Source organism: Salmo salar, chromosome 28 (genome assembly GCF_965601325.2).
Source record: "Salmo salar chromosome 28, fSalSal1, whole genome shotgun sequence".
In the NCBI taxonomy this organism is placed as follows: Eukaryota; Metazoa; Chordata; class Actinopteri; order Salmoniformes; family Salmonidae; genus Salmo; species Salmo salar.
In genome coordinates this window covers 6,543,761-6,615,849 of record NC_138318.1, presented here as the reverse complement: position 1 = coordinate 6,615,849, position 72,089 = coordinate 6,543,761, and the positions used below count along the sequence as shown (strand labels likewise).

General features: G+C 43.5%; 1 protein-coding gene across 1 annotated transcript; it reads left to right on the top strand.

The window, feature by feature from the left end:
- The first annotated feature begins 31,693 nt into the window (after positions 1 to 31,693).
- Positions 31,694 to 35,665, top strand: LOC106589342 (transcription factor Sox-9-A). The gene is made up of 3 exons (XM_014179186.3): positions 31,694 to 32,518; positions 32,753 to 33,003; positions 33,335 to 35,665. The coding sequence occupies exons 1-3, from the start codon at positions 32,079 to 32,081 to the stop codon at positions 34,117 to 34,119; spliced, it is 1,476 nt and encodes a 491-aa protein (XP_014034661.2). The 5' UTR covers positions 31,694 to 32,078; the 3' UTR covers positions 34,120 to 35,665.
- The last annotated feature ends 36,424 nt before the right edge of the window (positions 35,666 to 72,089 follow it).

Below are 72,089 nucleotides of genomic sequence, written 5' to 3'. Positions count from 1 at the left end.
AAAAACACACACTCACTCACACGAACACACACATACCGCCAGGCCACAAAGAGGCTAACTATAGCACTGTCACACTACAATCATACACAGGCACCTCATGAACCTGTAACCCTTCTAACCCCCTTCAAACCCTCTTGGCTCAGCTCGGTTGGCCAGTTAGCCACCAGACCGTCCACTGATTACGGCTGCAGTCCTGTCAGTCTGCCCTCTCGGTATAGTTTTACGATGAGGGGCAGGAGACTTTTTAATTAAGCCGTCATCCTCTGGCTAGCCAATGAAAATGGGTGGTCACGAGCCGAGGAGATATAGTGTTACAGCTATCACAATGAGAGGCACACAGACAGAAATGTTGTAATAATATTGAAGAATGAGCAGGTTAAAAAGATCATTACTTTGTACAACAGATGTAGTTAAAGCCGAGCCTTGCTCTTATTCATCAATCTATATTAAACCGTTTGTTATGCTGGAGGAGGGAATCAGTGTAACACATGGCGAGTGATTTTTTAAGTACTTCAATACAGGTGCATTTTTTTCCAGTGTGTATGTGTACACTACCGTTCAAAAGTTTGGGATCACTTAGAAATGTCCTTGTTTTTTAAAGAAAAGCACAATTTTTGTCCATTAAATAACATCAAATTGATCAGAAATACAGTGTAGACATTGTTAATGTTGTAAATCACTATTGTAGCTGGAAACAGCTGATTTGTTATGGAATATCTACATAGGCGTAGAGGCCCATTATCAGCAACCATCACTCCTGTGTTCCAATGGCACGTCGTGTTAGATAATCCAAGTTTATCATTTTAAAAGGCTAATTGATCATTAGAAAACCCTCTTGCAATTATGTTAGCACAGCTGAAAACAGTTGTTCTGATTAAAGAAGCAATAAAACTAGCCTTCTTTAGACTAGTTGAGTATCTGGAGCATCAGCATTTGTGGGTTCGATTACAGGCTCAAAATGGTCAGAAACAAAGACCTTTCTTCTGAAACTCATCAGTCTATTCTTGTTCTGAGAAATTAAGGCTATTCCATTCGAGAAATTGCCAAGAAACTGAAGATCTCGTACAACGCTGTATACTACTCCCTTCACAGAACAGTGCAAACTGGCTCTAACCAGAATAGAAAGAGGAGTGGGAGGCCCCGGTGCACAACTGAGCAAAAGGACGAGTACATTAGAGTGTCTAGTTTGAGAAACAGACGCCTCACAAGTCCTCAACTGGCAGCTTCATTAAATTGTACCTGCAAAACACCAGTCTCAATGTCAACAGTGAACAGGCGACTCCGGGATGCTGGCCTTCTTGGCAGAGTTGCAAAGAAAAAGCCATATCTCAGACTGGCTAATAAAAATAAAAGATTAAGATGGGCAAAAGAAGACACTGGACAGAGGAACTCTGCCTAGAAGGCCAGCATCCCGGAGTCGCCTCTTCACTGTTGAAGTTGAGACTGGTGTTTTTTTTAAAGGCACACGTAGCCTACATATCAATGCATACACACACTATCTAGGTCAAATAGGGGAGAGGCGTTGTACCGCAAGGTTTTGCTTTATCTGTTTTTTGAAATCAGGTTTGCTGTTTATTTGAGCAATGTGAGATGGAAGGAAGTTCCATGCAGTAAGGGCTCTGTATAATACTGTATGTTTTCTTGAATTTGTTCTGGATTTGGTGACTATGAAAATACCCCTGGTGGCATGTCAGTTGGGATAAGTGTGTGTGTCAGAGCTGTGTGTAAGTTGACTATGTAAACAATTTGGGATTTTCAACACATGAATGTTTCTTATAAAAAGAAGAAGTGATGGAGTCAGTCTCTCCTCAACTCTTAGCCAAGAGAGACTGGCATGCATAGTATTTATATCAGCCCTCTGATTACAATTAAGAGCAAAACGTTCTGGGCCAGCTGCAGCTTAACTAGGTCTTTCCTTGCAGCACTGGACCACACGACTAGACAATAATCAAGATTAGACAAAACTAGAGCCTGCAGAACTTGTTTTGTGTGTGTGTGCTTGTGTGTGTGTGTGTGTGTGTGTGTGTGTGTGTGTGTGTGTGTGTGTGTGTGTGTGTGTGTGTGTGTGTGTGTGTGTGGTGTGTGTGTGTGTGTGTGTGCGTGCGTGCGTGCGTGCGTGCGTGTGATCAATCCATCCAAAAATGAGCAGTCTCCAAGTAACTTTGTGGAAGAAGAAACAAACTAAGAGCTAAAACTTAGATTTGTGGTATCTTCCTTCCTCTTGTGTCTTTTTTACTTAAATCGGTGACAGTGGCAACTCGTCATTCAGGGCTACTGTTTTGAGCTCCACCTGTTTAGCTAAAAGGAAATGCTTTATGCATGTTATTTTGCCATTAATACGTGTCACATATCAGTTTGCAAACATATCAGTTTGCAAACAATGTAAAAATAAAGCTGCGTACAAACACGGTCTCTTTTTTGCATTCTTGAGTAAGGCAGCTCCAAAATATAGGTGTTTCAGCCTAGCTCAGTGCTTTCTCTGGTGGTGGGGCAGCCAGCGGAAAATATGGAGCAAAGGGGTTGGTAATGTTCTCTAGTTGCGCCGTGATTGGCTCAATGTTCTGTCACTCATGGGGACACTAAGTCACCCACAAAATCTAAGAGTAGAGGTAGAAAATTCAAGCCCCTTGGATGCTGCCATAGATTTACATTAGAAGTGCCCATCCAGGCTCAAGGCCATTGGCCACAGATAAAATGACGTCAAATCACGTTAAATCTACAGTAGCTTTGATTGGACATACTTTCTAAATCTTAGCTAGCAAGCTAGCAAGCTAGCAGTCACCATCATGAATCAAGTTGACAATCTACTGGCAAATCCTTTAAAATCCTTGTCAAACGAAGAGAAAAAATGAATAAAAAAAAATGTAAATAGAGAAATGATAGATTAAACGCGTTGGTGCTCATCTGCCTCTGGACATAAACATTACACAACAAGTTGGAAATCCCAAATTCAACAATGAGTGGTTTGGAAGGAATCAGTGGCTAACTGAAAGCTTTGCAAAGCAATCACTAGCATGCTATTCAGTGGAGTGGGTGTGTGGTCCAAGTCTGGGTTTAAGGATCTCTTTTCCAAACTTAAAAGGATAAACATTCAACATTGGCCATGCTGTCAATCCAGTAAGACTTCTGCCGCACTCAAAACAACTGTAAACTCCGAACTGGGAAATCTGACTTCAGTAAGCAAATGGGAACTTGGAAACAAATGAGCTACGACTGGGAAAATACGTTTTGAACGATCATCCAACTCTGAATTGCAAGTCGGGAACTTGGGCCTCTTTCTAGAGCTCTGACTTGAAGATCACCGATGTCATCATGATTCGACCTTGTTTTTTTCAGAGTTCCCAGTTGTCTTGAAAGTACCATAAATCTAGAGAATGACAGACTTTGATGACAGAGTTTGATGACAACATTTGTCCACCTTCCTGTTCAAGTGAGCACAGCACAACAAGGTGAGTCCAAAAATGTATTGTATAGTGCATTCGGAAGGTATTCAGACCCCTTGACTTTTTCCACATTTTGTTACCTTACAGCCTTATTCGATTTTTCCCGAATCAATCTACACACGAAGGTTCAAATTCCAACTGGACAACGACCCTAAGCACACAGCCAAGACAACACAGAGTGGCTTTAGGACAAGTCTCTGAATGTCCTTGAGTGGCTCAGCCAGAGCCCGCACTTGAACCCTATCAAACATCTCTGGAGAGACCTGAAAGTAGCTGTGTAGCGATGCTCTCCATCCAACCTGACAGAGCTTGAGAAGATCTGCAGAGAAGAATGGGAAAAACTCCCCAAATTAGGTGTACCTTTTGGAAAACTCCAAGCAGACTGTCATGTTCCACTCTACCATAAAGGCCTGATTGGTGGAGTGCTGCAGAGATGGTTGTCCTTTTTGAAGTTTCTCCCATCTCCACAGAGGAACTCTGGAGCTCTGTCAGAGTGACCATCGGGTTCTTGGTCACCTCCCTGACCAAGGCCCTTCTTCCCCGATTGCTCAGTTTGGCTGGGCGGCCAGCTCTAGGAAGAGTCTTGGTGGTTCCAAACTTCTTGCATTTAAGAATGATGGAGGCCACTGTGTTCATGGGGACCTTCAATGCTGCAGACATTTTTTGGTACCCTTCCCCAGATCTGTGCCTCGACACAATACTGTCTCGACCTCATGTCATGGTTTTTGCTCTGACATGCACTGCCAACCTTGGGACCTTATATAGACAAGTGTGTGCCTCTCCAAATCATGTCCAATCCTTTACTACAGGTGGACTACAATCATGTTGTAGAAACGTCTCAAGGATGATCAATGGAAACAGAAAGCACCTGAGCTCAATTACGAGTCTCATGGAAAAGGGTCTGAATACTTCTGTAAATAAGGTATTTCGGACTTTATAATTTGCAAACACTTCTAAAAACCTGTTTTTGCTTTGTCATTATGGGGTATTGTGTGTAGATTGACAAGGGAAATATTATTAAATCCATTTTAGAATAATGCTGTAATATAACAAATTGTAGAAAAAGTCAAGGGGTCTGAAATCTTTCTGAATGCACTGTATGCTGCTGCATGAATTATGTAATATGCCAGAGACATATGTATACTGTCTGTAGCTAAGAAAGTAATACATGTGCCTGACCCTAATAATTTGGCTACTTTTCCCCTCATCATTTCGCCTTGGTGGTGCACATGTTGCCTATAGTCTGTTTTAGATAAATGTAATCATAGAACATTGTAAGACCTTTCATTGTCTGCTTGTATGCCCCCTTTATTTATCCTACAGTTCAAGGTTGGTGTACAGTGCCTTGCTAAAGTATTCACCCCTTGGCATTTTTCCTATTTTGTTGCATTACAAACTGTAATTTAAATGGATTTTTATTTGGATTTTATGTAATAGACATCCACAAAATACTCCAAAATGGTGAAGTGAAATACAAAAAATATCTAAAAATAAAAACGGGAAAGTGGTGCGTGCATATGTATTCACCCCCTTTGCTGTGAAGCCCCTAAATAAGATCTGGTGCAACTAATTACCTTCAGAAGTCACACAATCAATTAAATTAAGTCCACAAGTGTGCAATCTAAGTGTCACATGATCTGTCACATGATCTCAGTATATATACAGCTGTTCTGAAAGGCCCCAGAGTCTACAACACCACTAAGCAAGGGGCACCACCAAGCAAGCAGCACCATGAAGACCGAGGAGCTCTCCAAACAGGCCAGGGACAAAGTTGTGGAGAAGTACAGATCAGGGTTGGGTTATAAAAAATATCAGAAACTTTGAACATCCCACGGAGCACCATTAAATCCATTATTAAAAAATTGAAAGAATATGGCACCACAACAAACCTGCCAAGAGAGGGCCGCCCACCAAAACTCACGGACCAGGCAAGGAGGGCATTAATCAGAGAGGCAACAAAGAGACCAAAGATAACCCTGAAGGAGCTGCAAAGCTCCACAGTGGAGATTGGAGTATCTGTCCATAGGACCACTTAAAGCCGTACACTTCACAGAGCTGGGCTTTATGGAAGTGGCCAGAAAAAAGCCATTGCTTAAAGAAAGATTTAAGCAAACATGTTTTGTGTTCACCAAAAGGCATGTGGGAGACTCCCCAAACATATCAAAGAAGGTACTCTGGTCAGATGAGACTGAAATTGAGCTTTTAGGCCATCAAGGAAAACGCTATGTCTGGCACAAACCCATCACCTCTCATCACCCCGAGAACACCATCCCCACAGTGAAGCATGATGGTGGCAGCATCATGCTGTGGGTATGTTTTTCATCGGCAGGGACTGGGAAACTGGTCAGAATTGAAGGAATGATTGATGGCACTAAATACAGGGAAATTCTTGAAAGAAACCTGTTTCAGTCTTCCAGAGATTTGAGACTGGGACAGAGGTTCACCTTCCAGCAGGACAATGACCCAAAGCATACTGCTAAAGCAACACTCAAGTGGTTTAAGGAGAAACATTTAAATGTCTTGGAATGGCCTAGTCAAAGCCCAGACCTCAATCCAATTGAGGATCTGTGGTATGACTGCTGTACACCAGCAGGAACCCATCCAACTTGAAGGAGCTGGAGCAGTTTTGCCTTGAAGAATGGGCAAAACTCCCAGTGGCTAGATGTGCCAAGCTTATAGAGACATACCCCAAGAGACTTGCATCTGTAATTGCTGCAAAAGGTGGCTCTACAAAGTATTGACTTTGGGGGGTGAATAGTTATGCATGCTCAAGTTTTCAGTTTTTTTGTCTTATTTCTTGTTTGTTTCACGTCTTCAAAGTGGTAGGCATGTTGTGTAAATCAAAAGATACAAACCCCAAATTACAGTTTGTAAGGCAACAAAATAGGAAAAATGCCAAGGGGGGTGAATACTTTTGCAAGGCACTGTACGGGGAGAATACTGTATGAATGGCCTATGTTCTGAATTCTGTCAATGTACATTTCAAAAGTGCTGATCAAATAGTTATATTGACTTTGTCCGTCCTAGCTCACTCATTAATGTCTTAATCGAAATTATGGATTGCCTCCTATCCGCTCGTCGTCGTCATGGGCACCGTTTGTCACCGTTATTGTGTAATGTATGTATTGTTTAGTGTTGTGTTGTAGTTTTTGGGGTGGGGAGTTTGCCCCACCAAGATTTACATGCTAAAATCGAATCGCCACTGATCGGTGACATCTACAAACTCACAGGAACACATAATGGTAGTGTGACAATACAGGAGATGCAACGCAGAGAACCCCTTGGCCTCAGTGGTAGAGCTCCGGTCAGTTTGGAGGGACTTATCTGGTGTAAGCACAACACTGAGATGTACACACAGCTACCTGGGTTCTCTCCAAGCAACATGGTGGAATTAAGAATTTATCAGGCAGATTTCTCAAGAGTACCTTCGAAATTGGACGTCGAAATTGGACATCCTGCGGATGTCGGGAAATGTCTTCAAAACCGACCATTAGGGGCAACAGTGAGTGCTATTACCCTCAGTGGGCTTGGATTTTGCATTGTGGACGGAGATGGTGGATGGGCATAATCCCATAACTATGGGATTTTGGCTGTTTTTGATTCCCATGACTCTGGATCAGAAGGTTGCGTGTTCGATCCCGGCGGTGGAATTGACCAAAAAATGTTTTATCCCAAACCTTAACCCTTACCATAATCATTTGGAATGAGTGATTAACCTGTTGGGGCTAGGGGGCAGTATTTGCACGGCCGGATAAAAAATGTACCCGATTTAATCTGGTTACTACTCCTGCCCAGTAACTAGAATATGCATATAATTATTGGCTTTGGATAGAAAACACCCTAAAGTTTCTAAAACTGTTTGAATGGTGTCTGTGAGTATAACAGAACTCATTTGGCAGGCCAAAACCTGAGAAGATTCCTTACAGGAAGTGGCCTGTCTGACAATTTCTTGCCCTCCTTGGTCATCTCTAACAAATACAGGGGATCTCTGGCATGACGTGACACTTCCTACGGCTCCCATGGGCTCTCAGAAGGCGGGAAAAAGCTGAACGATGTAATTCCATCCCCAGGCTGAAACACATTAGCACGTTTGGCAAGTGCTCTATCAGAGGGCCATTAGACTGAGGCTCATGCATGAGGGGATAGCATGCTTTTACTTTCACTCTCTTTGTAATAAAAAACGATTTCCCGGTCGGAATATCATTGCTTTTTTACGAGAAAAATGGCATAAAAATTTATTTTAAACAGCGGTTGACATGCTTCGAAGTACGGTAATGGAATATTTAGAATTTTTTGGTCACGAAATGCGCCATGCTCGTAACCCTTATTTACCCTTTCGATAGTGTCTTGAACGCACGAACAAAACGCCGCTATTTGGATATAACAATGGATTATTTGGGACCAAACCAACATTTGTTATTGAAGTAGAAGTCCTGGGAGTGCATTCTGACGAAGACAGCAAAGGTAATAACATTTTTCTTATAGTAAATCTGACTTTGGTGAATGCTAAACTTGCTGGGTGTCTAAATAGCTAGCCCTGTGATGCCGGGCTATCTACTTAGAATATTGCAAAATGTGCTTTCACCGAAAAGCTATTTTCAAATCGGACATATCGAGTGCATAGAGGAGTTCTGTATCTATAATTCTTAAAATAATTGTTATGTTTTTTGTGAACGTTTATCGTGAGTAATTTAGTAAATTCACCGGCAGTGTTCGGTGGAAATGCTAGTCACATGCTAGTCACATGCTAATGTAAAAAGCTGGTTTTTGATATAAATATGAACTTGCTTGAACAAAACATGCATGTATTGTATAACATAATGTCCTAGGGTTGTCATCTGATGAAGATCATCAAAGGTTAGTGCTGCATTTAGCTGTGGTTTGGGTTTATGTGACATTATATGCTAGCTTGAAAAATGGGTGTCTGATTATTTCTGGCTAGGTACTCTGCTGAGATAATCTAATGTTTTGCTTTCGTTGTAAAGCCTTTTTGAAATCGGACAGTGTGGTTAGATTAACGAGTCTTGTCTTTAAAATGGTGTAAAATAGTAATATGTTTGAAAAATTGAAGTTTTTGCATTTTTGAGGTATTTGAATATCGCGCCACGGGATTACACTGGCTGTTGAGTAGGTGGGACGCAAGCGACACCTAGCCCATAGAGGTTAAAAATCACGTTTTAACCCTATACAAAACCTTAACCCTTAACCTTCTAAATTTGACGTTTGGAGCAACTTCTAAATTTGACATTTGGTGAAATGTGGATAAATGTCTAATTCTGCTTGTTGGAGATAATGTATTTCTGGTTATTGCGTTCTTTCACATCAAAGACATACTGGTTTGACACAATCTAAAAGAGTAAGAGTGAAGGAGAAAGAAGGAAGATGTGGAAATATAGGCAAAAGTGTTCAATTATTTTACACTAAGTGCTAAACCAATGACCTTCTGTAACTCTTCCCATATAGACTACTCTGTAACACGGAATCACAAGAAATGCTGAGGATAAAAACATATAACATTCTGTGGGAAAGGCAGAATGAGAGAGAACCGGAGTGAGAGAGACTGAGGCAACACAATGCAGTGTCTCCTGAACACCTTTAGTGGGGGGAGGTTAATGTGCTTGTACTGGCACCCAGTCTCAGGCCTCACAGTGGGCTGGGAGCATTATGGTTGGGATGGAGAGGAAAAGCATCTTGATTTATGGAAAAAAGGCTTATGAGCTGACTGACAGTAAACACCAACAGCCTCAGAGACCTGTCTGGGGGTCTGAGAGGGTCTCCCTAAGGCCCACTAATGTACCCCAAATTCCCATCTTTTGCTTGCTCCTCTGTCTTGAATTCTCTCTCTCTTTCTCTCTCTCTCTCTCTCTCTCTCGCTCTCATTCTCTCTGGACAGATGTCTTCGGGTTCCTCCCCCCCACCCCCCTCAGCCCCCATAGACACCCATCCACCCAGGCGCACCCTCACACTTACACGGCCACCATCCTCCTCCTTTTCTCCCTTATCCTATTTCTGACTCACCTCCCTCCTCCTTCCATCCCTCCGTCCCTCCCTCCCTCCGTTTCCATCCGTCTCTCTCCATCGGCAGTGGGCGTGTCAGGATCCTTTTGGAAACCGCTGTCGACATCTCTAACTCGGCTGCAACTGTATCCTGAGATCCCATAATGAACCATTGGAACCAGCCCAGAAGCCAGACCCCAGAACCAGAGATCCCGGGCCAGAGCCCAGAACCTGGGCAAGAACTCAGCAGCCAAGCCAGCTGCTCCGTGAACCAAACGGAGCGCCCATTTGGGTTTATGTTATAATACCGGCTGGTTTTACAGTACCAATGCACAGCCAACCAGGCTTGCCATGTGCTCCCACGAAAAACCCACTGAATGCAATAACCATACGGCCTGATGTATGAGCACTCTAAATGTGCTCTAATGCACAGTAAAATGGTTATTATTGACAGATTAGTGCTCAGAAGGGGAATGTACTGTAGTCTGTGTCGTATAATGAGAGGCACAAACCTGCCACTTCAGGTCTCACTGCCAAGCCTGGGTGTGTGAGTGGCTTATGACTACTGCAAATAATATATTTTACATTTCACACCTACATATTATCTAAATAATAGTAAGACGTTTACAAAAAAAAAAGGGAGTGGCGTGGACGTCTGGCACAGGAGTGGTACGACAATCTATTCAGGGCAGAAAAAAGAGAGAGGGAGGGGAAAAAAAGCTATGTAATATATTGTACAATATGGAAACAATTACTACTTGGCAAGACTGGATTTGGCATGGCTTAGCAAATCTGCTGCGGCCAGGATTGGAACTGTGTGTGTGTGTGTGTGTGTGTGTGTGTGTGTGTGTGTGTGTGTGTGTGTGTGTGTGTGTGTGTGTGTGTGTGTGTGTGTGTGTGTGTGCGCGTGCGTGCGTGCGTGCGTGCGTGTGTGTGTGTGTGTGTGCGCGTGTGCATGTGCGTGTGTGTGTGTGCGCAAGCGCCCGTGCGCACGTGGGTGAGTGTGAGCGTGTTCATGTGCACGAGTCCTTATGTGTGTGTCTGGAGTGCACTCACAGGGAGGAGACTAACTGAGAAAGAGAGATAGAAACAGGGGGAGTGAGACAGAATAAAAAAGGAGGGAGCGTGCTTTAAGCTCCAGTCTCTCTGCAGGACCTAGCCACCAGGACACAGTGCTCTCATGTCTGGCTGGACCCGTGCCATCTTAACGGTTCTATGGGGACAGCTCAGTAGAAATGTATCAATACTTGACCATATGGTTATCGTTTATCATAAACATTTTAAAGCTGAAAGATTCAGCTGAAAGCACAACAGGATTGCGCAGCATGCAGTAATACAATTCATCAGGATTTATAGATTTTTTGGGGGCCCTGAGGATTTCACCAAATATGTATGTTATTGCATATATTCGTATGACCTATAACATACACTGTATATGTGAGTCAATACCTACCTTTCGCTCCCTTCTTATACTGCACAGCCTCTTAAGCATACTGCACCTTGGCGATCATAGACCATGCTGCTCTAGATAGAAGAAGCCCTTCGTCACAGATCTAGGATCAGCATAACCTCCTTTAATCGTAACCTTAACAATAAGTGTAACAACACAAAACTGACCTTAGATCAGTGTCCTAGCCATCCAGCTATCCCTGCTGCCCCTCAGTGCCCACTGCCCTGTCACCTTGCCCACAGAAGCCAGAGAGGAAATGAAGGGGCTCTGATTGACTCTGAGTCTCCCTGCACCCGAATGAGAGACATCCGATTGGCAGCTGGAGGATGCGCCATCGCCAGGATGCTCAGCAGAGGGCGGTGTTCAGCCTGCTTTGACTGGTGGGCGATCATGATTAAATAGTCGCTCCCCACTCCCCCACGGCATGGTGGGATGAGTAGGCAGGAGCACAGACAGTCCTTCAAGAGGCCTGATAAAGTAACTTTTGCTCAGGAAACAGCAACAGTTTTATCGAGGCTAGGCCTTGGAAGACAACATATAGAAATAAGACGGAAGGAATGTGTGGCGTGATTTCGCTAATTGAGAGAGAACGCTGAGTGATTTTCTGTTGAACTGACTCACAGTTATCACTATCAAATGATTGGATGTACTCTGGAAGAAGGGCTATGAGTTCATTTGATTTGAGTTATTAGGATGCCCGTTATTCGATGCCAATTGGCGACAGCTAGTCTTACTGGGGTCCGACATGAGCTAAATGTGACCCTAGTTCTACCTCGTATATGAAACCCCAATTAACAGTAAACTGCTGGTGAATGTGGACATATTATGTTAGTGAAGGGACACGTTAAAAGAAGAAGAAATAAAAAATGATTGGTGCCTGTTAGAATATAATGAAATATGTTTTAGTGTCACATACATACGCAACCCAGAGAAGGACAAAATGGTAGACGGACTGTGTGTAGGAGGGAGAGGTTGGACTGTGCATTCCCTGGAATTACCGGAGGTATGTGACAGCATTGTCATGGGAAATTAGCACGTAAAAGGGCCCTTTTGGATCCAGGGAGGCGGAGGTCCTACTGAAGCACTGTGATGTTACACCTTGTGGCTCTCCGCCACTCTCCTTTGTCTTCCTGACGTTTATGCTGCTCCAACATACGGATGAGATTTGAGCAATCTTTCAGGTTCGCTGCAAAGACAGCCAGACATAGAGGTTGTGTTTGCTTCCCAGGACATGGCGCTCCCCCCCAAAAACTGTGTTTGACGACCAACCGCATGTTAGTCTGCAGAACTGAAATGCAGCGGAAAGAAATAATGAATTCAGTGGCTACTACTTGTGGTGTGGCAGCTATGGTCTAATTTCGCTGCTTTACTGTGGATCTATGTCCCGCCCCTTTATCACCACCCAGAAGTGTCAATCAAACCTGGATAAACATTAGGCAGATTAAGAGGTGAAAAGGGAGTTATGGGAACTGGAGGGTAATTCTGCTGCTTAGAAGAAACGTCCTTTACAGTCAAAACGGCTCACAAAATGTCTGAGAAGTGATGGAGATGGAGGGAAAGGGGAAGGAGAAAGAGAGAGAGGTCCATATTTAATAATAATTTTTTTTCTGTGAAAATAAACCACACTATAATGGCAGCTCTTGGGAAACTTATTCAAAGCTCGTAAAATAAAAGTTCACTAACACATAAAGCTGTAATGGGTATGGATTCGAGTGTTTTGGGGGCTTTTTTTACAGGACGTGGCTACTTAACGAGAGACTGGATGCCTAGAGAGTACAGTAGACTGCCCTATATATTTGGCCCAGTGACTGGGGCTCAACTGTAAGTTTGACCTTTGGATCTGGTGACTATTGGAGAACCGAGAGACTGACCACACACACACACACTATTACCATCACTGGATCCCACTGCTGCCACCGAATGTAGTAGTAGGTTAAGCTGCTAGGCTCAACTTTGACCCCTATTTCTAATTAAGGCAAAAAGCATACACAGTCCCCTTCTCCCAACCACCCTCAGACATACACAGTAAATACGACCCCCTCTGAAAAATCCACACGCAGCAGTGTCCATGTCTGGACAAATTGGAGTTAAGTAGTTGTTGAGGCAAAAAAAGGCAGGGGAATTAGCTATTGGGATCTGGTCTCCGTTCAGCCTAAACGCTTGTGATGGGCCCCGCTTGAAAAAATGAGATCTCGCGAAAAGGCAGAAAATCAAGAACCGGTGGAGTAATGTGCAGTTTGAATGTCAGGTGGGGGGGGGGGGGGGGGGGGGGACTCCCCCATACATCAGAAAATTCCTTGATGTAGCCTTATTTAAGTTTTGAAAAAGGGAGGAGTTGAAGAAAAGAGGGAATGAGAAAGGAGGAGAATAGGCACATACATTGTGCACTCTTTTAAAGCTGATTGCACCAAATACAACTCTCTCTATCCCTAGTACAGAAACCTGAGGAATAACCCCATGTGACAAACCAAGTGTCCTAGAAACAGTTCAAATCTTTACACCTCAAGGGTGATGAAAGTTGTGATTTATCACATTTTCCACCAGGAAATGAGAGGCATCTCAGAAAGCCTGTCAAAATACAGGACTTGGGTTACCGAGTTGTTCCAGGACACCCTTCATGTTAGTGACCTGCCCACGGCATTGAGTCATAGTTACCTCAAAGGCCACATCCCAAGGTGTTCCCCATGTGTACTGCTCCCACAGAAGGTGATGTCTAAATATTTTCCCAGGCTGAGGCAGTGGTGTCTTTTGGGAGAAGGTGGAAGCTCAGTTACAGGATTTTTTCCTATGTACGGTACCAGTCAAACGTTTGGACACACCTACTCATTCCAGGGTTTTTCTATAATAATAGTGAAGACAAAACTATGAACTATTTCAAAACTATGAAATAACACATATGGAATCATGTAGTAACCAAAAAAGTGTTAAACAAATCAAAATATATTTTATATTTGAGATTCCTCAAAGTAGCCACACTTTACCTTGATGACAGCTTTGCACACTCTTGGCGTTCTCTCAACCAGCTTCATCAGGTAGTCAAATGGAATGCATTTCAATTAACAGGTGTGCCTTGTTAAAAGTTCATTTGTGGAATTTCTTTCCTTCTTAATGCGTTTGAGCCAATCAGTTGTGTTGTGACAAGGTAGGGGTGGTATACAGAAGACAGTCCTATTTGGTAAAAGACGAAGTCTTTAAGACATGAAGGTCAGTCAGTGTTGAAAATGTCAATAACTTTTCATCAAGTGCAGTCACAAAAATGGAAAGGAAGACCCAGATGTATCTCTGTTGCAGAGGATAAGTTCATTAGGGTTACCAGCCTCAGAAATTGCAGCTCAAATAAATGCTTCACAGTGTTCAAGTAACAGACACATTTCAACATCAACAGTTCAGAGGAGACTGTGTGAATCAGGCCTTCATGGTCGAATTGCTGCAAAGAAACCACTACTAAAGGACACCAATAAAAAGTAGAGACTTGCTTGGGCCAAGAAACACAAGCAATGGACATTAGACCGGTAGAAATCTGTCCTTTGGTCTGATGAGTCCAAATTTGAGATTTTTGGTTCCAACCGCCAGGTCTTTGTGAGACGCAGAGAAGGTGAACTGATGATCTCCGCATGTGTGGTTCCCACTGTGAAGCATGGAGGAGGAGGTGTGATGGTGTGGTGGTGCTTTGCTGGTGACACTGTCAGTGATTTATTTAGAATTCAATGCACACTTAACCAGCATGGCTACCATAGCATTCTGCAGCGATGCTCCATCCCATCTGGTTTGCGCTTAGTGGAACTATCGTTTGTTTTTCAACAGGACAATGACCCAAAACACACCTCCAGGCTGTTTAAGGGCTATTTGAGATGGCTTGGGATGAGTTGGACCGCAGAGGGAAGGAAAAGCAGCCAACAAGTATTCAGCATATGTGGGAACTCCTTCAAGGCTGTTGGAAAAGCATTCCTCATGAAGCTGGTTGGGAGAATGCCAAGCTGTCATCAAGGCAAAGGTTGGCTACTTTGAAGAATCTGAAATATAAAATATATTTTGATTTGCTTAACACTTTTTTGCTTAATACATGATTCCATATGTGTTATTTCGGAGTTTTGATGTCTTCACTATTATTCTACAATGTATAAAATAGTGAAAATAAAGAAAAACCCTTGAATGAGTAGGTTTGTCTAAAATGTTGACTGGTACTGTATGTCTTTTAGCTACACAACACCAACACTGGTGACAGACACAGTACTGACAGTGTGGGCCTGGGCCATATTCAACCACAACAGGTTTCAGAATTTCTGGGATCAGAGTAAAGAACACTCCAGTAGACTGATGTTTGAGCCAGCAGTACAGGGAGATCCTCATATCTTCACTGGCAAACCAACAATATCTAAAGGAATATTTGCTAATGCTAATAGTTCCCTTTGTGGCTGTGAGAGCCTGGCCTTTGAGGCAGTCAGTTAGCAGCTAGCTGTTAGTGTAATGTCTGGCTGCACTAACACTTCCCCATCACTTCTCCACATCTACATCCACACTTCTAATTAAACAGCTCCGCTAGCAACCTTCCAGCTAGCGACCATGGTGAAATCTACCCCCGAGAGGAAATTTAACCAAAGTAATGAGGCCTACCGCTTTCTGACATCCCCATCTACACTGAGCGTGAAAGACACCTAATTTGAACAATTACAAGTTCCTCAACAACAACAAAAAAATGAAGAAGAAGAAAGAATGTGGATGAAATGGAGATGATTCAGTAATTCAAACCAGAAATCTGCACATTTGTGGCTGTGGCTGAAGTCTGTGTCAGGGAGAAAACCACGCTTTGTGCAGGATACAGGGGAATAGGACAGCTTATTAACCTCCACCACCACTGAATATTAATCAGCAGTTAATAAAAGGAAAATAAAGGGGTTGCCACTCCAAATATTATGAATGTGACACTACCTTTATTTTCATTTTGCAGGGCTTTTTTTTTTTTCAAATCTAAAATCAACGCCTGAGCATTCAGCACTCCTAAAAGAGGGAGGGGTAAAAATAAAATCATAAAATAAAACAAACAGAGTCGGTGGAGAGAGGCGTTTTGACACACCTCGCCGTGGCATGTTCAAGTTTCAGATGGATCTTTTGTGGATTTGGATTGATGTGAAAGTCTGAGACCTCAGGTTTCCATGTTCATAAAAAGGTTTCCTGCTAAGAAAAACTCCATAAGGAACATTTGAATGTGTCTGTCTAAGTTCTTGCTTTGTGTCCATTGAAAACCGTATGCATTTAGAATGCAGAAACCCTCCATCTGTCGAATTGAACCAGCTTTTTTTGCTGATTTTTCTAAACGCAATTGTAAAATTGCAACAACGTCAAAAATATTTATCACAAAATGTTAAAAGTAAAGCAGTTGCAATATGCAGATCCACCTCTTTCATATGTATACCTGAGGCACACAGTTCTCTGCCCTCATATTGATATAGAGTTACCTGTTTTCCTTCGTGTGAGTGTAAAATATATTCATATGCTCCTGAGAGGGCTCAGATGGGAAGGAGACTGTTTTCCGAGCGATAAAATCAGTTGGCACCTAGAGAGGAGTCGGCATCACTGTTCTCTGGCACTGCATCAGTGTACATAGGCAAAACGAGAACAAGCCACACATGGGACCAGGAATACTGTATAAGGTCTCCACTTCTACACTACCACTTTTTAAAATATTTGTACTCCTTTTTTTAAGGAGAAGTGGGTATATATGAAAAATAAACAGGAAAAAAACGAATAATCGGAAAAAAATACTAAAATAATTAATTTGGACATTTCTATATTTCTGTGTTTCTTTGCTACTGTATTTTCTCAAAAGATATGACCTATTTTGTCAAGATTATTCTTTGGTTTGAGTGGTGCACACAGAGAACCTACTCAATGTCTGTGTGTGAGGAAGCCTTGTGTGGTTCTATATTATGTTAGGGAAAGGTTGCTAAGCTCCATAAAAGCCCCATTAGCCAGTCCGACGTCAAAAGTTTTTAGCGATGTTTAACGTGTGCGTTAACACTGTGTACAGTACAAAATAACTTTATTAAAAATCTCTAATTCAAGGCAAACATCAATAATTAGTAATAAAGGGACCGCCAGCCATACTTTGATGTGAAATGTTTGTGATATGTGAATTCCAGGCACACTTTCAGAGAACCCTTCTTGGGGTAATTTATTTTACAATTATGTTTCAGTTTCGGGATGGCAATATTGAAATGTGAGTTTGTGTTTCTGGTACTAGACAGCATCGGCGCTGTTCTAGAATAGACTGACATTCATCAGCGTTTATTTGCCCAGTCAGTTGATACCAGGTGGCTCGCAGAAGGAACCTGTTTTGAAAAACTCTTGCCTGGATTTCTTAAATTAGAAATTCAAACATAGTTGCGTGACAAGTCTAATATGCCGCACAACGCTGCGTACAGGCCCAGGTTGAGGGTTAACAGGAGAATGCAGCCACCAAGTCTGTCTGCTCTGAACACACACACACACACACACACACACACACACACACACACACACACACACACACACACACACACACACACACACACACACACACACACACACACACACACACACACACACACACACACACACACACATTGCACTTATGTGCACACAAACAGAAATATGGACATATTATGTATACACACATACAGTAGCTACCTCAGCCCCTCACCATCAGCCCATAAAACATTGGTCCTTTGTCCATAGCCTCTGTGGCCCTGTGGCCGACCACTGTGCTGTGCCCCTCTCTCATTGCCACCTACAGCGCTGCTCGAACCTGCCAAACCCGCACAGTGGAATGAGCCTCAGACACACACAGAGGTAGCATATACATCTCCTTCCCTCTCACACGACGCCTAATGATGGAGGGCTTACCGATGACAGGGGTATCATGTTAGAATGAAAGTCCCCTGCTTAAGCCTTGGCTCACTTCTGAGTTGAGAAACGAGAAGGGGTTAATACGAGAGTTGGAAGACTGGGTGGCAATTTTAGTTCAATTCCTATCCAGTTGCATTGGATATGGAATTTATCCACAGGAATAAAACTCCAGAACTGACTGGGATTTAGATGGAATTAGCCAATTATTACAGTGTGTGAGTCGATCAATCTCCTCTTTAAATCCTACTGAACTTCACTCTTCTCGATATCGCTCTCTTCTCGTTTTTGTTGCATCAAGCTACAATATTTGAATCCTCTGGTGAACCTGTCTCGGTGGACCTCTCTCTTCCTTCCTTACACATCCCTAGTTCTTTCCCTCTAACTCATTAGTAATATGTAACCATGGAGAGAGAGCCTCTGAACATTCCCGCATTCCACCCAGAGTCTAGAATACTGCTTTAATAATGGCCCCAGAGAATGGGACCCCTGATACCACCAAGGCCTCTCTCCACACATATTATTCACACATGCACACACACACACGGAAACATCATCCAAACACATCCTTGCGTGCACACATGCATGCACAAACACAAGTGCATGTACGCACGCAGGAACACACACATATATGCAGGCAGTCAAGCACACACTGCCAACAGCATTCATTGCCTCCCGGCTCTAGGACAGTGCTCCCGGGTAGAAGTGGCCCCGGTAGCTTGGCACAGTCTAGGCCCTGCGCTGTCATCGTCCATGCCAGGTGTTTACCTGGCAACCCCTGGTACAGCGTGTATACGTGCCCAACATTCGCCACCCCTTCACCCCCTTAAAGAGTCGTAGCATCCACCAGGTAAGAAGGCCAAGTTCCTTCCATCTACCAGGAGGCCAAGTTCCTCTCCCAGTCTCCCCAGAGCTGCTTCACTAACCCTGGCTGTTATTAAGCCACGAGGCAGGGGTCAGCGGAGGTAAAGACAGGGTAACTCTACCTTTTTAATTACAGGCCTCAGTGGTGCGATAAGCAGGTCAGCTCATACCTCTACAGCCAGGATGCTCTGAGCGAAGCAGCAGGACTCCTGGCATGGTATCAGCATAGCCTGTCGAACGTTCATTCTTAGATCTCTATCGGTTCTGAGATATAGGAACCGCAGCTTGACGTTCCATCGCCTCAGAATCATCCACAGATGTACCATGCCTCACTTATTGAAGGACTGTCATCGCAGCACACTGCACAGACGCTAACCTCAATGACCTCTCTCTGTCCTTCTCTCTCTCTCTCTCTCTCTCTCTCTCTCTCTCTCTCTCTCTCTCTCTCTCTCTCTCTCTCTCTCTCTCTCTCTCTCCAGATCCAGATAATACTCACACTACTCATGAACAATAGATGTCAGGAAATCAGGCAGGACAATTTCCTCTTGCGGTAAGTAATGCTAGCGTGTTGAAGCAGAGGGGCAGAGGGGAGTGGCAGGTTAGAGGGGTATGATACTGTAGCTACTAGCTACTGGGACAATCTGATTACACCGACCCCATGCTGCTGTCTCCAGTCTTGGGCCTGGCCTGGTCCTGTCGTGCTGAGCAGAGGCAGGGTTATGGAGCTAAGAGAAGCTGAGGGCCGGACGTGGCTGGCTGTTGGATGCCAGGGGATACCTGGGATACTGTACTCAACAGCACACACTCCTATTCACACTGCCTCCACCACTTAGCAAAGTGATCTTCAGACAGGATGGAGGGGGGGGGGGGTGAAAGGGGGGGAAAGAGAGTGAGTGGTAGGAGTGAAGGAAAAAGAGGGCAGAGGTGGATGGAGTGAGGAAGGGAGAGGGAATATAGTGATGGACGATATGGGGAGAGGGAGGAAGATGGGCGCAGACTCTCATAGGTCAGTTTAATACCAGAGGAGAAAAAGAAAACACAACAATAACATGCATAGGATATGACCCAGGAGTACACAGACGGCTTCATTTCCCCTAACAATTACCGCTTTCAATAGGAGAAAAAGAAATAAGGTTATTCTTTCTGTTCATAATGTGCTGTCTCAGCATGTCCACTTCTGATTCAAGGCCTTTCAGGCTGTGGTTTGGGGTGCAGAGTGGTACATTGCGGGAAGAGACCTACGCAAAAACTTCAGTGATTGGTTTGAATAGCTGACTTTTATCCTCCCTCCTTCATTCAAATATTTGTCTTAACAACATCTCTTAAATAATTTTGACATCGCTATAGCATGTTGTTTTCTTGAATTACTGTACATACAAGCTCTTACTTTTACATAATGTCCCCTTCCTTTTGGAGAGGGTCCCTTTCGGCGGGTTTTGGGAGGGCAGGAGTGGGAGTGAGACGAAAGGAAAGAAGGAAAGACGCTGCACCCGGCCAAAGCAATCCGATATCATCACTCTTTCATTTGGCTAGCAGCCTTTCCCAGGTAGTATAAGAGTGACTGTGCAGAAAGAATAGGGCTTTTCATTAGGCTGACGAACCCTGACGGCCACAGAGAGGAGGGGGAGGGAGAGGGAAGCCATGAGGAAGCAGGAATGGGTTGACAAAATTGCCAAACAACATCCTATAACACATTATGCATAGCTACATAGGTATGCTGAGGTAGACTAAGCACTGTCTACGAGTCAACAATGACAAGGTGGTTAAACCACAAGACCGTGAGCGATTTTAAAGGTAGAACAGTACTCATAACGGTAGCTCTGGCAGGTCATTTACCATGGGGTGCCTACGTCAGTGTGACAGTGCTAACTTATATTTAGCCACCTTGCTGTGGTTACAGAGAACAGAAACAAGGAGGGAGGGAAGAGGGTTTGGATGAGGATCCACTCAACAGCCCCTAACACAGGTGCTCCGCTGTGAACCAGCCAGGAGCAGGCAATGACATCATACCCAGTTAAACGTTGATAGCTCTGAGAGTCTGGTACTGGACCACTGAGCTTGGTCAGTACAAGTGAGTCACTGAAACACAACAGTCCAAGATACACACAGACACACAAACGCATTCAGGCTAGGGACTTATGTAAATTTGACCTGTGTAAAAATACATCTGCATTGTGGTTTTGCCCTAACTGACACCAAATAATGGCATAATGAACCACATCAGTTAGTGGGAAACAAACATGTGTAAATGGCAAGCCCACTGGCAGCAATTACCATAAACCCCAGCCATTAAGACATCAAAATCAGCCCTGAAACGTAATTGAGCAGAACCACGGGTAACTGTAGGTTACAAAGCGCTAGACTATGAGGACAAATCATTTTAGAAAAGCATCTCGCACCTCTGTCTGCACTGCACAATTCAATAAGCTACGAAAAATGTGCTGCGTTATGGTTGGAGCCCCTTCCAGTAAGACTAACAACGTTGCTGTGTCAGAGGTTTTCAAGCATTCTTGCTCTCCGCCTTGGGTGCTCTCTCCCTCTCTCCATCTCTCCGTCCACAGACAGAGAGTTTTCCACTGGCATGGGTCTCCCGCTGACAAACCATTATCCTCTCCCCACTGTTAAAACCTAACAACTGCTCAGCATTAAGGTGTGAATCTGTCATTAGTTAACTAGCCCTGGCAGAGGACACCAGTGTTATTGCAGGGAGAGGTATTTGCACAAGCCGTATCTTTGGAGAGAACCAGTATTTCTGCGGCTTTTCGCCATCCCCTGTCTGAGTGGATCCAGTCTCCCCTGTCTTGCTCCCACGCCGGTCACCTGATTCACCTTTCTTTTTTTTAATCAGGGTTTTGAATTCCCTGGATACCTGACATGGGGATTCTATGGACGATCACACTGGATCTGTGCTGGAGACATTCTGTCCAATCAACAGAGATGATATTTGGTGGTGGTTTGGTTGGTGTCTAGCAGGGGAGTGAGAGAGAGAGAGAGAGAGAGAAGGATGGAGCAAGAGAAGGAGAGCATAGAGTAGGAGAGAAAGAGAGAGAGGGAGGGAGGTATAAGGGGAGAGGGGAAGGAAATGTGAGGGAAAGAAGCTCTGCCTTAGTTTGGAGGTGTCAGGGGCCTGATAAGTCCTGTTTAAACATTCACTGGAACAGAATGACGTATGTCAACAGACGCCTGGTACTCAGGTCTCTGTGATGTGAGCTGAGCCGCTAGCAGGCAGGCACACAGCGCTACAGGAACTATAAATCACAGACACTCGACAACGAGCAGTGAGTGACACCTTTGACCCACGCAGCCAGTAGCCCTGGCACACGCATCCAAGCTAAACCATCCCTCTCCTCTCCTCATCTCCACCGCACCATATGACGGATATCACATCCAGAACTTCCAATTCTGAACACACTTCCATATATCAAACGCCATGTCACAACAAGTTGAAGTGATCGACTGAATTGGTGGCCTGGTATTCAGAGAATATACCAGGGCTTACTGTATACGATGGCGAGGGTGGCATGGATCTATGACACGGTGTGTTGATTATCGCTGATATATATATATATATATATATATATATATACTGTTGAAGTCGGAAGTTTACATACACCTTAGCCAAATACATTTTCACAATTCCTGACATTTAATCATAGTAAAAATTCCCTGTCAAAGGTCCGTTAGGATCACCACTTTATTTTAAGAATGTGAAATGTCAGAATAATAGTAGAGAGAATGATTTATTTCATCTTTTATTTCTTTCATCACATTCCCAGTGGGTCCGAAGTTTACATACACTCAATTAGTATTTGGTAGCATTGCCTTTAAATTGTTTAACTTGGGTCAAATGTTTTGGGTAGCCTTCCACAAGCTTCCCACAATAAGTTGGGTGAATTTTGGCCCATTCCTCCTGACAGAGCTGGTGTATCTGAGTCAGGTTTGTAGGCCTCCTTGCTCACACATGCTTTTTCAGTTCTGCCCATACATTTTCTATAGGATTGAGGTCAGGGCTTTGTGATGGCCACTCCAATACCTTGACTTTGTTGTCCTTAAGCCATTTTGCCACAACTTTGGAAGTATGCTTGGGGTCATTGTCCATTTGGAAGATCCATTTGCGACCAAGCTTTAACTTCCTGACTGATGTCTTGAGATGTTGCTTCAATATATCCACATAATTTCCCTCCTCTTGATGCCATCTATTTTGTGAAGTGCACCAGTTCCTCCTGCAGCAAAGCACCCCCACAACATGATGCTGCCACTCCCGTGCTTCACGGTTGGGATGGTGTTCTTCAGCTTGCAAGCTTCCCCCTTTTTCCTCCAATCATAACGATGGTCATTATGGCCAAACAGTTATATTTTTGTTTCATCAGACCAGAGGATATTTCTCCAAAAAGTACGATCTTTGTCTCCATGTGCAGTTGCAAACTGTAGTCTGGCTTTTTTATGGCGGTTTTGGAGCAGTGGCTTCTTCCTTGCTGAGCGGCCTTTCAGGTTATATCGATATAGGACTCGTTTTACTGTGGATATAGATACTTTTGTACCTGTTTCCTCCAGCATCTTCACAAGGTCCTTTGCTGTTGTTCTGGGATTGATTTGCACTTTTTGCACCAAAGTACGTTCATCTCTAGGACACAGAACGTGTCTCCTTCCTGAGCGGTGTGACGGGTGCGTGGTCCTATGGAGTTTATACTTGCGTACTATTGTTTGTACATTTTCCCATGATGTCAAGCAAAGAGGCACTGAGTTTGAAGGTAGGCCCTGTAAATACATCCACAGGTACACCTCCAATTTACTCAAATTATGTAAATTAGCCTATCAGAAGCTTCTAAAGCCATGACATAATTTTCTGGAATTTTCCAAGGTGTTTAAAGGCACAGTCAACTTAGTGTATGTAAACTTCTGACCCACTGGAATTGTGATACAGTGAATTATAAGTGAAATAATCTGTCTGTAAACAGTTGTTGGAAAAATTACATGTGTCATGCACAAAGTAGATGTCCTAACCGACTTGCCAAAACTATAGTTTGTTAACATGACATTTGTGGAGTGGTTGAAAAACGTGTTTTAATGACTAAGTGTATGTAAACTTCCGACAACTGTATATATATATATATATATATATGTGTGTGTTTAATAGGTACATGTACAGTAGTTATGTCATGTGTCGTAATTTGCCTACATAGTAGTTACAAAATATACATGCACACTCTGGACTCAATGTCAAATTATTGCATCTACATGTGTCCCAACTAGGACATCCTTTAGGACAGTTAAACCACAACCTGGATGGAAAGAGAGAGCGCTAAGCCCAGGAGAGAACTCCCAGAACTCCCCTCAGACAGCCCAGTGAGATTCTCAGGAAAAGGCAGACACGGTTTAGCGATTGACTCCCACTGTTTGCCCAGAATTTTGACGCTGCAACTCGAAGTCAAGATGAGAAGTTTCCCAAGGCATCTCAGCCATACCCATCTCTGGCCTGTCCAACCCAGGGCCAAGGCAATGTCTTATGTATGACCGACACTCATCACTCACCGACTGGAGTAGTTATGGTGTATTACATAGTGAAGTGTAAGGAATTCAGACACAGCATAACGTGGATGTCACGATGCAGCACTTACTGTATAGAAAAACGCAACACCCAAGGCACATGTAGTTTAGAACAATCCAGCATGGTTGGAATGAAAAACGATGTCATAACGAAAATGTTAATGGTCTTGATGAAAATAATAAACTATGTGAAATCTTACCAGGTAACAATAATGTAAATGCCTGCACCAAAGCCTGCCACCTTATCCTCCAATGGAGACGTTTCTTTTTAAGTGGCTAATTGTCTTTTTATTTTAAAAAATATGCGTACATGTTTATAGATGATGTAATGTATTATAGATGCAGCCTGTACCATGTTTGACCATGTGTAAGGGTCCTGTGTGTAGCTGGTGTAGAGAGTTAGGCGCAGAACAGCAGGTATGAGTAATCAACGTGCTTTACTCAAAAAGACAAATATACAAAGTAACATCACGAGCCCACAAAGACGGACCGGATTACAATAAACAATCACTCACAAACACAACATGGGGAACAGAGGGTTAAATAATAAACAAGTAATTGGTTGAGTGAAGCCAGGTGTGTAAGACAAAGACAGAACAAATGGAAAATGAAAAGTGGATCGGCGGTGGCTAGAAATCCGGTGACGTCGACCGCCGAACGCCGCCCGAACAAGGAGAGGGACCGACTTCGGCGGAAGTCGTGACACCATGATTGTTTTTAGAGTCTCAAAACTCAATTTGAGTTGGCCACAATGTGGCTAAAAAAAAAAATCTATATTTTGTATTATTGTATCAATGTGGAGTGACAGTTCAATAAAGGTTTCTAAGTCTAACTCGTTCTAGGCATACGGCTCAGTGAGTCTTATCATTGTCTTATCCTACCGTTCAAAGGATAGACTATTTTCGACATTGTACAACAAATAGGATAAGGCGTAGGCTATGGATCCCAGCCGATATCTTACAGTCAAGAGAAGTCAAAGTATGTTATCTGCACTGTACGTAGTGTTTTAATTCCATTCCACCGTTGAAAAGTTGTCAGACTATCACATTGAATAGAATAGAAAGTTGTCAGAGTGTGTGATATGTGGGGGAGTATGTTGAGTGTAAGTACATTAGACCATATGTTTTGTTAGTTTGTTTTGTGCCAATTCTGTAGACTTTGTTATCTTTGACAGGATGTCGCGTGGGTGTAGGCCTACTGTAGCAGTAGCTCTTCTGTACGCACTCTGAGGAAGAGGGGGACAAATCCACATGGTGCAATGGTTACAAGGTGTGTAATCATAAGTCCAAAATGTTTTGCAACGGCATCCGTTTACTCCAAACGAAAACAAAAAAAGAGAGTTTCTATTTGAAAAATTCAGGTAGATCCCTCCGTTTGGTTCCATTTGGTTCCTAGTGAATGTACCCCTGGGATTCAGGTGTGTAGGCCTAGTCTGCTGTCTTGGTGTTGAGCAGGTGGCTGGAACTTCAGGCAAACAGAGAGAGAGAGGAAGGGTTACGGGTAAGTCACATTTTTCCATCTCTACTAGTTTTGATACTTGGGCCTCTTTGATGACACAAACTAGGTCGAGGAGAGAATGGTGTGTATTGTAAAGAGACGGATCTACATAGATTAAAATCTCTCTTTAAGAGATGTCTTCTACACTACCTCCGCAGGTAGACGGTCTTCACACTGACTAGACTTTTCGCAAAAATACTCTCAGCAGCTCATTTTGTGACACTCACCCGACAGTTACCCCCCTCTAAGCAGGGCAGTTTAAACAGAATTGTCTCGTTAAGCCAACACTCCTACAGTAAAAGTTGTAATAGCAGAGCAATTTCACAGTTGAAATCTCCAGACATTTTTCATTTTTCTAAAATCACCAGGGAATTATAAAAATGTTCAGTCACAATTTGCTTTTTACCTCATATCATGACTTCCATGATATTGATAAAATGAAACCTGGTTTGTTTGAAGGTAACTTTAATGTCTCCTCACCTTGCAAGCTAAATATTTTGGCGGCAATTTTACAAATTTTGCCATGGGGCAGAGAAGGAAATTTGAAGTTGTACAGCTAATTTTCTGCAATTCCACACATTTTTCAATAGGGTAGAGAGAAATGTTTTGAGTTTTTAATATGATATCTGAGTGAGAGTAACAAACATAATCAATGGGGGCCCACCGATCAGGAATTACAGGTCAGACGCTAAATTGTCTGTTCTGGCAAAGGTATTGGAGTCCCTAGTCAATAAGCAGCTTAAGGCCTACCTCCAGGAAAACAATATTTTGAGTGGTATGTAATCAGGTTTCAGGTCTAGAAACAGCATTGTCACAGCAACTTAGAGAGTTTTGAGTGATATTAACTGAAGCTGCATTGTGTATTCATAGACTTGTCAAAGGCATTTGACACTGTGGACCATACTGTCTTGGTGCAGAGACTGAAGTTCATTGTTATTACTGGTCATGCTCTCGAGTGATTTGTGAACTACCTGTCAAATTGAACCCAGTGTGTTAAAGCAGATGGTTGTAAGTCGGAGACCATAGAGTTATGCTCGGGTGTGCCTCAAGGATCAATTTCAGGTCCCAGGTCCCATGTTGTTTGTTATCTAGATCAACAACATTGGGAGACAAATGACTATCGTCTCTTTGCCCTCACCCTGGTCATCATGAAGTGTTTGGAGAAGCTGGTCGTGGACCACATCCAGGCACACTGGACCCAATTTGCCAACCGCTCATACAGGTCCATTGAAAAATGCAATTTCCATCGCTATTCACACCAAAAACACCTATGTGAGAATGTTGTTTATTGGCTACAGTTCACCATTCAACACTATTGTTCCCTCCAAGCTCGACACCAAGCTCAAATACCACCCTCTGCAACTGGAACCTGGACTTCCTGACGGGCAGACCAAAGGCTGTGAGGATTGGCAACAACAACAACATCTCCTCCACACAGGCTCCTCCCTTCAGGGGTGTGTCCTCAGCCCTCTGCTGTACTCCTTGTTCACCCATGACAGCGTGGCTTTGCATGACGCCAACTCCATTATCAAGTTTGCTGACGACACCACGTTGTACGCCTGATCACCAACCTCGGCAAGTCAGCCAATGCAGAGGAGGTAAGTGGCACCACAGTACCATGCTGAGGGCTCGATGGTGCCAGGCGTGACGCTTGGCATTCAGGCCTAAGTGTTCAATCTTAGCTTCATCAGACCAGACAATCTTGTTTCTCATGGTCTGAGTCCTTTAGGTGCCTTTTGGCAAACTCCAAGTGGGCTGTCATGTGCCTTTTACTGAGGAGTGGCTTCCGCCTGGCCACTCTACCATAAAGGCCTGATTGGCGGAGTGCTGCAGAGATGGTTGTCCTTCTGGAATGTTCTCTCATCTCCACAGAGGAACTCTGGAGCTCTAACAGAGTGACGATCGGGTTCTTGCTCACATCCCCGACCAATGCCCTTCTCCTCAGATTGCTCAGTCTGGTCGGGCGGCCAGCACTAGGAAGAGTCTTGATGGTTCCAAACTAATCAAATTTAAGAATGATGGAAGCCACTGTGTTCTTGGGATCTGTGCCTCGACACAATCCTGTCTTGGAGCTCTACGGACAATTCCTTCGACCTCATGGCTTGGTATTAGCTCTGACATGCAATGTCAACTGTGGGAACTTATATAGACAGGTGTGTGCCTTTCCAAATCATGTCCAATCAATTGAATTTACCACAGGTGGACTCCAATCAAGTTGTTGATTGGAGTCATCTCAAGGATGATCAATGGAAACAGGATGCACCTGAGCTCAATTTCGAGTCTCATAGCAAAGGGTCTGAATACTTATGAAAATAAGGTATTTCTATTTTTCATATTTTATAAATTAGCAAATATTTCTAAAAACCTGTTTTCGCTTCGTCGTTATGGAGTATTGTGTGTAGATTGATGAGGATTTATTTTTATTTAATACATTTTAGTATAAGGCTATAAACGTAACGAAATGTGGAAAATGTCAAGGGGTCTGAATACCTTCCGAATCCACCGTACCGTAGTTGTTTCTAGTTGTTACCCGATGTCACTAGTTTGCGTTGCCTGATGTAAGGAAGCATGTTGTTTTATTTCACACACACCACACACCACACTCATGCCTGCATGCACACACACGCACATTGACTGTATGTTTGCTGTTGTACTTGTGCTGTTGCCAGCGTCTTCTGTCGTTTTGTTGTACTTGTTTTTTTTTTGGGGGGGGGGGGGGGGGGGGTTCCCCATCCACACATGAGGCCTATTGCCTCTTGCCAGGCTATCTTTGTAAATAAATGTTGTTAATTGACTTGCCAAGTTAAATAAAAATGCAATTCAACCATGATTAAGACAAGTTTAGATAGCTGGCTAGACTAGCTTACTAATCTAAAACATTTTATCTGACATTGGCTACTTGAGTTACAGTCAGTGACTGACATAACAAGAGAAAAACTGCTGATGCACAAACAAATTTCAAAATTGCACCTTGTGTATTCTCCTATTCTAACTCTCAAGAGTAAGTTGAGACCTCGACTGAGTTTCTAAAATAAAAAAATAATGAAAAATACATTTGTTTCATTTTCAGAATTAGATCTGCAGGCCTACAAAAGTGCCCATCCCTGCGCTAGTGTAAGCCTAAGTGTACATATCTAGCTAGCTATGGCTCAGCTAAAAGTCAGCATTCAGCTAACAGCCAGCATGTTGATGTCAGCATGCAGAAACTATTTTGTTTAGCTAGCTAGCTAGCTTGCTAGCTAGCTAGCTTGCTAGCTAATGTTACCTAGCTGTGTAGCCTCTATTATAATATGAATGACACTGTATGATAACGTTACAGTACTTTTATATTCGTATGGGAGAGATAAACGTTCATTGATATGCTAACTTTACTTGACCATGAAGCATGTTGTTAGTTAGCTAGGTAGCTAGCTAGCAGGAGTTAGCTGTGTATTGTCAGCTAAGTTCATGTGTATGGACAAGAAAATAAACCCTTTAATTATCTGCACATGCTTGTGAATTGTTGCATTTTTCAAGAGTGTAATACGGTTTGGTTGCATTATTCAATAGCGTAACACATTTATAAGAGAAGTTGCTCAGTTTGTTAAATAGTTTGTGCTTACTGGTTAGTGGCTACTGTGATATTTATGGTCGATTTGAGCTGCGGACCAAGAATGTCGCTTTGCCAGCCACAACAAGAAGGTAGGGCAAGGATGTAATGAATTGAAAAATAGAAATCTCTTTCGGCACTCTGCTCCTCAGACTCTCCTTCATCTCTCCTAGTGGGAATAGGGCCGTAGCGTGGGAGACGTCTACATCACGTAAATCACTCTGAGCAGTACAGTGTAAAGACAACGGCTCACCCACACCACATGTCCCTGCAAGAATTACCGTAGCCCTTTCCTGCAGTGAAATGGCCTAGTGGCCTCATGGGTGGAATGTTATTAATATATTTCATCATTTCATAATTAATAAATCTGGTGTTTCTATGCTAAAAAACCTCTTAAAATATCCACACATTTTTGTGAATCCCTGTTTGTTATTTTGATAATATAAATGTTATTTTGAGATGAGGGATTGTATGCACGTTTTGCGGTGAATTAATGAATGTAATTTCATTGATTATTAGTTAAATACTCTGATGTATTTTAAAAGGATAATGTCACCTCTCTGAAGAAGTGAATTGGAATGACCCAATCCAGGTAGGGGTGCTGCTGTCTGGTATCTATGCCAGCCGGTTTCAGACCTTCAGGGCTAGAAGAAGGAACTAGCTTGCTGATTGTAATAAAACACCTGACTTCACCTCGACAGAATGTTACCCAGTGCCTTCCTCCCTTGGACTTGAAACTTTATAACAACATTGTAAGTCCTCATCATCATCCTTGGAGCTCTGTTGGTGAATGTACTCAGTGATGCCTTTATTCCTTTTAGGACTATAAACAAACAAGGACACTATTTAGTGGCGCATGCGTTATTAACAAAAGTCTAAAATGCTCTCTTCTGTTTATGTTAAAAGTGAATATCTTAAATAAACAGGCTCAATGTAAATAAATGTCTGCACAAGAGCGGAGACACCATGGGAGTTTCTGTATCTGGAACCAGAGCTCTAATTGCACTGAGGAGAAGATAGGATTACTGACTGATTCAACATTTCGGCAGGCTGACATAATGCAAACAAACAATTTTACAACATCCAGAGTCCCCTTCCACTTAAGCAGCCCGCAATAGGCATAGAAACAGAGAGAGGGAGAGAGAAATAAAACACATGTTGCACACACACATTACAACCTAAATCAAATTTCCACAACTTTACAAAGCCAAATAAACAACCAACCGACATGGGTTCGTTCGTGAAGGGACTGTGAAGGACCAAGCCACTCAAAATGGAGACCAACTTTATTATGGAGATCTCTAGGTGAGACATAAATATTTCTGTGTTTTGAGGAAGATATAAATATTATTTATCAATGGAAAAGTGCATGGTGAGCTTGGTTGAGGAAATACGTGTTCGATTTTATATGATACATTTGACCACTGCTTTTATCTCCAGCGCTGTCATTAGAAGAAATGAAAAAACATCCTTAACGGTTGCGGCAGTGAAATTTTTCAACCTTTTCTTGTGTTCCACATGTCCTCCAGAAAAAGGCACACGTTGTAATGTAAGTTCCTGGGCTGCTGTCTCCCCCTATGGGCATATGTTATCATGGCATGCATGGACCAACATTTCATTTTGCCCTCAATCCTTCTGTGCAAACCAAACGGTAAAGACTGTATGGCCATTTTGAACCAGTAAAATAATAAATGGTTTGGTATGGATCGAATAAATAGTATTTAATATATTTGTAATGTATCTGCTGTGGCCTTTGTTTGTCGCACATAATAGCAGTAGGGCATGGTCACTACAGACCCTCCTCGATTGCATGAAGGTGTGACTGTATGACTTGCGATATGGGATTTCGCATGCAGACAAATTCAGTCATAATGGAAACATTGTTAGGCCTATTTCCATGAGTTCATCCTAAATGTTTTATTTCGTCAAGTATTAGCTTGTTTTTTTACTGGTTTAACTTTGAAGGTGTGAGTAAAACAAAACAAATCAAATCATTTTTTTATTGGTCACATACACATGGTTAGCAGATGTTATTGCGAGTGTAGCGAAATGCTTGTGCTTCTAGTTTCCGACAGTGCAGCAATATCTAACAAGTAATATCTAACAATTCCACAACAGATACATAGTACACACAAATCTAAGTAAAATAATGGAATAAGAATATTTAAATATAAGTACATGGATGAGACACTCAAATATTTATATATTTGTAAACCATAATCAATTTCAGTTACTTGAATTATTATACCTACATCAATATTGTACACAAAATGTAAAACTGTCTATGGATATGCTGTGTGTGTAGAGGGGGGGCCGTAGGGATCAAATTCCTTCAGTTCGTTATGCTCTGTCGACCAATCACATTTGGGTATTCTCGGGTATTCTGTAGCCGCACAGTAACTCACTTATAAAGTCCGCTTGCAAAGGATTTCAGTTCAAAGCACGCACACCTTCTGGAGATACTATTTGGAGACAGACTAGAACACTTTCTCTTTTTATCTGACAAAAAAAAGTTGCCAAAAAACATCAACTGTTGCTCGAGTGTGGAGACGCCTGCAAACAAAACTAGGTTATTATACAATATTTTAGAAAGGCATATGCATAAAGACATTCTCTCTCAAAAAGGCTTTGTGCAGTTGACTGCCTCATTGCAGGAGCAAATAACGTCTACTGTTACTTTTTATCCACTTTTGGACATTTTAAATACTTTGGTCAAACTTTTCCTCGTGTGTAAAGCATCTCTAGGGATCTCACCCTCAAGAGTCGTACTTTCATATTTTGTGCGTAATTGTTCGACAACATTTTTCGTATGAATCTACTCGACCCCTTCCTGAAAATGACAGACGAACAAGACAAATGTCTCTCTGACGCACCGAGCCCGAGCATGTCCGAGGACTCTGCGGGATCCCCGTGCCCTTCCGGCTCTGGCTCAGACACGGAGAACACCAGACCTTCAGAGAACGGTCTGCTGATGGGTCCGGACGGTCCCCTCGTCGAGTTCAAGAAGGACGACGATGACAAGTTCCCCGTGTGCATCCGCGACGCGGTGTCCCAGGTCCTGAAAGGCTACGACTGGACCTTGGTTCCAATGCCAGTCCGAGTGAACGGATCTAGTAAGAACAAGCCCCACGTCAAGAGACCGATGAACGCGTTTATGGTTTGGGCGCAAGCCGCTCGGAGAAAACTGGCTGATCAGTACCCTCATCTGCATAACGCGGAGCTGAGCAAAACTCTGGGGAAACTGTGGAGGTGAGTCTCACTCCTCTCTGTCATTACTTCTAAAGGTTTATTTCGAGTGGCATCGCGTTTGTGGTCTTATTACTGAAAATAGTTTTATTTAATAGGCAACTCAATTCTACTTTTACTCATGCATTGTACACTCGCCTGTGAACTCGATGTGATCATTTCACCTTTGTGGTAAATTATTTGGTTGTCAATTTAACATTTGATTTACTCATGTATCTATTTGCCTTTCACGCACAGGCTACTCAATGAGGGAGAGAAGCGTCCGTTCGTGGAGGAGGCAGAGCGCTTGAGGGTACAGCACAAGAAAGACCACCCCGACTACAAGTACCAGCCCCGGCGAAGGAAGTCCATGAAGAACGGACAAAGCGAATCTGAGGACGGCAGCGAGCAGACGCACATATCGCCAGGAGCGATCTTCAAGGCGCTCCAGCAAGCTGACTCTCCTGCCTCTAGCATAGGAGAAGTGCACTCCCCCGGAGAACACTCAGGTAAGAAGAGAGAAAATGCGTAGTGCCTATTGCATTGGTCTCATTCAACATGTGTTCGTCAATGTATATTTGGCACTTCAATGCTGCTAGACTTTTTATAAGAATAAGCCTGTATGAAATAGATTGTTTGAAAAGCTGATGACAGATATTATCAGATATGTTCTATGTTAGTTTAACTTGATGTCTAGACTCATTTCTTATTCCACTCGTGCATGACCACTTGTAAAGCTCTTATTTTTCCTTTTCAATTAAATCCATGGGTCTGCTCTTGCTCTGAGATTTGTATTACAGAAATATGTATTCTATATGTAACCCACCCTCTCTCTCTCAGGCCAGTCCCAAGGGCCCCCCACCCCTCCCACCACACCTAAGACCGACATCCAAGCGGGCAAGGTGGACCTGAAGCGTGAGGGTCGCCCCTTACAGGAAGGCACGGGCCGTCAGCTCAACATTGACTTCCGGGATGTGGACATCGGCGAGCTGAGCAGCGACGTCATCTCCCACATCGATACCTTCGATGTCAACGAGTTTGACCAGTACCTGCCCCCCAACGGTCACCCAGGCGCTCCTGGCACTGCCGCTGGCCAGGTCTCCTACAACGGTACCTATGGCATCAGCAGCTCCGCAGTCAGCCAGGCAGCAGGGGGCACTGCAGGGCACAGCTGGATGACCAAGAGCCAGAGTCAGCAGCAGCACTCCCTGACCACGCTGGGTAGTGGAGGGGAGCAGGGCCAGAACCAGAGGACCCCCACACACATCAAGACAGAGCAGCTGAGCCCCAGCCACTACAACGATCAGCAGAACTCCTCCCCCCCGCAGCACGTCACCTACGGCTCCTTCAACCTGCAACACTACAGCTCTTCCTCCTACCCCTCCATCACCCGCGCCCAGTATGACTTTTCTGACCACCAGGGCAGCACCAACTCCTACTACAGCCACGCAGCTGGGGGCCAGGGCTCAGGGCTGTACTCCTTCAGCAGCTACATGAGCCCCAGCCAGAGGCCCATGTACACCCCCATCGCAGACACAACAGGAGTGCCCTCCGTGCCACAGACCCACAGTCCCCAGCAACACTGGGACCAGCAGCCAGTGTACACACAGCTTTCCCGGCCCTGAGGACACAGTCATCTACACACAGACTTACATAGGCTGATAGACATGCCCATCTTGCAGAGGGAGACTTTGTCACAACATTCCAACATCTAGCTCCCAGCAAACAGACACTTGAATTTACAACAGAGGAGAAGACAACAAAGAAGAAGAAGGAAAGCTGGACTTGAGAGAACTGAAATTAGATCAGAATGGCTCACAACGTGCCTTTTTTTGTGTATTGATGAAACATATTTTGAGCATTGAGAAATCCTCTGTGAGGACTGTTTAAATTGTTGATATTTTTAGTAGGTACTGTGTATGTTTTCTTACCTTTTTTACTCTGGCAGTTTGCTATTCTGGGGGATTTTAAACACGTATTTGTAGAGAAAAAGCTTTATTTTTATCCAGTTCAGCAGTAAACCACAGTAGTGCAGTTATCTATTCTATGGCCTCAATTCTCTGGTGGAATTTTTTACAGGCAGCAAATCTGTCCTTTTTTGGTTGTGTTTGGTTTTGTTTGTCTTCCTGCAGTGCATTGTGCTTATATGTGCTGTGCCATCCAACAAAATGAACTACATTTGTATTTGTGCAGTTTAGGGTTTCTCCATCAATGATTTATTATGATTATAGCACGTTCTTAGATGTAAGAGGGGCATGCTGTGAATGGCAAGGGAAGAAATTTGGACGTTATCGTTTTGTGCAGGAGATTCCAGCCTTTTGCACCATTAGTGTCTAGCATATCAGAGGTTGGGTGATAGGATGTGTGTGTCAGAGTGTGTGTGCTACAGCACATAATATAGAAGAGAGAAGCCACAGCTGAGATTATACTTACCGTCTGACAGCATGTGTTTGACAGCCACAGGAAGTGCCCTTTGACCTCTCGGGCGTCCCCTGCAGTCTACCATCACGCCAGTGTCGTTTTACAGCCCCCTGCCTGATCCACCTCTCACCCCCTCCCGCCCCCTCTCAGTCTTAACCCTTTAATTTATTTATTAGCTTAATTTTATTTTCAAAGTAATTATTATTTAGCATTTTATTCTTTATTTTATATTTTATACAATTAATTAATTTGTCTTCAAAATAAGTTACCTTCTGGATATTAAATGTCATATAAACCGGTCTTTTTAGCCGAGGGGGTTACTTAGAAAAACGACACAAACTGTAATCATCGTGTTTTATTTATCGTATGTAAATGTTTCTATTTTAAATGTTTAATTTGTCATTTTTTTGTTATCTAGTTGTGTACGGATTATTGTTAATTGTGAAGTTTGGATTCTAAACTGGAAATACGTTTTGAGCATAATGACAAAGTTTTACAATTAGTTATGTTTACGCTGTGGCTAATATGTTTGTGTTATTAGAGATACCAGCATCCCTGTCTTTTCTAAGGACTTTTTTTTTAACGTCCTGACACACACAGTACTATCTCAGTACTGATGTTTTCTTCTGATGCATCTGAAGAAATTGTCATTTTCTTCAGCTAGCTTAACATGTTACTGTACTGTCTTAAAAAGAAGCTTAACTTTTGTATTGTATTTGCAATAAAAGAGAAAATACTCTAGAAACAAAATGGTTGTTGATATTTTATTGCACAAAACATGACCTACTTTTTGAATAGGGTGGGGGAACAAGGAATCTCTAGTTTATATGGATAAACATCATGTTACATAACACCTCTATATGTTGGAATTTATAACATTTAAACCAACCCAATATCAACCTCAGAATTTTACTGTTTAGTCAAATTGAGACAGAGAGGTAGACAGAAAGAGTTAAAGAGAGAGCCTGAGAGAAGGCAGTTCTCTCAGAAGCCTTGTTTTTCTCATTTATTTTCTTGTTCTTTCTCTTCCGTCAGCTGGAGCAACAGGGGGTCCCTCCTCCCTCCAGTCTGCATGTTGTAAGGCTCTGGAGCTTTACTGGGAGAGGCTACTCTGCAGAAAAACATTACAACCGTGAAAAAAACATAAATGTTTTTCAATTTTAAAGCAGGGGACTTTGCTTCCCTACCAGCAAAGCTCTCTTTAAAGATTTTCAGTGCTGCCACCTTTTAAAGGTCAACTCAAGGAAATATTTACAATTTTCACAACACCAGGGGACCAAGTGCCATTTTCCTATTCTCTACTACTATGAATCACACCTTTTGGAAGCTATTGTGATTTCTGAAACCACAGTTTTATAGTATGGACACAAGGCATAGGAGGACAATAAAATGTGACTTGTTTCAGGAAACTAGGCGTATGTCTCGCGTCACAAGCATTCGAACGTAAACATTTATTTTTGATCAAAGTGTGTTTTATGGCAGAAATGCTTTCTGGAACATGTAAACTTCCATGTTCCTTAATAACAAACCTGAATGCCATCTGTAAATACGAGTAAAATAGAGCCCAGTTGGTTTAGCCACAGAAAAAGGCAGGAACTTTCCTGCTAGCCATGATTGGCTGAGATAATGGATGGGCTAGACATGCTGAGAGATGAGTTCGGATTGGTCTGCCATGTAGCACCAATTTGAAGGTAACCCTTTCTAATGCAGCTTTTATAAAAGATATCACAAATAACTGCAAAAGTGTTGCTCTCCACTTTCTGGAGGACAGAGTTTTGAAATCAATGGAATGCCAGGTGGAAGCAGCATATGACAGCTAAGGAGATGGAGAAAATTCTGGCTTTTAATTGCAAATATGTGGAGGGAGTCAAAAACAGAACACACAGAAGGCTGTTGTATAAAACACCTGTCTCCGGATTACATCTTCAAACTAAGGGCAACCATGGCATCCGTGACATAGAGGAAGGAGCATTCATCCATGTATATGGGTAAGAGAGTCTAGCTAGCTAAATTTTCCGATATTATACATTTCAAATTTAGTCCGAAAGTTGTTTTCATTGCAAGTTAAAGCGTGCTGTTAGCTAGCTAGCTAACGTTAGCTGGCTGGCTCGCTAGCTAATGTTACATGTATGATCAGAGTAGTAATATTATTTGTATCTCAGAGCCATTTGCGTTGATAGTTATAGCCTAATGTTAGCTAGCTAACATTGAATCTAGTTGATTAGCCACCTGCAGATTCATGCAAGGTAGTAATGTTATGCGCTAGCTAGCTACATGTCTAAACAAAAGACTCTACTATGCAAGCAACCATTTCACTGTACCATAACACCTTCTGTATCCTGTACATGTGACAAATAAACTTAGATTTTATTTGACATAGTGTGTGTTTACCAGAGACGGTAATGTGAAGAACAACATGACCTGCACCAAAATCAAATTAGCCTATAAAGAATGCCCTGCTTTTATTTCACCACACTCACAACTGGCAAGATTTTTTTTCTGTAATTAGCATGCCATTAACTTGTAAATAATGATCTGTTGTGAGTTTATTTTCCTGTAATAATTAATACAAATTAGCTAAAGTTAAGCCGTTATCAGCTATATGATGTGGTCACTATTTGAACTGGCCAGCTAACTAACTTAACGTTAGCTAGCTAGCTAACAAGCTAGAAACAAACCAAACATTCTCTAGAAAGTTGCTTTTAGTTGCCTGGTTTGCTAGATTGACATATACAAAATGTATTTTTTAACGGATGGGTTTATTGGTGTTAAAATACACCAGTTATGCTAGTTTGGACCACCAGGTTGCTGATGTCATGAATGTGAATCCTTAAAGAGATGGTGGGGCTAGGCTTAAGAGGGTGTGAGCAATGCTGAAAGGGTATAGACAAAGTTTATCAACTTTCAAAGCAGAATTACTTTCCCATTATTCCTCAAATGTAGTGTATGATATACCATTTTGTAGCTCTGCGTCTCTACTTTTATCCAATGTAAAAAACAGCAATTTTGCTGCATAAGACCGAATCGATCCAGTCGGTCAAAAATATAATTTTATCCATGTTATTATACAGTATGTTTTTAAAATTATCATCAGAATCACTATACGCATAGTTTTATCTGTCATTGCTTTTGATCCGAGAAGTGAGAGTGAGAGTGGCGGTGTATTGTAGCCTTTTAGGCATAATAGAAACATTCATCAAGGTGTGAGAGAAAGATGGAACTTGCGGAATTAAAACGACCACTGTAGCTGTTTATTGAAGTGAAGTATCCAGTTATGTAATGTAATTACCTTATTCTTTAACTGTCAATGACAATTACATACAGTCATTTCCACCATATTATATGATCTGGCTGTGCACCTAGTTCATTGGCTGATCAAGGTGGGAGGAGGATATCTAGCACCTGTTTCCAGTGATCCGATTGGAAGACATCAGTTTGGCACCTTGGAATCGATTCCTAGACAGGAAGGAAAGAGGGGGAGGCAGAGAAGAACGAGAAAATGAGCAATAAGGAGGGAAAGAGAAGGAGAGAGATGACTTCAGTTGAAAGCAGCCCAACCCATCTGAAAAAGCCATCAGTATCCCTGCTCTTCTAACGGGGAAGTGGTAGCACTTAGGAGTGGACAGATGACATGTTTCACATGGATGTTTTCCCCCGCCAGTGTGCTCCCAGGCCAAGTCACATGCTGGGGTATAGGCTCAGTCCCAGCAGTGCACTGAAATAAAATGAACGCTCTCGCCCTATGACAAGGCACGTTGCTCAGCATCATCCTCAACCCATCCGCCTATCTTTGGTCCTGTATGGCTCAGTTGGTAGAGCATGGCGCTTGTGTTATAGGGTGGACTTAAGCTCTTATATGAATTGAATTTTCACTGATCTTTGCATGATCTCACAAGTAATTGACCTTGATCGATTGCTGATTGCCATTCATTGATTGCATGTGTGCTGTGACTTGGAGATTTGCTGTGCTTAATTGTATGAACTTTTTCAACCACCCTCCTCCTGTGATTGGAACATCCCCTAACTATGCTCTCTCTTTCACTGCAGTTCACGCCCTTGGTCTTGTTTATAACCCGTGGTGCATTTGTGTTTGGGGTGGAGTACCTGTTAGGGCAGTGTGCCAGGAGCGTGAGACTACAAACGTTTGAGCTGCGGAGCTCTGGTTGGTGCTAGCTTATAGCGGTGTCTGTTCTAAACAATTTGCCCTGCTTTCAGGGTTGTTGGCTTTTTACTGTTTTAATGGGAGAGCGCCGCGGTGATGGTGGCTTTGCTGGGTATTTGTAACCATTAATACTCTGATCATATATTGCTCTTAAAGTGACGCTAATGTGATTGTCGTCCTAGGTATTATAGTTGTCTGAGTAGTGTGCAAGCCACCATCTGGGTATGTATCACTGCCTGTTATTTATAATGGCGACGTTAAAACAGACTACGGCCAGATAGTTTCAGTTACAACCTTTTTTAAAAAATATTTTAATAAAATTGTATATTTGATTTGAAGTGTTGCCTGGTCCATTGTCTTGCTCATGACCCAATCAATATGTTGCGTGTCACAAACCTGTCTTGTCCTGGTTGAGGTGTTCCACCTCATTAAACAGGAACCGCCGTTGTCTGGTAGGTGAGCCATGTTAGTCTCGGCCCGGGTGGGATACTTGCACCGCCAGGGATTTGTGGGTTTCATTCCCAGGGCCACCCAGAAGTAGAAAATATATGTGCGCGTGACTAAGTCGCTTTGGATAAAAGCGTCTGCTAAATGTCACTTTATATATTTATTGGGTTGTCTTCATTGAGCTACCTTGTCTGTGTAGACCTATAGCTTATTTCTGACCAGAGAGCAGGTCCCCATAGATTTTGTTAGTAATTGTCATGCAAATATCAATAACATGGCTTAAGTATGTTTTCTCTCTGCCCCATGGCAATGTGTAGAATTGCAGGAAATGAACTTCAATTTCTCTGTACTGTCAAGGGGGTTGACACACTAATGTTTTGCTGTGAGGTGGGGGGGGGGGGCAACCAAATCTTGCTTGGGGCCCCCACTAGAGCTTGCCCTGCCCAACTGTGGAGTGGAACTAATCATATAGGCAGTCTGTCTTGTCAGCTGCTCTGAGGGACAGGTCTAAATAAAGGCCTGTTACTGATTGCCATAAGATACCCTATAGCCTTGATACTGGTGACTGAGGGACCAAACCAGTTCCTGTTCACTATAGGATCTCTGGCTGGGTCTGAAAATATCCCAATGCACCTATTGGTGGTGGATTGGGTTAGTTACCCCTATACAACGTAAAGTGTCTTGATCCATTATGATTAAGTGTCAATAGGCTTGTGCAGCATTTAACTGCCACATAGACACACAAACCTTCTCTGTCTTTAAATGACTGTACGAAGTCCTAAAATAACCACATTTCGGAGTTATGCTCTAACTGTGTGCGACACACACAATTGACTGGGTGAGGACCAGACCCCAGGCTAGGCGTATACACCCACTCACCAGAGGCCGGAAGCAGGGACACTGGGTTTGGAGTGGCTCAATCAGTGGGCAGTTTTCCCAGGAGAAGCCCATTAATATTCCGAACAGACGTCTCTATGGGAATTTGTCCCCTCCGAGCCCAATGGGTGGTCCTTTTTAAATGTAAAATACCACACCAAATGAGAACCTGGCAACTTCCAACCCTCGGACAATGGACTGCTTTAGAATGCACAAATAGATGATTTGGTTTTGTGTGGGAGAAATACCAACTGAAATGGGGGGGAAATATGAATAAGTAAATGTATTGAAGAGCGAGTGATTGTGTGTGTTTACATGAGTGTGTGTCTGTGAAAGGTGTATTAGTGTGTGTTTATGTATGAGAAAGTTTACTAAACAAGAAAATGACCTAATCAAATAAACAATCAGTATTCCATGGTCTCCTTGCTGCTGAACATAAAAAAACACAAAACCATACCCCAGTCAGAAGTCAACTCATTAAAAACAACGGTAAGTAGCATTTGCTAATTCAGTAACAACCCTCAGGGTCAACTTGTTTGCTTATGTCGGTGTGCAAAGCCCACTGTATGAAAATCATATTGACTTTATGATGCTCTTGGGCTGCATTACTTACTGTATGATTCCGTCCAGTTCTCTTCCCATTCTCCAACTCCTTGCTGCTTCTGGCAACATCCATGCCCTCCCACACGCCCCGTCCTCTTCACATCTAACCCCTCTGTCTCGGGTACGTTCGCGCCACTGCCCCCTCACTACAGCAGCCCACTGTCATTGTTCCTAGGGACCAGCACAAACGAGACGACTTGACCCCTTCATGCCCCCCCCCCCCCCCCCATTTCCTCTCCTTTCAAACTGCCTAGTCTCCCGAAAGCAGTGCCTGGACACAGAGGAAACTGTACATCAATAAGGACCGGCGAGACAGGATTTTTTTTTACTACACTTCACACAGAGGCCGATGGAGAGGAACACTGGTCTCCCCGGCAACAGACGCCCACACGAGCCAGGAACAGTAGCCTATATGGTCCCTAGCCTGGATATTGTGAGGTCCGTCAGGTGCTAGTCCTGTTTGTCTGGGCTCTTACACAAGTGGGAGGATTTATAGTATCTTCATCTTTTCTCTCTGTTTCTAAGGGTGGCCTTGGTGCATGCAATGTGGCTCTGAACATCCCTGCTTGCCACAGATCCAACATCCTCAACCGCTTTTCCACCTTCTTGGTTGGTGAGAGCCAGTGGTACTCTATTGGTTCTTAAATTCCTGGACTGCATCCACCCTTGTTGGAACCCACCTCAAAGGGCCAGTAAAGGGTGATCTGTAATATATTATCTCTTTTTAAAAAGTGTGGGCCAACCTGGTGCCTCGTCTGAGTAAGGCCCATTGCCTGTAGACTGCAGTAGGGTCACGGTCTGAATGTGATCCACAGCTTCAATGACATCACACTCTCATCTCTGTAAAAACAAGCGTGCCCATCCCCAAAATTGACAGCAGGCCCAATCAACAGCCGCCAGCTACCTTCTCCCATCTCCATATCCCATTACCACCAATCTCCTCAAACAGCCTCAGATTATAGGCACCTAAGTATGATTATATTTAAGTGCTTGCTATCATTTGGTCTGCATGGGCAGCAATAACACCTTTTGGCTAAGTAAATAGACATAGAGAATGGCTGAGCCCCCCCTGTAACTGATCCAAAGGGGGACTTTAGCACGGTGGATAGGCTTGTTTAGAGAGCCCTGGAGTAATGCAGGGGACCATTGGGGGTAGACCATCATTGCTTAGGTAAGCAGTATTTGGTGGGGCAAAGGAGGGGGGTCGCTAGCTACTGTACCAGGAAGTTCTAAACCCACCTCCCTGTTTCTCTGTATAAATGGCATTCAGACAACTTGAGAGAGGAATAAACTTTTTAGAATTGACGGTCAACTTCTGTCTTCGGTCCTAGTTCCACGTCCAGAAAGACAGTTCAGAGGTTAGTCAGAAGATAGCTTTATGGAGCGATGGTTTAGTGAGAGAGGAGGGTGAGAGTAGGGTTGAGGAGGGCTCCTGGGGCTCTGAATGTTTGGGCGAGGGTCTAACACCATGACAGGCGCTGGGGTTTTTTATGTTGCGTTTGGGGTTAAGACAAATGGTCAATGGTAAATATCCCTGAGTTATTTCACAGTAACCCAGCATTTCCCAGAAGACAGTCAGAGCAGCGACCTGGCAGTGCACTCCATCTCCCAGGACTGGAGTTTATGAAGAGGAACGGTACACACACACAGACACACACACACACACACGTTATCTCTCCCTCTCTTGCTGTCGCTTTCTTTTTCTCTATCACTTTCTCTCGCTCAAATTTGAACACGTATTGCTATTCATTCCTAGTCTATTTCTTTTACTTACATTTCTTTTGCATGGCATGAGCTGTTCCTCTTCGACCAACACTCCACCCACCCACCTACAACATCCTCCAACACCCTTCCCCCTTTATACACACATCCACAGACGCACTTACAGACAGTCACACACAAACTCAGTCGCCACATGAAACCATGACGCTGCCCTAATAGATGGGCTGGGGTTTGGACTCTGACAGCCCCTATACATCACTATGGTTGAACCCAGTCTGTGTGGCTCTGGTTAGCCAGATGTAGCCTCTAGTTCAGTACTACATCTGTTGGGTTCTGCTCACCACCTGGTGTACTGCACTGCACAGGGGGCCCCCCATCAGAGAAGTGTGTGCGTGTGGTGGGGGATGGGGGGGGGTGGTGGTATCTCAACTTTGTTATAGCATCTATGGTATCTGGTAGCGTTTAACCAATGAGTTGTGCACACGTCGATCAAGCCGCACCGATCAAACCGCAACCGCAACGATCAAACTAGCACATGCTATCCCTTCAAAGGAGCGAATCACCGGCATCGCTATCATTCAACAGCGGTACAGGGCTCTGAATCATGCTAGGGTTATTCTCGAGTAATTAGTTAAGGTCGTTTTGAGTGAGTAAGGATATGTCAGAGAATGACTGGAATACTGGTTAGCAGGCCAACATGTCTTCAGGACTCACTCCAATCCATGCAGATAAGACATTAGCCAAAGCACGCAGGACTCTGTCATCTGTGTAATGTGTATTTGATTGATATTTGATGTAGTTTCAGGAAATGACACCAATGGTGAGATTGTAGAGAAATGTCTCTCTTGTTCAATCCGAACCTTAGCGTAAGCATATTACTCTGCAATGATTAATAACAGCATAATAGCACTAATATAGCATAAATCAATTCAGAAAAGTGAAAAATAAGACTGTGTTTGATTTCTAATGGCCTCAAAAGCTATCATGCACCAAACAACTATTCCTAAATACATTTATGTTGTTATTTCAAAACCTGATATTACTAGAGTGAGGTGATGCCTGGGGAGTTGAGCATTCCTCTGGTTCGACTCCACTGTCTCAGTCTCACAAAAGGGACCTGTCACAGGGGAGAAGACGGTCCCACTGCTCTCCATTTTGGCTTGGAGAGAGCCAGGGACTGCAAGATAAAAGAGATGTGTGAGAAACGGTGCTTGTTAGGGTCTGCCAATGTGACATAAGCGGGCGGCTCTGTTTTTTAAATTGAGGGATGAAGCTTAATAACCTGCTGTGAAATTCTAGTAGAGTCTGAGAGGTGAGAGAGAGAGAGAGAGACAGACAGAGAGGGTAGGCTTCATTTCAATCATAACCTCAGGTTATTTTTAACAGTGCATTTCTTTTGACTCATACTTTTTATACTGTCCTGTGGACGTTTTTCACAACATTGCATCATGTTACAGCAAAAAAGCCACTAAACTCTACTATTAGAATGTCCTACATGCTGTGGATCTGCCTGTCTTCAGTCAGTAAAAACTGTGCTAAGTCGCACCGTGTAGTGGTTGTGTGGTCAAGGTTAATGGTTGGAATTCATGTGGACTGGAGAGACCGTACGCTGCTGGCCCTCAATGGCCAGGTGAAGGTGGCCTGCAAACACCAGATCTGAGGACCTGGGAAAGGGCTGAACCTTAGCATAGGCCTGTGCTAAGGTTCCACTGGGACGGTGGTTGACTTCAAACCACCTACAGTACATGTACATATTACCTCAATTACCTCGACTAACCAGTGCCCCCATACATTGACTCTGTACCACTACCCTCTGTATATGGCCTCACTACTGTTATTTTATTGTTGCTCTTTAATTTTTGTACTTTTTATTTATTTTTTATTTATTCTTAACACTTATTTTTCTTAAATGCATTGTTGGTTAAGGGCTTTTAACCTGTTGGGGCTAGGGGGCAGTATTTGCACGGCCGGATAAAAAAACGTACCGATTTAATCTGGTTACTACTCCTGCCCAGAAACTAGAATATGCATATAATTAGTAGATTTGGATAGAAAACACTCTAAAGTTTCTAAAACTGTTTGAATGGTGTCTGTGAGTATAAAAGAACTCATATGGCAGGCCAAAACCTGAGAAGATTCCATGCAAGAAGTGCCCTGTCTGACAATTTGTTGTCCTTCTAGGTTATCTCTATCAAAAATACAGCATCTCTGCTGTAACGTGACATTTTCTAAGGCTTCCATTGGCTCTCAGAAGGCGCCAGAAAGTGGAATGAGAGCTCTGCAGTCTCTGGGCTAAGTACAGCAGCTCTGTTTCTTACTGGCCTGCCTGGGGACAGTGACACTGGAGATGCGCATTCATGTGAATTCTCCATTTTGTTCTTTCAGTCTTTGAACGAATACAACGTCGCCCGGTTGGAATATTATCGCTATTTTACGAGAAAAATCGCATAAAAATTGATTTTAAACAGCGTTTGACATACGGTAATGGAATATTTTGAATTTTTTTCTCACGAAATGCACCCGCGCGTCACCCTTCGGGTAGTTAACTGAACGCATGAACAAACGGAGCTATTTCAATATAACTATGGATTATTTCGAACCAAAACAACATTTGTTGTTGAAGTAGAAGTCCTGGGAGTGCATTCTGACGAAGAACAGCAAAGGTAATCCAATTTTTCTTATAGTAAATCTGAGTTTGGTGAGGGCCAAACTTGGTGGGTGTCAAATTAGCTAGCCGTGATGGCTGGGCTATCTACTCAGAATATTGCAAAATGTGCTTTCGCCGAAAAGCTATTTTAAAATCTGACACCGCGATTGCATAAAGGAGTTCTGTATCTATAATTCTTAAAATAATTGTTATGTATTTTGTAAACGTTTATTGTGAGTAATTTAGTAAATTCACCGGAAGTTTGCGGTGGGTATGCTAGTTCTGAACATCACATGCTAATGTAAAAAGCTGTTTTTTTTATATAAATATGAACTTGATTGAACAAAACATGCATGTATTGTATAACATAATGTCCTAGGAGTGTCATCTGATGAAGATCATCAAAGGTTAGTGCTGCATTTAGCTGTGGTTTTGGTTTTTGTGACATATATGCACGCTTTGAAAATGGCTGTGTGATTATTTTTGGCAGGGTACTCTCCTGACATAATCTAATGTTTTGCTTTCGCTGTAAAGCCTTTTTGAAATCGGACAGTGTGGCTAGATTAACGTGAGTCTTTAAAATGGTGTAAAATAGTCATATGTTTGAGAAATTGAAGTTATAGCATTTATGAGGTATTTGTATTTCGCGCCACACGATTCCACTGGCTGTTGACTAGGTGAGACGCAAGCGTCCCACCTTGCCCAGGGAGGTTAAGTAAGCATTTCACTGTAAGGTCTACACCTGTTGTATTCGGCGCATGTGACAAATACAATTTTATTTGATTTGAACCAGTGCGGATAGAGCAGGCAAGCTAGTTGTTTACATGCGTAATGGACAGACAAGTGTAGCCTACAGATGTAGGTGTAACAGTATTGCCTCTATCCCTCTCCTCGCCCCTACCTGGACTTGAACCAGGGACCCTCTGCACACATCGACAACAGTCACCCTCGAAGCATCGTTACCCATCGCTCCACAAAAGCCACGGCCCTTGCAGAGCAAGGGGAACAACTACTTCAAGGTCTCAGAGCGAGTGACGTCACCGATTGAAACGCTATTAGCGCGCAGCCCGCTAACTAGCTAACCATTTCACATCGGTTACACTCACCCCCCTTTTCCGCGGCAACCAGTGATCCAGGTCAACAGCATCAATGTAACAGTATAGCTTCCGTCCCTCTCCTCGCCCCTACCTGGGCTCCTCTGCACACATCGACAACTGACACCCACGAAGAATCGTTACCCATCGTGCCACAAAAGCTGCGGCCCTTGCAGAGCAAGGGGAACAACTACTTCAAGGTCTCAGAGCGAGTGACGTCACCGACTGAAATGCTATTAGCGCGCACCCCGCTAACTAGCTAGCCATTTCACATCGGTTACATAGGACCTTCGTTTAATCACTCCTGTGTTTCTGAGAATGTTCCTGCACGGCAGGAAATGCAAACGCGTACTGTACTCAAGGTTTAAAAAGGCTTCTAAAGTTTGTAATTTCCACTTTAAAATGTCAGACTTGATTTGCCCTAATGAAAAATGTGACTGATTTCAGGCAACTAGGCGTATGTCGCAAGTCACGACTTCACAGGAGAGTATTTTGAAATGTATTTTAAAAAATTTATCAAAATAGATTTTTGGCCAGAAATGCCTTCTGGAACAATTGAACTTTCATGTGCCTTAATAACAAACTTGTATGCCATCTGTAAATACAAATAAAGTTGTTAAATTACAAGCCTAGTTGGTTTAGCCAAGGAAAAAGACAGGACATTTCCTGCTAGCCATGATTGGCTGAGATAATGAGTGGGCTGGACATGCCAAGAGATGAGTTTCAGATTGGTCTGCCATGTAGCATCTTCTGTCAATAAAATGAGCTGCTCGTTATGCATAGATAATCCTTTCTACTGCAGTTTTTTCCAAATCTATAACATAGAGAACTGCAAATGTTATACTACTGCTCTCAATAACATTGCAGACCTGAATTTATCAGGCGCTATCAACAAAGGTTAGTGGGAAAAAGCTGTAATGGACTACTTTCTGGAAGACAATCGTGCCATGTTGACAATGAATCAGACAATGAGGAAATCCCTGATTTAGGTTAAAAGATTTTAATTGAAGAAGACATTGTAGAGTCTTCTGATGACAGTGTTGGGGAAGAAACGGCGATCAACAGGGTTGATGGTTCTACAGTTGCACCATCGAGAGCATCCTGACTGGTTGCATCACTGCCTGGTATGGCAACTGCTCGGCCTCCGACCACGAAGCACTACAAAGGGTAGTGCGTATGGCCCAGTTCATCACTGGGGCCAAGCTTCCTACCATCCAGGACCTCTATACCAGGCGGTGTCAAAGGAAGGCCCTAAAAATTGTCAAAGACTCCAGCCACCCTAGTCATAGACTGTTCTCTCTGCTACCGCATGGCAATTGGTACCGGAGCACCAGGTCTAGGTCCAAGAGGCTTCTAAATAGCTTCTACCCCTAAGCCATGAGACTCCTGCCCTGCTACCCTCTGTTATTATCTATGCAAAGTCACTTTAATTACTCTACCTACATGTACATATTACCTCAACTAACCAGTGCCCCCGCACATTGACTCTGTACCGGTACCACCTGTATATAGCCTCACTATTGTTATTTTACTGCTGCTCTTTAATTATTTGTTACTTTTATTTCTTATTATTATTATATCTGTATTTTGTTAAATACATTGTTGGTTAAGGGCTTGTAAGTAAGCATTTCACTGTAAGGTCTACAAATGTTGTGTTCGGCGCATGTAACAAATAACATTTGATTTGATTTGTTGTCACGGAAGAAGTTGACCGAGTTTTGAAATCAGTGGAATGTCTGGTAGAAGCAGAGTATGATAAGGAGATGAATAGAACACCTGTCTCCGTATTACATCTTCAAACTAAGGGCAGCCATGGCATCTGTGACAGAGAGGGAGAAAGATTTTATGATTCTTATGGCATTGCACACGGTCAGTGTGAACCAGAGTGACTTGACACAACGGGCCAAGCAAGCTGTACAAACAAAACCGAAACGATCCAGGGTGTCTTATTTAATGAAAGGGGTTGCAGTCTGCTGTGAAGCGTTCCTCCATGTATACGGGTAAGAGTCTAGCTACAGTTTCAGATATTATATGTTTCTAATTTTGTCAAAGTTGTTTTCATTGCAAGTTAAAGCTTACTGTTAGCTAGCTAGCTGACGTTAGATGGCTAGTTCGCTAGCTTACATTACGTGTATGATCTGTGTGTCGTAATGTTATCTCACAATACCATTTCGCGTTGCTAGTTATAGCCTAATGTTAGCTAGCTAACATTAAACCTATTTGGTTAACTTTAGCTAGTTATGACAAACAGTTTATATTGCTAATACTCTATGGATTAGGATTACGGTTCATTGTTTAGCTAGCATGTCTAAACAAAAGACTCCACTCAAGTTAGCCAGGTGTGTCTGACGGTGGTTACGGCTATCTGGAATATTTGTATCTGGAATTTGTCTTTCAGCATCAGTAGAACACGCCTGACTCTCCTCCACTATTCATAAAAGGAGATTGGTCTAATTCCCCCCATCAAAAAGAGAGCTGGCCCAAGCAAGACAGGTTACACCTGAAGCATGAGGACTTGCAGCAAGTTTTGAATTTCAACAACAACTACGCAGAGGATAATGCAATAGTATTACCAGGATGCCACCCAGGACACAAACACTTTGGTTGAAAGCTGCTGCCATCCCGTGAGACAAAATCAGGGGTGTGGCATCTCTACAAGGAATCAATGACAACACTTCATATGTAAAGCATAAACAACACGTTTTGATTATTTAATTTACCTCCAACATGATTGCCACTACTTTTATTGATCTCACATTATTTCTGTATTTTCCAGAGGTACGTGTAGTCGGGCTGTCTTTCTTCAGGAATCTGTAGAGAAAATTGATGGCCCACATCTCAAGCACTAAGCCCAGGACAGACCTGGATATCTGACTCGTACTTCTTATCTAAACTTGGGAGGTGAATTGATTGTTATTAATTGTTATTTCCTGTTTTACAGCTTCAATGCTCTGGAGCCTGGTGTTGTTGTCACCAAGGAGTGTTCGGACTCAGTCGGGACCAGGTTTCAGCTGCTGTGCAACGCTGACATCCTTCCTCCCACAGATGGTCTGCCTGTACAAGCACCACCTGGACTGGACACGGCTAGACAAAAATATATTTTTGAGAAGATCAAGGAGTTTTGCGACGAAGAGGCTATGGACATCACATGCCCTGCACCAAAGTCAAGGGCAGGACAGATCAGGTTCTCCAAATATAGACTCCCTTGTTCATGCGTGGTTCGGACCGACCAGTTCATCATTGGGGCCAAGTTTCCAGTCATCAGCACTATCTGCAGTGCCTCTATTCAAATGACTCTCTCCTAACACATGCCATACATTGCTACTACTATAAAAACAAATGTATCCTGCTTCTCAGCCACTTTACCTCCGGTTTGTATGCATATAACTACCTCATCTATCACTGATATCGTTATTGATATTGTTCTTGTACATACTGTATATTATTTTCTTTATATTGACACTACTGTATCTATTTTTAGAGAGAGTAGAGACCCATCTACTTAGCTGGATGTGGCTGGGGGTTATATAATTTTTCACATGACCCATCAATTTAGACAAGTGTGTCTGGGTAATCGTCATCTAATATTTATAAAATATTTTTATCTAGACAATTTCTGTTTACCTGGAATTTTTCCTTATTGTAGGCTACTACTTTTGCCACTTTTAGCCTTAATATTTACCACACTACTCACTGTTTAACACATTACCTCACATATGAATTCTTAAAGAGATGGGTGGGGCTGGCTTAAGAGGGTGTGAACAATGCTGAATGGGTGTAGGCAAAGGAGATGTCACGTCCTGGCCAGTATAAGGGTTAATTGTCATTTTAGTTTGGTCAGGACGTGGCAGAGGATATTTGTTTTATGTGGTTCAGGGTGGTGTGTTAGTTAGGAGGGCGTTTGATTTATTATTTCCGGGTTTTGAGTTATGGTCTATGTTGATGTATTTCTATGTGTAGTCTGATTGATCTATTTCTATGTTGAGTTAATTGGGGTGGACTTCCAATTGAAGGCAGCTGTGTGGTGTTGCCTTTGATTGGAAGTCCTATATTAGTTAGGTGTGTTTGTCTGTGTATTTGTGGGAGATTGTTCTGTGTTTAGCCTTGTGCCTTGCCAGACTGTCTGTTGATCGTTCGTTCTCTTGTTTGCTGTTTTTGTACGTTCATTCTGAGTTAATAAACGTCAAGATGAGCTTACACATACCTGCTGCGTTTTGGTCCTCCATTACCAACGAAAACCGTGACAGAATCTCCCACCAACTAAGGACCAAGCAGCAGAAGAAAAGGGATTTCGAGTTGGACTGGCGGGAGAGATGGACCTGGGAGGAAGTTCTGGACGGGGCTGGATCTTGGCACCAGGCTGGGGAGTACCGTCGCCCACGGGAGGAAATTGAGGCAGCCAAGGCAGAGAGGCGGAGGTACGAGGCCTTGGACGCGCTGAGGGTGAAGCACGAGAGGCACCCCCAATAATTTTTTTGGGGGGTGCACACGGGTAGTTTGGCTAGGCCTAGGAAGAGCCGGAAGCCAGCTACCTGTGGTTATATGGAGGAGCATATGAGGTGGAGAGCGCCATGTTTCGCTGAGGAGCGCACTCTCACCCATACGCACGCACAGTCCGGTGCGCGTTATTCCAGCCCCTCGCAGGTGCCGTGCTAGAGCGGGCATCCAGCCTGGTAGGAGGATGCCTGCGCAGCGCATCTGGTCGCCGGTACGCCTCCGAGGACCAGGCTACCCAACTCCCGCTCTACGCACGGCTACCATCAGGCCCCTGCACAGCCCAGTCCGCCCTGTACAAGCACCCCGCTCATGCAGGGCTACTAGTTCCATCCAGCCAGGACGGGTTGTGCAGGAGGTAAGATCAAGACCGCCTGTGCGCCTCCATAGCCCTGGGTTTCCAGCTCCTGTCTCTCGTGCGGACCTGTAAGTGCGTCAGCCCAGTCCGACTCGTCCTGTCCCGCTTCCCGCACTCGCCTGGAGGTGCGTGTTCCCAATCTGGTACGTCCAGTACCAGCACCACGCACCAGGCTTCAAGTGCGTCATCCCAGTCCGACGTCGCCCGAACTGCCCGTCAGTCAAGAGTCGCCCGAACTGCCCGTCAGTCAAGAGTCGCCCGAACTGCCCGTCAGTCAAGAGTCGCCCGAACTGCCCGTCAGTCAAGAGTCGCCCGAACTGCCCGTCAGTCAAGAGTCGCCCGACCTGCCCATCAGTCAAGAGTCGCCCGAACTGCCAGTCAGTCAAGAGTCGCCGGAGCCGCCCGTCAGTGAGGAATCGCCAGAGCCGCCCGTCAGTGAAGAGTCGCCAGAGCCACCCACTAGTCAGGAGCTGCCAGAGTGGCCAGACTGCCCGGAGATGCCAGAGTGGCCAGACTGCCCGGAGATGCCAGAGTGGCCAGACTGCCCGGAGATGCCAGAGTGGCCAGACTGCCCCGAGCTGCCAGAGTGGCCAGACTACCCCGAGCTGCCAGACTGCCCCGAGCTGCCAGAGTGGCCAGACTGCCCCGAGCGGCCAGACTGCCCCGAGCGGCCAGACTGCCCCGAGCGGCCAGACTGCCCCGAGCTGCCAGACTGCCCCGAGCTGCCAGACATCCCAGACTGCCCCGAGCTGCCAGAGTGGCCAGACTGCCTCGAGCTGCCAGACTGCCCCGAGCTGCCAGACTGCCCCGAGCTGCCAGAGTGGCCCGACTTCCTGGAACGGTCAGAACCGGAGCCACCTCCAGATATAGGTGGGTTGGGGAGGGGGGGTGTAGCACAGTGCCGTCGTTGACGGCAGCCACCCTCCCTTCCCTCCCTTTAGTAGGGGGGAATTTTTGTTTTGTTGTTGTTTGGGGTTGTTTTTCTTAAGGTGCTTCCGGGGTTAGCACCTTTAAGGGGGGGGGGTACTGTCACGTCCTGGCCAGTATAAGGGTTAATTGTCATTTTAGTTTGGTCAGGACGTGGCAGAGGGTATTTGTTTTATGTGGTTCAGGGTGGTGTGTTAGTTAGGAGGGCGTTTGATTTATTATTTCCGGGTTTTGAGTTATGGTCTATGTTGATGTATTTCTATGTGTAGTCTGATTGATCTATTTCTATGTTGAGTTAATTGGGTTGGACTTCTAATTGAAGGCAGCTGTGTGCTGTTGCCTTTGATTGGAAGTCCTAATTAGTTGGGTGTGTTTGTCTGTGTATTTGTGGGAGATTGTTCTGTGTTTAGCCTTGTGCCTTGCCAGACTGTCTGTTGATCGTTTGTTCTTTTGTTTGTTGTTTTTGTACGTTCATTCTGAGTTAATAAACGTCAAGATGAGCTTACACATACCTGCTGCGTTTTGGTCCTCCATTACCAACGAAAACCGTGACAGGAGAGCTCTCCAGCAGGTGTACCAAAACATTCAAAGGTCATTTTCTCTAAAGTGGGGTTACAAGTTTATCAATTTTGAAAGCATAATTATCTTTCCATTGTTCCTCAAATGCAGTGTATGATTTATCATTTTGTAGCTCTGTATCTCTGCTTTTATCCAACGTAAAAAAATACAACTTCAAATGTTACCTAAGACCGAATCCAGGTGGTCGGTCACAAATGTATCAAGCCCAACAAAAAATGTCTATTAATTATAATCCACATAATAATTCACATTTCCTATTGCTACAGGACTATATTTCTGCTGTAGAAAACTGCCCCATATTAAGATCCTACATCTGTATGGTGCAAAATAATGTCTGTATGTCTGCTTACTCTCATTCTTCCCCTCCTTGACCCTCTGTCCACTCTATCCTCTCTGCTATCCCCATGCATCAATCCTATCCCCCTCATCTTCCCACTCTGTCTATTCTCTCTCCCCCTCTTTCCCTTTCTCAATATTTCTCTATCCTTATCCTCTCTTCCACCCCTCTACCCTTTCTCCTTCTCCTCTACCCCTCTCCCTCTTCTTCTCCTCTACCATCTCCATCTTCTTCTCCTCTAACCTCTTCCTCTACCCCTGTAGGCTAATATTTCTGACCTCAGCCCTCCTGGTACTGTTTGTAATTTTACCTTAACGATTGTGGCACCGGCAGGCAGGCAGGCACCGCAGCGGTAACATTTGGTCACCAGATTTCCCTCTTCCTTCTCCTCTCTGCCTTTCACTCCTCTCGTAGAGTTCACTCAGCACAGAGAGAAATTGATGATGATGATGATAGCAGAGAGAAGAGTTGAGGACATGATCAGAGGGTCACAATCACACAGTTACTTTATCAGACCACGTCCAGATGGAAAGATGGTCAGGCAGACAGATAAATAGAACAACATGTAGGAACAGAAAGAGAAACACTGGGAGTGAGTGGGAGAAGGACAGTTTGAGAGGGAGGAGAAACAAGGAGCCAGAATGGAAGAGGAGAGATCCCCCACAGGAATAATATCTACCATCCCTGCTTGGGGTGGAAGGAGGGGCTGCCGGGAGGAAAAAAGACAAGTCAGACTGTTGCAATCTTATCTCGTTGTCATTAACTGTATCCTGCTGTTTCTTCCTCCTCCTCCTGCAACGTGTGAGGAACACTTCCCTCACTACTTAGCTTTCTACACACCAAGGAGATCTTTATAATCTACAGGAAGGACTGTAGGTCTCATAACAACTCCGATATAGAATCCAATACAGACAATTCGTCAATTCATTTATTAATGGGTAGCAACAGGTCAGCTGACAAAACACAGAGTAGAGTGTTAAGGACATGGGGAATGGGGGGTAGGATGAGGGGGTAGAGGAATTCAGGGGCGAAGTGACCTCAACTCCCCCTGTCAGGAAACCCCTGGTCCCCTTGAGTGGAAATCAAAGCTCTCATCCCCCTCCGCTGCATGTTGGGGTGGGATCCCCCTGTCTCCCCCCTCCTCCCACCAACGCCCCTCCATAGCCCCTCAGAGTACCTAACTCCCGCCAATCACCCCCCATGCTCCCATATCTACCATTAAAGGGGCCAATGATATAATCAAGTGCTCATTTGTCATTGTGAGTGACAGGTGCCAGTGCACAGGGTGGCCAGTAGCTGTAGGCCTGACGTCTTGATTCAATTTCGCGAGTCTAAGAGGCTCCCTTATAATCGGCAGATACAGACACATACAGTAACAGACACAGAAACACACACAGAGGAAAGCACACACACAGGAACACACACACCATCCCAACATGATATCATAGGAAAACGTAATTCTGTCAAATTTTTTCAAAAAGTTAGGCATCAACCAATTGAAGCTTCTGTCAATTAGCCATGTTCCCAGCAGGCTTTGCGGTGCCAATGGGAAAAGATGAGCGTCAACTACTTGAAGTTTATGTAAATACATTGCGGTCAAGGAGAAAAGATGAGCATCAACCAATTTACACTTATGTCAATACATTGCATTCAATGGTAAAAGAAGAGTGTCACTAGATTGACGTTTATGTCAATACATTGCATTCAATGGTAAAAGAAGAGTGTCACTAGATTGACGTTTATGTCAATACATTACATTCACTGGTAAAAGAAGAGTGTCACTAGATTGACGTTTATGTCAATGCATCGCATCGCATTCAATGGGAAAAGATGAGTGTCACTAGATTGACGTTTATGTCAATACATTACATTCACTGGTAAAAGAAGAGTGTCACTAGATTGACGTTTATGTCAATGCATCGCATTCAATGGGAAAAGATGAGTGCCAGACATACTGCATTAGTGTGACAGGGAGAAGGTTGTAGCCGCTAAGTCATCTTGTTTAACAACACATACTTATCAATACAAAAAAAATAAAAAATACAAGTTCTAAACAGCTGTGGAGCATAGTGCTTAATTTAATTCTCTGTAGCAAGGCAAGCAGCAGCCATGATCGGGAGATCCCCATAAACATTCTACAACAATAAATAATCTGAGCGCCTCCGCACATATTCACCATTATCTTCAGCGCTATCACTCGAACAACAAGCTATCCAATGAGATTCAATGTCAGCTTTCAAATAACAATTTACGAAGTGTGTACAGTTGAGCAAGGCATGCTGCTGGGAGAAGGAGCGCGGATCTGGAGTGAGATGGGCACTCACGCATCCAGCACACTTACAAACTTGTTAATGGAATTTGGATTAGGCCACACCTAGTGGTGTACAGTACTTAAGTCAAAATACTTTAAAGTACTACTTAAGTAGTTTTTGGAGGTATCTGTACTGTACTATTTATATTTTTGACAACTTTTACTGTTACACCACTACATTCCTAAAGAAAATAATGTACTTTTTACTCCATACATTTTCCCTGACACCCAAACGTACTCGTTACATTTTGAATGCTTAGTAGATGCAAGACAGGAAAACGGTCCTATTTACACATCAAGAGAACATTGCTGGTCATCCCTACTGCCTCCGATCTGGCGGACTCACTAAACACAAATGCTTTGTTTGCAAATTATGTCTGTGTGTTGGAGTGTGCCCCTGCCTATCAGTAAATAAAATAAAATAATTGTGCCATTTCGAGGCTTAATATAAGGATTGTGAAATGATTTATACTTTTGATATTTAAGTATATTTTAGCAATTACATTTACTTTTGATACTTAGGTATATTTAAAACCAAATACTTTTAGACTTTTACTCAAGTAGTATTGTACTGGGAGACATTCACTTTTACTGGAGTCATTTTCTATTAAGGTATCTTTACTTTTACTCAAGTATGGGTACTTTTTCTACATCATCCCCACTCTCGTCCTCCCAGAGCACACCGACCTGTACATGAATAAAAATAATCTGCTGAACACGGAATTTATACACAAAACCCCATCCCACACTCAAAGGCAGCAGCTGGAACTAATCACAAGGAAGTGACGCATATCACATTAGCTACATACCATACTGATCGAGCCTTCAGTCATACGTGAATGGTGAACCTGATAAACCTCGTACAGGTTTTGTCGAGAACCAGAGCACGCGCTTACACAAAGACACCAAAGACTTGAAGAAGTAGAATCCTTTCCATGTCAGGTCCACGCTGTTAAGGAATTCAATTTGGAGTGAGTGTAGGTTAACCAGGCTATAGGCAGAGATGGATTCCTGGCTGTAGTTTGATTGGCAGGTGGAAGGCCCAAGTCTGCAGTCTTGTCTGATGCTGTGCTGGTAGACACATCTGTCTCTGTCACACACAGACATCACAGCACACTGCATCTGGTCTGCGAGGTGGTCTTTTTTTTGGAGAGATAGGTTTTACTTGAAAGTAACATTTTAGTTTTTGTACCGGTAGCGCGCAACACTTACGCAAATACACAGGCATACGCACACCTACAAAATACACGTAGCAGTTTCTATAACTGAATCACTGAAGAAGTGTCAGGAAACATGAGCCGAAATAGCGATACCTCACGCAATCACACAGACAATCAATCAAACGTCAAGCAATCAAAGCTGTCAAAATCAACATGCGTCATTAATCATACATGTCAAATAAAATAAAATAACATTTTATTGGTCACATACACATATTTAGCAGATGTTATTGCAGGCGTAGCGAAATGCTTGTGTTCCTAGCTCCAACAGTGCAGTAATATCTAACAGTGCAGAAGTATCTAAAAACGATTCACAACAAAACACACCAATCTAAAAGTAAAATAATGGAATTAAGAGATATATAAATATTAGATTGAGCAATGTCAGAGTGGCATTGACTAAAATACAGTAGAATAGGACACAATATACTGTATGGATGTGTTGGGTCCCCTGGTCTTCTTGTAGCAGAGGTACCAGGGGCCCGATGATGGCCCCACCACTGAGCCCTGGGAGCTTGTCATAGGTTGAACACTGGGGGTCACGGAGGAGGCAGAGCCTTCAGTCGCATGTCCGCACCCTACGGCATGTTGAGAGGGCCATTTATCAACGTCAAACCTCCCTCCTCTCCTCCGTTCATCCTCTCCATCCTTCATTGTCTCTCTGTCTCTATCCATCTTTCCCAGCCACTCATCTGTCCATTAAACTCTCCACCGCTCCTTCAATCACTTGTTTGACTTTCTCTCTCTGTGTCGGCAGCATCTCTCGATCTATCATCTTGGCTGTCATCTTTGTTCATGTACAATGTGGGACTATTCAAACATATAATATAACTACCTTACAATCAAGAAATAACCCAAATAGACATTCTCTTACCTTCAAAGAACTGCACACAAAACACTTAATAGCTAGCAAGCTCTCACCATGTCAAGAGATGGGGTTTCTAAGGTCCCACAGTTGACCTTCATTCAATCTCCATCAGAGAAGAGACCACTGACACAGGCCACTAGGTGCAGTGCCCGGTTACCTAAAACAACAACAACACAGACATACCGTTTAAACTTGTACATGACCTGTACACCTGTGTTTGTGTTTTCACCAAACACATGTGAAATCCTGAGGGTCAAGATCTCTGACCTATCCCCCAAGGTCATTGTGATTACATCATTACAAACATCCTGTCATTTACCATACACCATGATAACATCCTGATGGCATCACCAACCAAACCATCCATCTATCCATCAGATGATCGTTCCAGCGTTATTGTGGTGATGGTGATTGCACAGTGCTGTGGACTGGTGAAGTTGTCTTGATCGTGAGGAGAACTTGATTATAGTGAGTGGTGCTGGCTGTAATTGTGCAGTCCACCGACCCTCAGGACGGTGAATTAAAGTGTACTCAGTCAGCCGTGATGATGAGGGTTCACATCCAGCCCCAGAACCTGATTACCGGTCAACCTGCTGACCCCCGATCACAAACCGTGGCGAACCGTGGCGAGGTAGAGCAGTTTCCTCTTCCTCATCTTTCCTCCCTCTCTTTCCTTTCTCTGGTCTTCTTTCTCCCCCTCATCCTTCTCTTCACCTTCCCCTTTATCTTCCTCTTTGCCCTTGCTAGCCTATACCCTGGGCCTATACTGCACACAATCCCTCTCTCCTGGCATCTCCACTTGCTCCCCTTTCCCACTCCCAACTCTCCTTGGTCCCCCTTTCCCCTTCCCCTCTTTCCCCTCTCCCTTGGTGCAAGCTCCTCTCTACACAATCGCCATACCCTCTCCACTGACTACCCCACTCCCTTCTCCCCTCTCCCCCAACTACACAACTCCCTCTCTCCCTCTCCCCCGGCCTTGGCTCTCTTTCCATCTAATTGCGTCTGCATCACTGACTTTCAGAGGACATGCTGACAGTTGTAGATGTAATATTTGGGGAGGGGGTGAAGGTGGCCCCCTACCCCCTCCCGCCAGCTCAGTGTGCCCCCTGCCAGAGCCAGCGTCTGAATGATCACTTCCATATGGGCCCTGGTCACCACTCCAGACATGTTAACCTTAGATACACATACACACTCCTACACACACTCCTACACACACACACACACACACACACACACACACACACACACACACACACACACACACACACACACACACACACACACACACACACACACACACACACACACACACACACACACACACACACACACACACTTAAGACGCACACTCACTGGGTCTTGACTGTCTGGTCATAACTCAGCTATTAACTTGGCTAATGGTACTGCCCTCCTCTGATGGGAGGGAACCAACCTGGGAGATTAAACAGAGATGTGATTGCAAGTCGCACTGCTCTAAAGGGTGTATGGTTTGTATCACTTGGATTATAAGGCTCATACAGTAGATATTAACAAAATAAATCCTATACACCACCTCTGCCTCAAACCTTATATCCCCAATCCCCACCCCATATAACATTACAGACACCCATGGGCTGCCCTCTTTATGACATACAAGAATACTCCCAAAGCAAATAAAATATCAGCTTCATCCCCTCCCAACTCACTGCTTAGAACAAATACTTCCGCCCCTTGACCAATAAAAACAAAGATTCTGGACAGCGGTGGAGTCTTTGATAACTGGATACACCATCCGGCCATGTTCCCAGCTCCCCCCATCGGCAAGTTGAAGGGGAGGAGGAGTGATGCCGAGATTAACAGAATTCCGTAGGTGGTGTTGGTTTTTGTGGAAGTGTAAACTGAATCCCTCTGGGCTTTCCTTAAGAGGAACTGGACTACACCCCGCCAACAGACGTTTCCAACATTTTCCCCGAAAATCTCTATGATGTGAAAGCGCGTGGAAATAAATACAAATCCCCCATGATCCTCAGTGCCATACACCTCTCTAATTACAATGTTTTGCGTAATAAACTCCTCCTCTCCTCCGACTCTGTCTTTCCCCCTAGCCCAAATCATTTAGGAAAAAAGTAAAGAAACGACAACCGATTTGCCCCTGATTTGTTTCCCAACATAGACAACATCTGGTAAGATTGATGACAAATATGTGGAAATAATCATTTTCTCAACCACCCTGACTCTCCTGTGCCTCGTTTCACCAACTGTAGGTGTAAGTGAGACCTTGCTGTGGGCCAAATGGCCTATTTGCCTTTAGTAGGTAACAGTAATTGTGTTGGGGGAATTGCTCTCCGATACTATACACTGATGGTTTTTAAAGCAGGGAAGGAATAAAAAATGTCCTGTCCCCAGGGCCTCTTGCGTAAGGCACCCATTCATGAAGTGTCTTGGCCGGGACCGATCAGCTAGGCTGGGGTTGCCTGGCCTGGGAAGGACTAGGTGGGGACTGGGGGTCCTCACATGGATGAACTACTCTGTCCAGAACAGAACGGAACATAACAGAACAGAACAGTGGAAAGCTATTTTTTACAACAGACCTGTGTAATAATCTAGTGGCATACACTGCAGGTCGACTCCATTAAAAATTGTTTAAAAAAGATCCCAGAGCCTAGAGGAGGGGAATTTTCAGCCCTATAAAGAGGTAATATGTCAAGCAAGAGAAATCAAGTTTAAAAAATCACTCCGGAGTCAAGTAAGAGAAATCACTCCAAAGTAAGCTAAAGGTTTAAAGTTTCCCTTAGGCACAGAAATGAGTAGAGTAGAATAAGCTTACACTCCCCAACCTATAGGCTTACATTAGCCATAGCCCAGGTATGGCCCATGTATGGCCCATGTCCTTTGCCCTGAAAGCCTTTAACTCTTTGCTCCAGCTGACCAGCTGCTAGCTTTAGCGTCTCAGCTGGATAGATCGGTATCTGGACCAGCCAACAGGATGTTAATACGCAGATTCACGCTCCAATGGACGATAAGGTTTCTGAGAAGCAATTTGCCAACACACAGTTTAGTTGGAGCTTTGATACTGCCAAGGAGTAATTTTAATTATGGGAAATCTTTTTATTTGCCAACAGATTTATCAATCCTAATTGCACTGTTTAGAAACCATTGTCTGGTCTTGTGGAACACTGTGTTTTTGAAAGGTATAAAGAAAGAGCCTGAACTTTCGGATACATCCTTGTGTTGTTATGCAAATACGCTGAACACGGCATTATCGTTTTGAAAACGGCTTGTGTGGCATCGATAGGAGTCAGATTTTTTTTTTCTAGAGTCATAATTGACCACAAAGTGTAAATAGGATAATTTTGGTCGTAAATTCAGTCTCGTCCAAAATTTGCAAGATTAATGTACCTCACTTAGGGGTGATATTTGGATATTTTCACTTAGGGGTGTACTCACTTTTGTTGCCAGCGGTTTAGACATTCATGGCTGTGTGTTGTGTTGTTTTTAGGGGACAGCAAATTTACACTGTTATACAAGCTGTACGCTCACTACTTTACATTGTAGCAAAGTGTAATTTCTTCAGTGTTGTCACATGAAAAGATATACTCAAATATTTACAAAAATGTGAGGGGTGTCTCTCTTTTGTGAGATACTGTATGTCACGGAATTAACTGTACCGTGACAGTTTTTCTTGGGTTGGGAATATTTCAATCCTACCCTCACCCCCACAGCTGGCAGTATCCAAGTAATCATCATTTTGGAGTGCAGCTGCACGCGACCCAATGTACATGGGACAATACTTAAAAATTCAATAGCTCCAAATTTCAATCACTTATTCAGCGGTTCTGAAACCATTCCCGACCAAACATTTGGTGTACAGAGCACTCTGGGAACAGTGCAACATCAACTGCTGTGCACTCGTGACAACACTGGTTGTCCCGTTTCGCATTCCGTTCTCCGTTCTCATCTGAGATGCAGAATGTTAAATCTGACACCTCATTTGCATAGGGAGCCACACATCACATTTTCTGGCCTATCCAGACAAAGAATTGAACTTCCTTGGCTGTGAACCTCGCAGCGCCGCTTGCAATACGACATATAAAACGGGAGACTCAGCAAACACAGTCTCATCTCACTGTGATTTGTTAGATGGATTTAGAGCTCGCAACCTGAACAAATACAAAAAATGATCTTAGAATTGAAACCAGATCACTTTCTCTTGGTCACAGACGGACAAAATAACCTTGTGATTAAAGCTGAAGTTGTAGTGAGTCTGCAGGCACTTGACTGGCATCTGTATGTAGCTCAGAGGACATTTGGCAGAAAATGCTCTGTCATCAGTTATATAAACTGGTGTCAATTTTGTACTGTCACTAAAGTATTTGATAGTTATAAGAAAGGTGACATTTCATAGTAAGTAATTTAGAATTTGATTGTTACTATATTTAGAAAGCATTTCAATAATTTTGAGCCCTTTTGTTGAATATGAAAAAATTATATATGATTGTTCATATTTTCTTTTGATATTTGTACTGTGTACTTGAGCTTGTGTCCTCAAAGGTAACTACACCACAGTAATTTATAAAACATTTTTTACCAGAAAGGCTACATTTGAATCCTTCTGGCAGCATTACTACAGTATAAGCATGACTAGGTATTGTTTATGGCCCTATCTAGAAAAAAGAAACGCACACCTTTAAAGGCGAGGTGCTGGCTAGCGGAGTAGAACACTAGAAAATGAAGGAAAGCCGCACACTCTAAGAGCTCAGATGCAAAAATTTAATCACCAACGTTTCGACAGCGAAGCTGTCTTCATCAGGGTATCATCAAACACTGCGAAATGAGTCATTTATAAAGTGTCAAGAGACACACAGGTGTTTGTAATCATGGCCAAGTATGGCCTAATATCATTGGTTAACTCAAATATTTAAAAAAATGGCATACAAAGAACATACAAAAAGACAAACAAATGGATAGCATACGATCATAGCATTTGTAGTCTAAAATGTATCTAACAAACAATTACAATGGCAAAATCACAATTATCACAAGATAGGACAGCTTATGTAAATGAGTGTCATAGACAACTGCTTGACAACACCTTTTACAAGAAACTCAGAAGTGACCCTACTTCCCAATTTCAGAATACTATCTTTACTGTCCTAGATGGTTATTTAAATTCTGGTCAGATAACTAAAAAAGAATATGACTTTCTGGCCATTCAACACCCTAAAATTGCCACTTTCTATACTTTGCCGAAATTACACAAGAATGTTACAAACCCTCCAGGGCGCCCTATTGTAGCGGGCATTGATGCACTAACGGCCCCTCTATCTACTTTTGTGGATTTTTTTATTAGACCACTTGCAGAACAGCTCCCCTCCTTTGTAAAGGACACCAGCAGTATGATCTCTATTATTGAATCTCTTGATCCTCTGCCTGAGAACACCTTGTTAGTTACTTTTGATGTTGAGTCGTTATACACAAATATTCCACATTGAAGCCATGGAACATTTTCTTCTGCAACGTGACCCTAATGAGCTACCTTCCAGTGCCTGCATTGTAACATTGGCTGAAATCGTACTCACACATAACTACTTCATGTTTCTAAATGATTTCTTTATTCAGACGAAGGGTACTGCTATGGGATCCCCCATGGCTCCTAACTATGCTAATTTGTATGTGGGTTACATGGAGAAACAATCCATTTTCAACCCTCTCAAAAATGTTTTCTTGCCTAACATCATTATTTGGAAACGGTATATTGACGATATTTTTGTTCTATGGAGGGGTGATGCAGAACTGCTCCAGGCGTTTTATGCTTTTCTTAACTCCTGTTCTGAACATTTGAGATTTACTATGCAATCTGATACACGTCAAATCAGTTTTCTTGATCTTCTGATCGTGTGTGAAGATAATGTTTTATACACTGATCTTTACAGGAAACCTACTGATCGTAACAGTTTGTTGAGGGCTGATAGTTGTCACCCACTGCCCTTGAAAAATAGTTTGCCCTACAGCCAATTCTGTCGAATCAAAAGAATTTGCATTAAACAATCAGATTTCGACAGAAATATGGCTGAGACTCAGGATAAGTTCAAGGAGAGGGGGTACAACAATGATCAGATTAATATTGCCATTGAGAAAATTCAAAACAAAACGAGACATGACCTTTTTCAAGGTCAGTCTCGCAAAAAGACGCATTCTTGTGTTCTCACTACCCGCTATTCAAAGTGCTCTGAACAAATTAAAGGAATCGTTCACAAACATTGGCACATTCTGAAATATGATGATAGTCTCGTTAATGTGTTTTCTGATCTTCCCCTGGTCGTATTCTCGCGGGGAAGAAATCTCAGAGACCAATTGGTACACTCTGATTTACCACCCCAAGATATTCCTGAACAACGTCTATTTGCGCCCATACTGGATGGAAATTACAAGTGTAATGGCTGTGCTCAATGCAATGGCACTTATAAATGTAGATCCTTCAAACACCCCCAAACAGGGAAATCTATCCCAATTAAAGGTGTTATTACGTGTTCCACTAAGGCAGTTATTTATCTTATAACTTGTCCTTGTGGTAAAAATTATGTGGGTAAAACAAAGCGTGAATTAAAAGTACGTATCTCAGAGCATCGTAGCACCATTAGGTGCAAAAACTTAACTTACCCAGTTGCGGCCCACTTTTTGGAAGCAAACCATCCGATTTCGTCTCTGCGTTATATTGGTATCGAACATGTCACCCTCCCGAGGAGAGGGGGTGACCTTGATAATTTATAATTGATAATTTATTGTTGAAACGAGAGGCTGCCTGGATCTTTAATTTAAAGACCCTTGCTCCCTTCGGTCTCAACATAGACTTTGATCTGAAGCCATTCTTGTGATAATTGTGATTTTGCCATTGTAATTGTTTGTTAGATACATTTTAGACTACAAATGCTATGATCGTATGCTATCCATTTGTTTGTCTTTTTGTATGTTCTTTGTATGCCATTTTTTTAAATATTTGAGTTAACCAATGATATTAGGCCATACTTGGCCATGATTACAAACACCTGTGTGTCTCTTGACACTTTATAAATGACTCATCTCGCAGTGTTTGATGATACCCTGATGAAGACAGCTTCGCTGTCGAAACGTTGGTGATTAAATTTTTGCATCTGAGCTCTTAGAGTGTGCGGCTTTCCTTAATTTTCTATTGTTTATGGCCCTCTCATGACAAATAATTACTTTTGGGTATGTCAATTTATGCGGAAATCTACGTTGTTTGTTTTATCTTTTACCAGATCTAATGTGTTATATTCTCCAGATCTAATGTGTTTCCTTTCAAATAGTATCAATAATATGCATATCCTTGATATGCTTCAGGTCCTGAGCTACAGGCAGTTACATTTGGTATGTCATTTTAGGCAGAAATTGAGATGAAGGGTCCGGTCCTTTTAAGGAGAGTTTATGGCTCAATTTAGTAAGCTACTATAACAAACTCTACGGCTCTGATGAAGTGACTATGAGGTAGAGAAAGGAAGGTCAGGATTATGAGGTAGGATCAAAGTACCATCCAATCCGGATAGCTCCCTGAACCCCACATCAAATTATGTCACTCTATGAGTTTTGTCACCTTGTGAATTCTCATGGACCGTTTTATGGGGCTGTCCACCACACACCCGCCAAACCCACACTCAAATTCCTCTGACCACGATTTCAAATGAAACCCCTCAAAAGAAATCGCTACACTTTTCCCTCAGGTGTGTGGTAGCAATGTGAGTCCAGTGCTGTGCAGTACTGTAAGTATTATGATTAGATACTGATCCCGCTGTTAGCCGGGAGGACAGGGCCTACCTCCAACACTAAGCTAGCTCCTGGGAAGTCCCTTTATGGAAACACCTCAACTTTATAACATAAGCAGGCCAGGATCTGCCATCCCACATGTTATGAAGAGTTCCTCTCACTGCCTGCTATGAATTAATAAGATGACCGTAGACTGTGTGTGACTGTGTCGATGTGCCAAATGTTAGTGTGTGTGGTACATAGTGTGTGTGTGTGTGCGTATGTATCTTGGGGTGTAAGCATGTGCATGTACTGTATGTGTGTGAGCATGGGTGTGTGTGTGAGCTCACATGTCTGTCCACTGGACTGTTCTCCACTTGACAACTCAACGCACTGTTAGAATGTAGCAATGGTCTCCCAGAGACAGGGACAGGAGAGATGAGTCTGTAAGCCATGTACTTTCAGCTGTTCCCTCTGGGACAATTGGATAAAGTCATCTGACAGCCATTTGGACCCAGGAACAGGACATCTGTTGCACATTTCTCCCTTGTCAGGATTCATGGTAGTTGAGCTTTATTTGTTTGTTTCTCTTTGCTGCTCCTATCTTCTCAGTCATTTTTTATTGTCTGCCGGCCTTAATACTGCTGCATTTCTGTCTTATGTGTGCATGTCCAAATGTACGAGTCTTGCGTAAGCCATTTAGGAAGAGTAGGGGTTGAATTTCTTTTTATTTGCCTGTGTGTGCACGTGTTTACACAACTTTATGAGTGTTGTCACACATACAGTTTGTACAGTGTGTGGGATCATGTCCCACTAATAGCTAAAAGAGTATGGAGTGATCCTTGCTCTTGTTGTGCGTCAGCTTCCTTCCATGACCTCAATGGTTTTGGATGCTGCCGCCCTGGTTTTGCATGGATCCGCTTTACAGAGGGGGTTAACCTAAGCCGGATCTAACCACGGAAAATAATTGGGTTGATTTCTATGTAATGGTCTGTTGGTCCCCACCACAATGTTGCCAAGCACTAGCTGTAAACTACAGCTTTCTCACATGGACTAGGCCCCTGGCCAGGCCTCAGACTGGAGTTAGAACATATAGGGGAAGGGTGGGGTGGGATGGGATGGGGGATTAAGATAGGACAGGGTGTGGGTGTTAGCTATTGGATGTCTTCGACCACCCAGACCGCTTCTTTCCCAGGCTAGCCCAATTAGACACCTGCACAGACACACAGCCGATCAGACGCACACACACACACCTTGCTACCATTGTTTACCCTGCGTCCTTCTCCCCACTCTGGGGGCTCTTGGCAGCAGCTTCTCTCTGTCTGGGACCTGGCCTGAGGTTCTGCAGCATGCTCACTTTTTACTACTGGATTAAGTCATGCTTTTGTGTCCAAGGGACACCGTGAGACTTCCCATAATCTCTGCTTGCCACTGAGCTAACGAGGTAACGATGGAAACACTGTGACGCGCACTCCCTCCGTCGCACGCTCTCCAGATCTAGCAAAGGTCCGAAAAGGATTTGAAAATAGGAAAATCCTCTCTCAATGGGTGCTCTCACTTCAGGACCGTCCCCTTTTCTCTCTCTCTCTCTCTCTCACTCTTTTTCTGACTCGCTATGCCTCCAAAAGAGCACTACAAGGTTATTATAGTTTAGTCTTTATATTAGTTTCTATTTCTATTAGTTCTAAGATTTTATTTGAAATTTAGTTAAGTTTTAGTTAGTTTTCAGATCCAATTTACTAGTTTTTATTTAGTTTAAGTTGTATGAAAACAGAAGGACTCAGGGTTTCCCAAACTCATCCTGGGGCCCCCCCTGGGAGAACATTTTGTTTTTTGCCCCAGCACTACACAGCTGATTCAAATAACCAACTCATCATCAAGCTTTGATTATTTTAATCAGCTGTGTAGTGCTAGTGCAAAAATCTAAATGTGCACCGGGGGGGGGGGGGGGGGGTCAGCGAGATGATGTAGATGCACAACGTAAACAGTAGTAGTGGGTCAATTTCCGCAAACCACGAGCGTTGAAGCGCAAGGATAAACTTCTCTGCTGTTTTGGTACCAAAGCAAACACGTTGTAGCTGCGTAAAACGCACTCGTGGACCTGTGCAGATACTGTGTGAGGAAAAAGTTTTGCATCTGCTCATCTCGATGGGCGCATTCGAGCAGATCACTGTTGCCAAGTCGGTAACCATCGTTGCTCGCCACCTTTCAAAATGTTGTTGCATTATGGGGATAAAAATTGTCCGACTTGCACATACGTGAACTTTAGAAAAACACTAGATTCTGCAGTTGCTCTTCACCATCTTCATCTTGCTGCCATCGCCTGCATTGTGGGAGGCTCTATTGTCAACTAGGATGTTTTGTTTGGTCTGAGAGTCCTTTAGGTGCCTTTAGGCAAACTCCAAGCGGGCTGTCATGTGCTTTTTACTGAGGAGTGGCATCCGTCTGGCCAGTCTAAAGGCCTGATTGGTGGAGTGCTGCAGAGATGGTTGTCCTTCTGGAAGGTTCTCCCATCTCCACAGAGGAACTCTGAAGTTCTGTCAGAGTGACCATCAGGTTTTTGGTCACCTCCCTGACCAAAGCCCTTCTCCCCCTATTGCTCAGTTTTACCGGGCGGCCAGCTCTATGAAGAGTCTTGGTGGTTCCAAACTTCTTCAATTTAAAAATGAGCCACTGTGCTCTTGGGGACCTTCAATGCTGCAGACATGTTTTCGTACCCTTCCCCAGATCTGTGCCTCGACACAATCCTGTCTCGGAGCTCTACGGATAATTCCTTCGACCTCATGGCTTGGATTTTTGCTCTGACATGCACTGTCAACTGTGGGACCTTATACAGACAGGTGTGTGCCTTTCCAAATCATGTCCAATCAATTGAATTTACCACAGGTGGACTCCAATCAAGTTGTAGAAACGTCTCAAGGATGATCAATGGAAACAGGATGCACCTGAGCTCAATTTTGAGTCTAATAGCAAACGGTCTGAATACTTATGTAAATAAGGTATTTGTTTTTAATTTGGTATAAATTAGCATACATTTCTAAAAACCTGTTTTCACTTTGTCACTGTGGGGTATTGTGTGTAGGTTGATGAGAATTTTCTTTTTAATCCATTTTAGGATAAGGCTGTAACGTAACAAAATGTGGCAAAAGTCAAGGGGTTTGAATACTTTCCGAATGCATTGTAGACATATATGTGATATTTGAGGTTCTCTCACTAATTTATTGTACAACTTGTACACACATAACATTATAGGATGATTTCAGTTTGTGACTGTGTGATATAAGGGTTAGTTACATGTTTATTTTGACATTATACAAAAATAACACTTTTATTAACAATGGCAACACTGCCATGTTGATCTGAGATGCACCGTCTACAGTCGGTTGCTTTAGCTTTACCACTCAAATGCACCCAAAATTTGCTCCTGGCAACGTTACCTTGCTGAGTCTACCTTTCAAATTATAAAGTCAATCTCAATGTGACCCTCCAGATTCAGAAGCTTGAAAACCCCATTGTGAAAAAAAATACTTGAAAACCCCATTAGTAAAAAAAAGCTTCCAATTTTTGCACCCCCAAAAATATTAAAACTGAACCTAATTCATGATGTTTTAGTTTTTTTGCTTTTTGGAGTCGAAGATAATAGTTGAAGTATAGTTTTAGTTTTTCAAATGGGTTTGTTCATTATTTTATTTTAGTTTACTGTATTGTTTTTTTATGGTTAGTTCTAAAACAAATTCTCAGTTTTAGTTCACTATAGTAACGTTGGAGCACCCACACTGATGTGGGTGAATAATCGGTGACAAACAACGCCATAAAAAGCATCTGAACGTGTGAGTGTTGGTGGAAACTACTGGTGTCTGTTCTAGTGAGTTCTGGAACAGGGAGGCGCTGCTCGTTCTGCCCCACCCCTAAAAATGGATTCCTTATTCCAGCATAACATCTAATTTCATGGGTGGGTGGGTGTGGAGCTATGTGTGTGTGTGTGTGTGGGGGGGGGGGGGGGGGGGGGTGTTCATTCGGCTGGATGTCATACTTTCCTTTTTGGAAAAAAACAAGTATTTTTGAGAAGCAGCACCGGGACTGAACGGGAGCAGAGTGTACCTTTTCTCCAGGATCCTGTTTGGTGTGGCTTCTTTTCCCAAGGCAGCCTGCCTGAGTCCTGAGCCCTGAGTCCTGAGTCCTGAGTCCTGAGCCCTGAGTCCTGAGCCCTGAGCCCTGAGCCCTGAGTCCTTGTCTGGCCGGTGACCCATATGAGCCTGGCTGAGTGAGACATGCTCTCACTCTTTCTTTCTCTATCTCTCTGATGCCTTCCGCAACTGTTGATTAGAGCCAAACTCATGAGAGTGGGAGAGAGGAAAACAGAGGGAGAAAGACAGAGAAAGAGAGGGAAGAGAGTGGGAGCGATGGAGAAATAGTGTGAGGAAGGTAGAGAGAGAAAGAAAGAGAGGGAGAGAGAGAGAGAAAACATGGGATTGCAAGGGCTTGGGAATATGGCAAATCGAATCAAGCCCCTGGCCACCCTCTGCGCCACTTTTCCATTGGGTTTTGTCGTGGGTGTATACTACAGTATACCTACATCTCTACAGACATGGAGTCCACAGTCATAACACTGAGGTCAGCCGTTGGCACTCGGTACCCACTCCTAGCTGTCAGTCTGGCCCACTGGACCCAGGCACCAGAACTGAAAACCAGAGGTAGGCCAAGGCTGGGCCCGGTCTTTCCACTGCTCCTGGTCAACTGGACTCATGTAAGAAACTAGCTAATCAGTTCAGAAAACAAACTCCACACTGGTGCATTGTGTGGCCCCTGATGCTAACGAAGTCTGTATTCCATCATCTTCATAGTAGCAATTAATGCAATTCTCACCTTTCCCTCCACTCACAAGCCTCCGCTCACAATCTGCTCACAAGCCTCCGCTCACAATCCGCTCACAGTCTGCTCACAAGCCTCCGCTCACAATCCGCTCACAAGTCTCCGCTCACAATCTACTCACAATCCTCCACTCACAATCCTCCACTCACAATCCTCCACTCACAATCCGCTCGCAAGCCTCCGCTCACAATCATCCACTCACAATCCTCCGCTCACAGTCCTCCACTCACAATCATCCGCTCACAATCCTCCGCTCACAATCCTCCGCTCACAATCCTCCGCTCACAATCCTCCGCTCACAATCCTCCGCTCACAATCCGCTCACAATCCTCCGCTCACAATCCTCCACTCACAATCCTCCACTCACAATCCGCTCGCAAGCCTCCGTTCACAATCATCCACTCACAATCCGCTCACAATCCTCCGCTCACAATCCTCCGCTAACAATCCTCCGCTCACAATCATCCACTCACAATCCGCTCACAATCCTCCGCTAGCAATCCTCCACTCACAGGCCTCTGCTCACAATCCTCCGCTCACAATCCGCTCACAATCCTCCACTCAATCCTAGAAGTCCGACCACGCACTAGTGCACCTACATTGGGGCAAAAAAGTATTTAGTCAGCCACCAATTGTGAACGTTCTCCCACTTAAAAAGATGAGAGAGGCCTGTAATTTTCATCATAGGTACACGTCAACTATGACAGACAAAATGAGAAAAAAAATCCTGAAAATCACATTGTAGGATTTTTTATGAATTTATTTGCAATTTATGGTGGAAAATAAGTATTTGGTCACCTACAAACAAGCAAGATTTCTGGCTCTCACAGACCTGTAACTTCTTCTCTGTCCTTCACTCGTTACCTGTATTAATGGCACCTGTTTGAACTTGTTATCAGTATAAAAGACACCTGTCCACAACCTCAAACAGTCACACTCCAAACTCCACTATGGCCAAGACCAAAGAGATGTCAAAGGACACCAGAAACAAAATTGTAGACCTGCACCAGGCTGGGAAGACTGAATCTGCAATAGGTAAGCAGCTTGGTTTGAAGAAATCAACTGTGGGAGCAATTATTAGGAAATGGAAGACATACAAGACCACTGATAATCTCCCTCGATCTGGGGCTCCACGCAAGATCTCACCCCGTGGGGTCAAAATGATCACAAGAATTACCTAGTGAATGACCTGCAGAGAGCTGGGACCAAAGTAACAAAGCCTACCATCAGTAACACACTACGCCGCCAGGGACTCAAATCCTGCAGTGCCAGACGTGTCCCCCTGCTTAAGCCAGTACATGTCCAGGCCCGTCTGAAGTTTGCTAGAGAGCATTTGGATGATCCAGAAGAGGATTGGGAGAATGTCATATGGTCAGATGAAACCAAAATATAACTTTTTGGTAAAAACTCAACTCGTCGTGTTTGGAGGACAAAGAATGCTGAGTTGCATCCAAAGAACACCATACCTACTGTGAAGCATGGGGGTGGAAACATCATGCTTTGGGGCTGTTTTTCTGCAAAGGGACCAGGACGACTGATCCGTGTAAAGGAAAGAATGAATGGGGCCATGTATCGTGAAATTTTGAGTGAAAACCTCCTTCCATCAGCAAGGGCATTGAAGATGAAACATGGCTGGGTCTTTCAGCATGACAATGATCCCAAACACACCGCCCGGGCAACGAAGGAGTGGCTTCGTAAGAAGCATTTCAAGGTCCTGGAGTGGCCTAGCCAGTCTCCAGATCTCAACCCCATAGAAAATCTCTGGAGGGAGTTGAAAGTCTGTGTTGCCCAGCGACAGCCCCAAAACATCACCGCTCTAGAGGAGATCTGCATGGAGGAATGGGCCAAAATACCAGCAACAGTGTGTGAAAACCTTGTGAAGACTTACAGAAAACGTTTGACCTGTGTCATTGTCAACAA

Coding starts and splice junctions, on each gene's coding strand:
- LOC106589342 (XM_014179186.3), top strand. CDS start 32,079: ATGAATCTACTCGACCCCTTCCTGAAAATGACAGACGAACAAGACAAA. Junction 32,519..32,752: donor ACTCTGGGGAAACTGTGGAG/GTGAGTCTCACT, acceptor TTTCACGCACAG/GCTACTCAATGAGGGAGAGA. Junction 33,004..33,334: donor CTCCCCCGGAGAACACTCAG/GTAAGAAGAGAG, acceptor TCTCTCTCTCAG/GCCAGTCCCAAGGGCCCCCC.